This window comes from Tursiops truncatus, unplaced genomic scaffold (genome assembly GCF_011762595.2).
Source record: "Tursiops truncatus isolate mTurTru1 unplaced genomic scaffold, mTurTru1.mat.Y mat_scaffold_55_arrow_ctg1, whole genome shotgun sequence".
Taxonomy (NCBI): domain Eukaryota; kingdom Metazoa; phylum Chordata; class Mammalia; order Artiodactyla; family Delphinidae; genus Tursiops; species Tursiops truncatus.
Genome location: NW_022983343.1, coordinates 185,198 through 257,286, shown reverse-complemented (window position 1 = coordinate 257,286; position 72,089 = coordinate 185,198). Strand labels below are relative to the sequence as shown.

General features: G+C 44.6%; 1 long non-coding RNA gene across 1 annotated transcript; it reads left to right on the top strand.

Annotated features, from left to right (window-relative positions):
- Positions 1-35,678: 35,678 nt before the first annotated feature.
- On the top strand, positions 35,679-60,040 carry LOC141277778 (uncharacterized). Its single transcript, XR_012329598.1, has 3 exons — positions 35,679-35,767; positions 48,874-48,959; positions 59,953-60,040. It is a non-coding gene; the product is annotated as an uncharacterized lncRNA (long non-coding RNA).
- Positions 60,041-72,089: the final 12,049 nt, after the last annotated feature.

Below are 72,089 nucleotides of genomic sequence, written 5' to 3'. Positions count from 1 at the left end.
GGGGTGGCTGTGTCTTTTTGATTTTAATTTCCCTAAGCTATAGGACCATAAGTGGAAGTGCCCTAGGCTCTGTTGCTTTGTTTTTTAGATGTTTCAGGAAACACCATACACTTCTCCCGAGTGTCTGTTGGCAATTTACATCCCGCCCATCAGCATAACAAGGCTCCCAGTTCTCCATGGCCTGTCCTGCCTTTCTGGATTTTACACTTTTTTCAGATGGCCCTTTTGACCGGGGGGAAGTGAGACTTCATTGTAGTGCAGATTTCCTTTGCAAGCTTGCTTGGTTGGCCAAAAAGGGCGTATGCGTTTTTTCCTGAATATATTCAGGAAAAAACGCATACGCCCTTTTTGGCCAAGTGCATCATTGTGGACGTTCTGCCTCTTTTCCTATGCTTTCAATGCAATTCCAGTCTACCTCCTGAAATCGGTTTCCTGCAATTCTGCCCCGCTTTCAAGTCCTCTTGGCAGCCTTACTTCAGTCTATTTTTGGACGATAGCTGTCATTTATAACTCTGCAGGTTTGTGAATTACAGTGCCCCTGAGCTCCTTTCTTCAACTCGCTTTCTTGTGACCTGGCCGCAACACCGCAGGATGGCTTCAGGCCCTAATCTGGTTCCGGCACGGCACGCTGAGCCTTTGGTTAATTCCTCTTCCTGGTGGGAAATGAGAGTTAAATTTGCCCGTCCAGACACCTCCAGCTAGTCTCTCATTGGTTCTCGCTATTCCTGTTCATCTTCCGCAGAAATTGCAAACTGGGCCAAACAGGAGGTTAAAGGCGCTGACTCTCCAAGTGGGGAGAGTGTTAGTAAAGCGTCTGGAATGTTGCACCCGAGTACCAGGGGAGGAAAACTGAGACATATTTGAACACGTCTCCCGATTCACATGGTTGATCATACTCTGGGTTCCACATGCATGTTTTAGCTGAAGGAAGAATACCTTAAACCTGGAGTAGTTGAAGACCCGTGGAATGGGTACCATGCAATATGACTTCAAAGGGTCTTCATTTGCTCACCGAACCTCTCCAATCCTATCACTGCTGCGTTTATGCCCCTGTACACATGCTTGATTCTCTTTCGGAGACATAGCAATCCATAGGTTTTAAGATACTTACTAGTCAGGTACATTCTTAGGCGTTTAATATGCGGTGTTGAGTCCATTTCGTTGAGCAAGGAGTAGCTCTTGTCTATTCCATATTTGGCTTAAGGAACTTTATCTGTGCTCATTTCAATCTCTGGTTTTATGCAGCACCCCAACTCACCTTTACCCTTAAGCAAGCATAAGTTGGTTTTCTAAATTTGAGACCCTGTTCTGTTCTGTAATTCAGTTCCTGTGTAGCCAAGTTTACATTCCGTGTATTACTGATATCTTATGATGTTTCTTTTTCTGTGTGACTTATTTCAGTTAGAATCATCATACCTGAATCCACTCATTGTGCTGCTAAGGGCCTGATGACACAGATTTCATTGCTGAGTGATATTGCTTTGTAAGTAAATACCACAACTTCTTTATCCATTTTTCACTTTCTGCGATGTTGAACTTGTACTGTAAACGAGGTTCTTGTAAACAGAGCCGTTCCAAACTTTGGGGTGGCTGTGTCTTTTTGATTTTAATTTCCCTAAGCTATAGGACCATAAGTGGAAGTGCCCTAGGCTCTGTTGCTTTGTTTTTTAGATGTTTCAGGAAACACCATACACTTCTCCCGAGTGTCTGTTGGCAATTTACATCCCGCCCATCAGCATAACAAGGCTCCCAGTTCTCCATGGCCTGTCCTGCCTTTCTGGATTTTACACTTTTTTCAGATGGCCCTTTTGACCGGGGGGAAGTGAGACTTCATTGTAGTGCAGATTTCCTTTGCAAGCTTGCTTGGTTGGCCAAAAAGGGCGTATGCGTTTTTTCCTGAATATATTCAGGAAAAAACGCATACGCCCTTTTTGGCCAAGTGCATCATTGTGGACGTTCTGCCTCTTTTCCTATGCTTTCAATGCAATTCCAGTCTACCTCCTGAAATCGGTTTCCTGCAATTCTGCCCCGCTTTCAAGTCCTCTTGGCAGCCTTACTTCAGTCTATTTTTGGACGATAGCTGTCATTTATAACTCTGCAGGTTTGTGAATTACAGTGCCCCTGAGCTCCTTTCTTCAACTCGCTTTCTTGTGAGCTGGCCGCAACACCGCAGGATGGCTTCAGGCCCTAATCTGGTTCCGGCACGGCACGCTGAGCCTTTGGTTAATTCCTCTTCCTGGTGGGAAATGAGAGTTAAATTTGCCCGTCCAGACACCTCCAGCTAGCCTCTCATTGGTTCTCGCTATTCCTGTTCATCTTCCGCAGAAATTGCAAACTGGGCCAAACAGGAGGTTAAAGGCGCTGACTCTCCAAGTGGGGAGAGTGTTAGTAAAGCGTCTGGAATGTTGCACCCGAGTACCAGGGGAGGAAAACTGAGACATATTTGAACACGTCTCCCGATCACATGGTTGATCATACTCTGGGTTCCACATGCATGTTTTAGCTGAAGGAAGAATACCTAAAACCTGGATTAGTTGAAGACCCGTGGAATGGGTACCATGCAATATGACTTCAAAGGGTCTTCATTTGCTCACCGAACCTCTCCAATCCTATCACTGCTGCGTTTATGCCCCTGTACACATGCTTGATTCTCTTTCGGAGACATAGCAATCCATAGGTTTTAAGATACTTACTAGTCAGGTACATTCTTAGGCGTTTAATATGCGGTGTTGAGTCCATTTCGTTGAGCAAGGAGTAGCTCTTGTCTATTCCATATTTGGCTTAAGGAACTTTATCTGTGCTCATTTCAATCTCTGGTTTTATGCAGCACCCCAACTCACCTTTCCCCTTAAGCAAGCATAAGTTGGTTTTCTAAATTTGAGACCCTGTTCTGTTCTGTAATTCAGTTCCTGTGTAGCCAAGTTTACATTCCGTGTATTACTGATATCTTATGATGTTTCTTTTTCTGTGTGACTTATTTCAGTTAGAATCATCATACCTGAATCCACTCATTGTGCTGCTAAGGGCCTGATGACACAGATTTCATTGCTGAGTGATATTGCTTTGTAAGTAAATACCACAACTTCTTTATCCATTTTTCACTTTCTGCGATGTTGAACTTGTACTGTAAACGAGGTTCTTGTAAACAGAGCCGTTCCAAACTTTGGGGTGGCTGTGTCTTTTTGATTTTAATTTCCCTAAGCTATAGGACCATAAGTGGAAGTGCCCTAGGCTCTGTTGCTTTGTTTTTTAGATGTTTCAGGAAACACCATACACTTCTCCCGAGTGGTTGTTGGCAATTTACATCCCGCCCATCAGCATAACAAGGCTCCCAGTTCTCCATGGCCTGTCCTGCCTTTCTGGATTTTACACTTTTTTCAGATGGCCCTTTTGACCGGGGGGAAGTGAGACTTCATTGTAGTGCAGATTTCCTTTGCAAGCTTGCTTGGTTGGCCAAAAAGGGCGTATGCGTTTTTTCCTGAATATATTCAGGAAAAAACGCATACGCCCTTTTTGGCCAAGTGCATCATTGTGGACGTTCTGCCTCTTTTCCTATGCTTTCAATGCAATTCCAGTCTACCTCCTGAAATCGGTTTCCTGCAATTCTGCCCCGCTTTCAAGTCCTCTTGGCAGCCTTACTTCAGTCTATTTTTGGACGATAGCTGTCATTTATAACTCTGCAGGTTTGTGAATTACAGTGCCCCTGAGCTCCTTTCTTCAACTCGCTTTCTTGTGACCTGGCCGCAACACCGCAGGATGGCTTCAGGCCCTAATCTGGTTCCGGCACGGCACGCTGAGCCTTTGGTTATTTCCTCTTCCTGGTGGGAAATGAGAGTTAAATTTGCCCGTCCAGACACCTCCAGCTAGTCTCTCATTGGTTCTCGCTATTCCTGTTCATCTTCCGCAGAAATTGCAAACTGGGCCAAACAGGAGGTTAAAGGCGCTGACTCTCCAAGTGGGGAGAGTGTTAGTAAAGCGTCTGGAATGTTGCACCCGAGTACCAGGGGAGGAAAACTGAGACATATTTGAACACGTCTCCCGATTCACATGGTTGATCATACTCTGGGTTCCACATGCATGTTTTAGCTGAAGGAAGAATACCTTAAACCTGGAGTAGTTGAAGACCCGTGGAATGGGTACCATGCAATATGACTTCAAAGGGTCTTCATTTGCTCACCGAACCTCTCCAATCCTATCACTGCTGCGTTTATGCCCCTGTACACATGCTTGATTCTCTTTCGGAGACATAGCAATCCATAGGTTTTAAGATACTTACTAGTCAGGTACATTCTTAGGCGTTTAATATGCGGTGTTGAGTCCATTTCGTTGAGCAAGGAGTAGCTCTTGTCTATTCCATATTTGGCTTAAGGAACTTTATCTGTGCTCATTTCAATCTCTGGTTTTATGCAGCACCCCAACTCACCTTTACCCTTAAGCAAGCATAAGTTGGTTTTCTAAATTTGAGACCCTGTTCTGTTCTGTAATTCAGTTCCTGTGTAGCCAAGTTTACATTCCGTGTATTACTGATATCTTATGATGTTTCTTTTTCTGTGTGACTTATTTCAGTTAGAATCATCATACCTGAATCCACTCATTGTGCTGCTAAGGGCCTGATGACATAGATTTCATTGCTGAGTGATATTGCTTTGTAAGTAAATACCACAACTTCTTTATCCATTTTTCACTTTCTGCGATGTTGAACTTGTACTGTAAACGAGGTTCTTGTAAACAGAGCCGTTCCAAACTTTGGGGTGGCTGTGTCTTTTTGATTTTAATTTCCCTAAGCTATAGGACCATAAGTGGAAGTGCCCTAGGCTCTGTTGCTTTGTTTTTTAGATGTTTCAGGAAACACCATACACTTCTCCCGAGTGTCTGTTGGCAATTTACATCCCGCCCATCAGCATAACAAGGCTCCCAGTTCTCCATGGCCTGTCCTGCCTTTCTGGATTTTACACTTTTTTCAGATGGCCCTTTTGACCGGGGGGAAGTGAGACTTCATTGTAGTGCAGATTTCCTTTGCAAGCTTGCTTGGTTGGCCAAAAAGGGCGTATGCGTTTTTTCCTGAATATATTCAGGAAAAAACGCATACGCCCTTTTTGGCCAAGTGCATCATTGTGGACGTTCTGCCTCTTTTCCTATGCTTTCAATGCAATTCCAGTCTACCTCCTGAAATCGGTTTCCTGCAATTCTGCCCCGCTTTCAAGTCCTCTTGGCAGCCTTACTTCAGTCTATTTTTGGACGATAGCTGTCATTTATAACTCTGCAGGTTTGTGAATTACAGTGCCCCTGAGCTCCTTTCTTCAACTCGCTTTCTTGTGAGCTGGCCGCAACACCGCAGGATGGCTTCAGGCCCTAATCTGGTTCCGGCACGGCACGCTGAGCCTTTGGTTAATTCCTCTTCCTGGTGGGAAATGAGAGTTAAATTTGCCCGTCCAGACACCTCCAGCTAGTCCTCTCATTGGTTCTCGCTATTCCTGTTCATCTTCCGCAGAAATTGCAAACTGGGCCAAACAGGAGGTTAAAGGGACTGACTCTCCAAGTGGGGAGAGTGTTAGTAAAGCGTCTGGAATGTTGCACCCGAGTACCAGGGTACGAAAACTGAGACATATTTGAACACGTCTCCCGATCACATGGTTGATCATACTCTGGGTTCCACATGCATGTTTTAGCTGAAGGAAGAATACCTTAAACCTGGGTAGTTGAAACCCGTGGAATGGGTACCATGCAATATGACTTCAAAGGGTCTTCATTTGCTCACCGAACCTCTCCAATCCTATCACTGCTGCGTTTATGCCCCTGTACACATGCTTGATTCTCTTTCGGAGACATAGCAATCCATAGGTTTTAAGATACTTACTAGTCAGGTACATTCTTAGGCGTTTAATATGCGGTGTTGAGTCCATTTCGTTGAGCAAGGAGTAGCTCTTGTCTATTCCATATTTGGCTTAAGGAACTTTATCTGTGCTCATTTCAATCTCTGGTTTTATGCAGCACCCCAACTCACCTTTCCCCTTAAGCAAGCATAAGTTGGTTTTCTAAATTTGAGACCCTGTTCTGTTCTGTAATTCAGTTCCTGTGTAGCCAAGTTTACATTCCGTGTATTACTGATATCTTATGATGTTTCTTTTTCTGTGTGACTTATTTCAGTTAGAATCATCATACCTGAATCCACTCATTAGTGCTGCTAAGGGCCTGATGACATAGATTTCATTGCTGAGTGATATTGATTTGTAAGTAAATACCACAACTTCTTTATCCATTTTTCACTTTCTGCGATGTTGAACTTGTACTGTAAACGAGGTTCTTGTAAACAGAGGCGTCCCAAACTTTGGGGTGGCTGTGTCTTTTTGATTTTAATTTCCCTAAGCTATAGGACCATAAGTGGAAGTGCCCTAGGCTCTGTTGCTTTGTTTTTTAGATGTTTCAGGAAACACCATACACTTCTCCCGAGTGTCTGTTGGCAATTTACATCCCGCCCATCAGCATAACAAGGCTCCCAGTTCTCCATGGCCTGTCCTGCCTTTCTGGATTTTACACTTTTTTCAGATGGCCCTTTTGACCGGGGGGAAGTGAGACTTCATTGTAGTGCAGATTTCCTTTGCAAGCTTGCTTGGTTGGCCAAAAAGGGCGTATGCGTTTTTTCCTGAATATATTCAGGAAAAAACGCATACGCCCTTTTTGGCCAAGTGCATCATTGTGGACGTTCTGCCTCTTTTCCTATGCTTTCAATGCAATTCCAGTCTACCTCCTGAAATCGGTTTCCTGCAATTCTGCCCCGCTTTCAAGTCCTCTTGGCAGCCTTACTTCAGTCTATTTTTGGACGATAGCTGTCATTTATAACTCTGCAGGTTTGTGAATTACAGTGCCCCTGAGCTCCTTTCTTCAACTCGCTTTCTTGTGAGCTGGCCGCAACACCGCAGGATGGCTTCAGGCCCTAATCTGGTTCCGGCACGGCACGCTGAGCCTTTGGTTAATTCCTCTTCCTGGTGGGAAATGAGAGTTAAATTTGCCCGTCCAGACACCTCCAGCTAGTCTCTCATTGGTTCTCGCTATTCCTGTTCATCTTCCGCAGAAATTGCAAACTGGGCCAAACAGGAGGTTAAAGGCGCTGACTCTCCAAGTGGGGAGAGTGTTAGTAAAGCGTCTGGAATGTTGCACCCGAGTACCAGGGGAGGAAAACTGAGACATATTTGAACACGTCTCCCATTCACACGGTTGATCATACTCTGGGTTCCACATGCATGTTTTAGCTGAAGGAAGAATACCTTAAACCTGGAGAGTTGAGACCCGTGTAATGGGTACCATGCAATATGACTTCAAAGGGTCTTCATTTGCTCACCGAACCTCTCCAATCCTATCACTGCTGCGTTTATGCCCCTGTACACATGCTTGATTCTCTTTCGGAGACATAGCAATCCATAGGTTTTAAGATACTTACTAGTCAGGTACATTCTTAGGCGTTTAATATGCGGTGTTGAGTCCATTTCGTTGAGCAAGGAGTAGCTCTTGTCTATTCCATATTTGGCTTAAGGAACTTTATCTGTGCTCATTTCAATCTCTGGTTTTATGCAGCACCCCAACTCACCTTTCCCCTTAAGCAAGCATAAGTTGGTTTTCTAAATTTGAGACCCTGTTCTGTTCTGTAATTCAGTTCCTGTGTAGCCAAGTTTACATTCCGTGTATTACTGATATCTTATGATGTTTCTTTTTCTGTGTGACTTATTTCAGTTAGAATCATCATACCTGAATCCACTCATTGTGCTGCTAAGGGCCTGATGACATAGATTTCACTGCTGAGTGATATTGCATTGTAAGTAAGTACCACAAGCTTCTTTATCCATTTTTCACTTTCTGCGATATTGAACTTGTACTGTAAACGAGGTTCTTGTAAACAGAGCCGTCCCAAACTTTGGGGTGGCTGTGTCTTTTTGATTTTAATTTCCCTAAGCTATAGGACCATAAGTGGAAGTGCCCTAGGCTCTGTTGCTTTGTTTTTTAGATGTTTCAGGAAACACCATACACTTCTCCAGAGTGGCTGTTGGCAATTTACATCCCGCCCATCAGCATAAGAAGGCTCCCAGTTCTCCATGGCCTGTCGTGCCTTTCTGGATTTTACACTTTTTTCAGATGGCCCTTTTGACCAGGTGGAAGTGAGACTTCATTGTAGTGCAGATTTCCTTTGCAAGCTTGCTTGGTTGGCCAAAAAGTGCGTATGCGTTTTTTCCTGAATATATTCAGGAAAAAACGCATACGCCCTTTTTGGCCAAGTGCATCATTGTCGAGTTTCTGACTCTCTTCATATGCTTTTCAATGCAATTCCAGTCTACCTCCTGAAATCGGTTTCCTGCAATTCTGCCTTGCTTTCAATGCCTCTTCATAGCCTTACCTCAATATATTTTTTAAAAATAGTTGGCCTTTATAACTCTGCAGGTTTTTGAATTGCAGTGGCCCTTAGCTCCATTTTTTAGCTCTTATTTTTGTGGTCTTGCCCCATAACCACAGGATTCCTTGAAGCCCTATTTTTCTTCTGGGGCACCTTGCTGTGCCTTTGGTTAATTCTTCTTACTGATGTGATATTAGAGTGACATGTGCCCATTGAAACCGCTACAGCTAGTTTCTCACTGGTTCCCCCTATTCCCATTCATCCTCTGCACTAACTGCAGACTGTGCGATACCAGAACTTAAAGGCATTGACTCCATGTGGGGATGTTGTTAGTAAAGTGGCTGGAATGTCGATCCGGAGCCCCAGGAGAGGAAAAATGAGGTGCGTTTTAGAAACCTTTCCCGATCATATGGTATACCAGTCGCTGGGTTTCCCAAGCATGGTTTAGCTGTAGGAAGATTCCCTTCAACCTGGAGTGTTGGGACCCTTGGACTGAGTAGCATGAAGTATTGCATTAAACTTTCGGCAGTTGCTCACCAAAGCTCACCAATCCTGTCAGCCCCAAGTGTCCAGCCTTATGTCTTATCCAGCTGTGGGTTTATATGTGGTCAATCCAGGTTGCATCACAGCCCCTGAGCGAATTTTGTAAGAATTTTTCTCTCTTTCATTGTTTCAGCGTTTTGTTTTTAAAATTTATTTCTATAATGGGGTTTAGCTCATTTTCACTGCTGTGTTTGTGCCGCTCTGCACACACTTGATTCCCTTATGGAGATATATCAATACATGGGTTTTAAGATTCTTATTCCTCAGATATATTTCTCTGCGGTGTATAGGGTGTGTTGAGGCCAGTTCATTGAGCAAGGTGTAGATCTTGTCTAATACCTATTTGGTTTATTGAACGGTATCTGTGCTAATTTCAAACTCTGGTTTTATGCATCACCCCACCTCTCCTTTCCCCTTAAGCTGACATAAGTGTGTTTTCTAAATGTGAGACACTGTTCTGTTCTGTAATTCATTTCTTGTGCAGCCATATTTACCCTCCCTCTATAAGTGATATCTTATGATATGTTTCTTTTTCTGTTTGACTTATTTCAAGTAGTATTATCGGACCTAAATCCACTCTTTATCCTTCTACTAGCCTTATTACATTGATTTCATGGTGAAGAGATATTCCATTGTACATAAGTACCACATCTTCTTTATCCATTGTTCTCTTTCCTGGGATATTTAAGGTGTACTGAAGTTGAGGTTCTTGTAAACAGAGTAGCCCTAAACTGTGGTGTGCTTGTGTCTTGTTGATTTTTAGACTTCCCTAGATATACTCCCATGATTGGAAGTGTCCTATGCTCTGTAGCTCTGTTTTTTAGATGATTTAGGAACCACCATACACTTCTCCAGAGTGGCTCTCGGCAGTTCACACACTGCCCATCAGCGTATAAAGGCTCCCTGTTCTCCATGGCCTGTCCTGCATTTCTGGTTTTTACAATTTTTTAGGATGGCCCTTTTGACCGGTGGGAAGTGAGACTTCTTTGTTGTGCACATTTGCATTGCTTGCTTGCTTCGTTGCCCATAAAGTGCGTATGCGTTTTTTCCTGGATATAATCAGGAAAAAACGCATACGCCCTTTTGGGCCAACTGCATCATTGTCGAAATTCTGCCGCTTTTCATGTGCGTTAAAGACGAGTCCAATCTATCTCTTGAAATCTGTTTCTTGCAATTCTGTCTTGCATTCAGATCCTCTTCTTTGCCTTACCTCAACATATTTTTGGACGTTAGTTTTCATTTATAACTCTGCAGGTTTGTGAATTGCAGTGACCCTGAGCTCCATTTTTTAAGTTGCTCTTTTGTGAGCTGGCCTCAAACCCGCAGGATTGCTTCAGGCCCTATTTTGGCTCCGGCGAGGCAGGCTGAGCCTTTCTTTAATTCTTATTCTTAATGGGAAATTAGAGTGATATGTGCCCGTCCAAACCCCTACAACTCTTCTCTCATTGGTTCCCCCTCTTCCCGTTCATCCTCCTCACAATTTGCAAAATGTGTGAAACAGAAGTTTAAATGTGCTGATTCTCCAAGTGGGGAGATTCTAAGTAGCGTGGCTGGAATGGTGAACAGGAGCACCAGGAGAGGATAAATGAGGTGCATTTTAGACACATCTCCCGATCACATGGTGTACAGTCCTCTGGGTTTTCCATGCATGTTTTAGCTGTAGGAAGATCCCTTGAACCTGCAGATTTGGGACCCATTCAATGGGTACCAGGTAGTATTACTTTAAAGGGTGTGCATTTCCTCACCCAACCTCACATTTCTCTTAGCGCAAACAGTTTCCAGCCTTATGTCTCATCCTGCTGTGGGTCTAGATGTGTTCAATCCATGTTGCATCACCGTCCCTGAGGAAAAGTTGTAAGAGGTTTTCTCTGTCTCTCTGTCGTTTATTTTTTTCAATTTATTACTATATTGGTTACAGCTGATTTTCAAAGCTCTGTTTCTTGCTGCTGTACATCCACTTGATTCACGTACAGAGAGACATCAATAAATTCTTTTTCAGATTCTTACCAGTCGTATATATTCTTTTCCGGTGACTTGAGTGTGCTGAGTGCAGTTCTTTTAGCTACCGTGTAGGCCTTGTTGATTATCAGTTTGGTATTTGGAATGGTATCTTTGCTAATTTCAACCTCCTGGATGATGCCTCACCCCTCCCCACCTTTCCCGTTTAGCAGCCTTATGCGTGTTTTCTACATATTTGACTATGTTTTTGTTTTGTAATTTATTTCATGTGTAGCCATTTTGGATTCCACCTTTAAGTGATATCTTATGATATGTGTCTTTTTCTTTTTGAATTCTGTCACTTAGAATGATCATACGTAACTCCTCCGGAGTTGTTACAACTGGCCATATTTCATTGATTTCCAGGCTGAATAATATTCCACTCTACCTAAGTACCACATCTCTATCCATTTTTTCCCTCCAGAGACATTTAAGTTATATCCTAGTCGAGGATCTTTTAAACAGAGAGGGGGTAAACATTGGGGTGCCTGTGTCCTCTCGATTTTTGTTTTTCCCAAGATATACGCCCATGAGTGCAAGTGCCCTATGCTCTGTAGCTCATTTTTTAGATGCTTTAGTAAACACAATACACTTCTCCAGAATGGCCGTTGGCAATATACATTTCCACTATAAGTCTCACAGGGCTCCCTCTTCTCGTTGCCCTGTCCTGCATTTCTGTTGTTTACGCTTTATGAGGATGGCTCTTCTGACTGATGCGAAGTGATATCTTTTGTAGTATTGACTTCCAGTGCCCACCTGTTTGGTTGGCTAAAAAAGTGTATGCCCTTTTCTTGAATATATACAGAAAAGAACGCATACACCCTTTTTGGCCAACTGCAATGTTGGCAATGTTCAGCTCCTTTTCTTGTGCTTAATGGCGAGTCCTTTCTACCTCCTCAAATCCCTTTCCTGCCATTCTCCCTTGCTTACAAGTCCTTTTCTCTGACTTTCCTCAAGACATTTTTCAGTGATGGATATTTTCAACTCTGCAGTTTTGTGAATTTTACTGCCCCTGAGTTCCATTGTTCAACTCGTGTTTATGGGAACTGGCCACAAAGCAGCGGGATTTCCTCAAGCCCTATACTGTTTCCATGGGCAACCCTAGCCTTTGGTCAATTCGTCTTCCTGATTGGAAATTAGAGTGACATGTGCCTGTCTGAACACCTAGGACTTGTCTCTCATTGTTCCTCATCCTTCCGCTTCATCCTCTGGACAAATTCCAAACTGTACGCAACAGGATGTTGACAGTGCTGACATCTCCAAGTGGGGAGACTGTTAGTAAAGACGCTGGAGGGGTGAACCCGAGCACCAGGAGATGAGGAGATGAGATGCCTTTTCCAAACTCTTCCCGATCAGACGGTATACCATCCTCTGGGTGTGACAGACATGTTTTAGCAGTAGGAAGAGTCCCATTCATGTAAGGAGAACACCAGGGCTTTTTCAAAATCAGTGTCTCCCCGAAACCCAAACTGGGGAAGTTTTTAAGCTACGGCTACACATATGTTCATTAAGGGCCTTGGGAAGTAGGCAGAGTCCAAACTTTAGATGATTGAAGTCTTCAGGGTCAGAAGCACTCACCACCAGCTTCCCTTAGGCTACACTTTAACTGTCATTGATAGATGATGTCAATAAAAATATCTATTCTTTTTCAGATTATTTCCCCTTATAGGTTATTGCAAAATGTTGAGTGTAGTTCCCTGTGCTATACAGTAGTTCCTTGTTGATGATCTATTTTATACATAGCAGTGTGTATGTGTTCATTCCAAACTGTTAATTTATCCCTCCTCCCACCTTTCCCCTTTGGTAATAATAAATTATAAGATTTTATACTTCTCAGAAATGGGGGAGCTGAAAGAGAGGTATCATTTTCAATGGAAAAGCATTTAAAACAAGATTGAAGGTTTAACCAAGATTATTAGCTGTACATCCTTGGAAAGAAATCACTTCGTTTCTCTAATATTGACCTGACAAATAAGACAAACCTTTTCACTGAACTTGCTTATAAAAAGTGATGGAAATATCAAATGGAAGTGTTAAAAACATCTTATTTTACCCGAGCCTTATACACTGTTCTATGTTAACTACAGTTTGGCTCACACATCTGTTCATTGAGGTTACAATAGTCTCAATTTCTGTTACTGATCCTCCAGAGTGGACCCCAACAAGTGTCCCCCTGCCCAGTGTCATTGGGGCCAACAGATCGAGACTGAGTTTGGTTCACAAGCAAAGGAAACTTTATATTTTGATCAGAGAATGGAGAGGTGAGAGCATGCACTACCCCGTGGGCTGTGGGCTGGGCTGCTGTGTAGAGATCCTGTCAGAGTCAGTGGGAGGGAGGGAGGCGGCGGAGCTCTCGAGGGCCGGGTTGGCTGTAGCTCAGGCTCTATATCGTGGAGTCTGCACTGGGCCCCAGGAGCTGAGGTGTCGACCCAGCCATTCTGCACTAGGAAATCTGGTCTGAAGTGCCGGGTGTGGAACCTCTGCATGCGGGACCCTAGGAGCACGTGAAATTAGACAAAGCACAAAGGATAAAAAAGGTTAGACTTGACTTTATTGCCCAGATTCTATTTTTATCTCCCAGGGATTTTTAATGGGCTTTGCTGGGGACAAACCCCTCCTCTGCCTTTTGTCCCGTTCCTCATTCTTGGAGTGCTGAGGGTGCAGACCCTTCTTCTGTAACTGCTGAGTGCTGAGTTGGGAGCCCTCATACCCTGGGGCGAGGGTCAGAGCTTCTCCCCAGCAGCCTCCCGGTGACGTTGATTGTCCCCAGGACCCCTGCCTCCCTGCTCGTCCACCTGAGCACCAGCATTGGAAGTGTTATAGATTCTAATGACCTTTAAGGGTCCAGGAAAGAGATGTGCAGAGACGCTGTGGGGGCCGGTTTCACCCCGCCCCACATTTGTTCGGCCACCTTAGGCTGACCGTCTCTGCCAGCCTAGATGCTCTGACCAGTAGTCTGCGCTTTCTTCAATTAGGCCCCTGAATTAACGTACAAACAGCACCAGGTGTCAGAGCCCTGCCCGCTCAACTCCCAGACAGTCCAGGGTCAGTGGTGATCAAGGACCATGATGGCTACTGAGTCAACAGCCTTTTGAAGTAAACAGGAGTCCAGCCGGTCTTATTGGCCACCATCATCACGGTGTCTGTAGGCTTTTCTATGGTGACAGTGTGGTATACTGTTCCCCCGCCAAGATTATTAGCTCCCCTCTGGGTGCAGTAAGTCCTGCAAGCAGTAGTCTACTCTTTTGGGACACACTCTTGTTGTTTTATGAGAGAAACTCCAGGTCAAGTGATGTTCACACGAGTCGTCATGGTGCCCTGTTGCCCCCGGTTATCTCTCTGGATGTTGGAGTTGGAGGGCCTCCTCACTCGAGGTCGGTGTGCCCACGGAGCGAACCCTGCAACTTCAGGGCATGGTTGGTGGTTAGGATCACCACGTGGGGTCCTTTTCCCTTAGGAGGGAGGTGGCCTTTTGGGCTGCTGATTTCCAGGTTTTTAGATACCGCCAGTATCTTGGCCAGATGTGGCAGTGGGCCAAGCCCCTTAGTGACCGTAGTTTATCCTACCTGGATGGCATTCTTGCATTGTTCCATTTCAAGTGGTCCCAGTTTTTGCACTAATTCTCCAATGGCGATTCACCTTTCACCGGGAATGTAAAGGTCAAAGGGTTTAGCTAAATTAGGGAGTTCCAGGGCAAGGGTCTGAATTGACTGCTCTTTCCATTCTTGAAAGGCCACTTCTGGATTCTATTCAAAAGGATCATCATCTTTTCCTTTCAGTGTTTCATATAGAGGCCCAGCTAGTAGACTGTAGTTAGGGATCCAGAAGCAGCAAACCCTGGCCTCCCCAGGAACCCCTAAGCTGTCTTCTAGTTTTAGAAAGGGGTAAGGCTGAAAATGGTTTCTTCCCTTTCCTGGGATGGGCTTCTCTGACCTTCTGTGAGAATGAAGCCCAGGCAGGTCACCGCAGTCTGTGATATTTGAGCTTTTTCTTGGACAACTTCTATCCTTTATTGGCTTGGTAGTTCAGAGGCCTCCTTAGTAGGGCTGGTGATCAGAATGTCGTCTGCATATTGAAGGAGGGTTTCCTTTTCCAGAGGTAGAACTTTTAGGTCTTTAGCTAAGCTTTCCCCAAAGATGGTGTGGGAATTTTTGCACCCTTGGGGCCAGACGGCCCGGAAGTATTGTTTTAGTTGTATGTGGAGTCCTGCCACTCACAAGCCAAAATTTCTTGTGACTCTGGGACTAATGGAATACAAAAGAAGGCATCATTGAAGACTAATACAGAATACCATGTCCTGGTGGTTGGTAGAATGACCAGCAGGGTGTAGGAATTAGGAGCAACTGGAGGTATATCCTCGGTGGCTTCACTGACTGTCCTGACATCCTTTACCAGGTCCCCAGCAGCCCATGGGGCTCTCGTGGTCAGACCAATCCCAGAATATGGAGCTCACCTGGGCAGGTACCCCACCCCCACCCCAGCCCACGGGGCTCTCGTGGTCAGGCCCCTCCCAGGATACAGAGCTACCCTTGCAGGTACCGTGGCAGGGCTGGGCACACAGGAACCGTGCACATAGCCCTCATTGCAGAGCACCCCCAGCTCACCTGTCGCTCAGAGCTGACACAGAGCACCTCAGAGCAGGACTTGAACTAACAAACAGCAGCTGCGACAGGTCTGTGACCCTGGGCATCACTCCGTGAGGCCTCCCTCCACCTGGTCTTCCAGAGACTTCCACTGCACCCGGGGCACCAGGCCTCTGTCTCCAACCACCACCCACCCCTCCTCTCCCTGACTCCTGGGTTCCTCTCATTAGGAGAGGGTTTTCTTGAAGTTGTCTCCCACTCATGGGCCAGATAAAATGATTAGAAAACAAGCCAAAGCTGCAGCCCCTTGTCTATCCTGACTCTCAGGAGCCCACACCTGTTCCTTGGACCTGGCCGGTTCAGCAAGTTCCATTTTCTGCAACTGTGAGCCCCTGAGGGGTGATGATTGGCTGACCTGGGCAGCCTTACCGTGCCGGCCAGCCCTCCCCAGGTGTGCCTGGGTTGAGATCAATATAAATACCACTCCAGGCAGCAAGAGCCCCTGCAGCCGTGCCTGACGCCATTTTCTCTGCCCTGTCAGCAGTCTCGGGGCTGGGCTGGTGGGAGGGAGTGAGAGGCCACGGCTTTGTGGGTGGCCCAGTGTGAGTGGGGCTCTGCTGGACTTTCTGCAGCAGTTGCCAGGCTGCCACCTGCTAAAGAAGAGGATGTGTCACCCATACCTGCTGCTGGAATTTCTCCCTGGGCAGAGGTGAGGAAGGAAAAAAGCAGTGGGGGCAGGGACAGGACGGGTATCTCAGGCAGGGAAATGGAAATCTTCCAGAAGAGCACCCAGGGCCAGGACCATCCTGGCTGGCCTGCAGGCACCAAGTCGGCCGGCATGCTGTCACTCGTGTGGCTCTATGGCCCTTCCTCTAGGCTTTCAAGTCCTTGTATATATTCAGGTGTTTTACCTGGGACGGGTGGGAATAGTTCAGCAGCAACTGGCCTGGGGCTCAGCTCACGTTTACTCACAGATGCCTCGGCACGGTGCCCCAGCTTTGCAATGAGGACGCTTGTTGCGTGGGGGCTGCTGGCTGAATGGGAGACGATTCCCCACCACTGACCAACTTCAGAATTGTTTACAACTGGAGCAAGTGCCCTGATACGGTTTTCCTCTGTGTAACTGGTGGGTTCTGTGTTTTTTTTCTCTTTTTCGTTTTTGGTTCAAGGTAGATTTTATTCCTCTTTTTTGTATTTACAGATATAAGCATGGAAATAATTTATTCATATAAATACATGTATGTGCAGGGAATAATTGTTTTTTCTGTTTTATTTTTTAAATTTTACTTCTTTTTAATTTTGAATTTTATTTTATATTTTTATACAGCAGGTTCTTATTGGTTATCTATTTTATACATATAAATGTATACATGCCAATCCCAGTCTCTCAACTCCTCCCACCACCACCCCCCCAACAGCTTTCCCCCCTTGTTGTCCATACGTTTGTTGTCTACATCTGTTGCTCTATTTATGCCTTGCAAAATGGTTAATCTGTACAGTTTTTCTAGGTTCCACATATATGCATGAATATACAAGATTTGTTTTTCTCTTTCTGACTTACTTCACTCTGTATGACAGTCTCTAGATCCATCGACGTCTCTACAAATGACCCAATTTCATTCCTTTTCATGGCTGAGTAATATTCCATTTTATATATGTACCACAGCTTTATGCATTCGTCTGTCTGTGGGCATTTAGGTTGCTTCCATTACCTCGATATTGTAAATAGTGATGCAATGAACATTGCGGTGAATGACTCTTTTTGATTTATGGTTTTGTCTGGGTATATGTCCAGTACTGGGATTGCTGTATCATATGGTAATTCTATTGTTAGTTTCTTAAGAAATTCCATATTGTTCTCCATAATGACTGTATCAATTTATATTCCCAACAATAGTGGAAGAGGGTTCCTTTTCTCCACACCCTTTCCAGCATTTTTTGTTTGTAGATTTTCAATGATGCCTATTCTACCAGGTGTGAGGTGATACCTCATTGTTGAATCCATTTCGTTGAGCAAGGGGTAGCTCTTGTCTATTACATATTTGGCTTATGGAACGGTATCTGTGCTAATTTCAAACTCTGCTTTTATGCAGCACCCCAACTCACCTTCCCCCTTAAGCAGGCATAAGTTGGTTTTCTAAACTTGAGACCCTGTTCTGTTTTGTAATTCAGTTCATGTGTAGCCAAGATCACATTCCGTGTATTAGTGATACCTTATGATGTTTCTTTTTCTGTGTGACTTATTTCACTTAGAATCATCGTGCCTCAATCCACTCATTATGCTGGTACGGGCCTGGTGACATAGATTTCATTGCTGAGTGGTATTCTGTTGTACAGAAGTACCGCAACTTCTTTATCCATTATTTGCTCTCTGGGATATTTAACTTGTGCCGTAGAAGAGATTTCTGTAAAAAGACCCATCCCAAATTTTGGGGTTGCTGTGTCTTTTTGATATTAATTTCCCTAAGCTATAGGACCATAAGTGGAAGTGCCCTAGGCTCTGTTGCTTTGTTTTTTAGATGTTTCAGGAAACACCATACACATCTCCCGAGTGTCTGTTGGCAATTTACATCCCGCCCATCAGCATAACAAGGCTCCCAGTTCTCCATGGCCTGTCCTGCCTTTCTGGATTTTACACTTTTTTCAGATGGCCCTTTTGACCGGGGGGAAGTGAGACTTCATTGTAGTGCAGATTTCCTTTGCAAGCTTGCTTGGTTGGCCAAAAAGGGCGTATGCGTTTTTTCCTGAATATATTCAGGAAAAAACGCATACGCCCTTTTGGCAAAGTGCATCATTGTGGACGTTCTGCCTCTTTTCCTATGCTTTCAATGCAATTCCAGTCTACCTCCTGAAATCGGTTTCCTGCAATTCTGCCCCGCTTTCAAGTCCTCTTGGCAGCCTTACTTCAGTCTATTTTTGGACGATAGCTGTCATTTATAACTCTGCAGGTTTGTGAATTACAGAGCCCCTGAGCTCCTTTCTTCAACTCGCTTTCTTGTGAGCTGGCCGCAACACCGCAGGATGGCTTCAGGCCCTAATCTGGTTCCGGCACGGCACGCTGAGCCTTTGGTTATTTCCTCTTCCTGGTGGGAAATGAGAGTTAAATTTGCCCGTCCAGACACCTCCAGCTAGTCTCTCATTGGTTCTCCCTATTCCTGTTCATCTTCCGCAGAAATTGCAAACTGGGCCAAACAGGAGGTTAAAGGCGCTGACTCTCCAAGTCGGGAGAGTGTTAGTAAAGCGTCTGGAATGTTGCACCCGAGTACCAGGGGAGGAAAACTGAGACATATTTGAACACGTCTCCCGTTCACACGGTTGATCATACTCTGGGTTCCACATGCATGTTTTAGCTGAAGGAAGAATACCTTAAACCTGGAGAGTTGAGACCCGTGTAATGGGTACCATGCAATATGACTTCAAAGGGTCTTCATTTGCTCACCGAACCTCTCCAATCCTATCACTGCTGCGTTTATGCCCCTGTACACATGCTTGATTCTCTTTCGGAGACATAGCAATCCATAGGTTTTAAGATACTTACTAGTCAGGTACATTCTTAGGCGTTTAATATGCGGTGTTGAGTCCATTTCGTTGAGCAAGGAGTAGCTCTTGTCTATTCCATATTTGGCTTAAGGAACTTTATCTGTGCTCATTTCAATCTCTGGTTTTATGCAGCACCCCAACTCACCTTTCCCCTTAAGCAAGCATAAGTTGGTTTTCTAAATTTGAGACCCTGTTCTGTTCTGTAATTCAGTTCCTGTGTAGCCAAGTTTACATTCCGTGTATTAGTGATATCTTATGATGTTTCTTTTTCTGTGTGACTTATTTCAGTTAGAATCATCATACCTGAATCCACTCATTGTGCTGCTAAGGGCCTGATGACATAGATTTCATTGCTGAGTGATATTGCTTTGTAAGTAAATACCACAACTTCTTTATCCATTTTTCACTTTCTGCGATGTTGAACTTGTACTGTAAACGAGGTTCTTGTAAACAGAGGCGTCCCAAACTTTGGGGTGGCTGTGTCTTTTTGATTTTAATTTCCCTAAGCTATAGGACCATAAGTGGAAGTGCCCTAGGCTCTGTTGCTTTGTTTTTTAGATGTTTCAGGAAACACCATACACTTCTCCCGAGTGTCTGTTGGCAATTTACATCCCGCCCATCAGCATAACAAGGCTCCCAGTTCTCCATGGCCTGTCCTGCCTTTCTGGATTTTACACTTTTTTCAGATGGCCCTTTTGACCGGGGGGAAGTGAGACTTCATTGTAGTGCAGATTTCCTTTGCAAGCTTGCTTGGTTGGCCAAAAAGGGCGTATGCGTTTTTTCCTGAATATATTCAGGAAAAAACGCATACGCCCTTTTTGGCCAAGTGCATCATTGTGGACGTTCTGCCTCTTTTCCTATGCTTTCAATGCAATTCCAGTCTACCTCCTGAAATCGGTTTCCTGCAATTCTGCCCCGCTTTCAAGTCCTCTTGGCAGCCTTACTTCAGTCTATTTTTGGACGATAGCTGTCATTTATAACTCTGCAGGTTTGTGAATTACAGTGCCCCTGAGCTCCTTTCTTCAACTCGCTTTCTTGTGAGCTGGCCGCAACACCGCAGGATGGCTTCAGGCCCTAATCTGGTTCCGGCACGGCACGCTGAGCCTTTGGTTAATTCCTCTTCCTGGTGGGAAATGAGAGTTAAATTTGCCCGTCCAGACACCTCCAGCTAGTCTCTCATTGGTTCTCGCTATTCCTGTTCATCTTCCGCAGAAATTGCAAACTGGGCCAAACAGGAGGTTAAAGGGACTGACTCTCCAAGTCGGGAGAGTGTTAGTAAAGCGTCTGGAATGTTGCACCCGAGTACCAGGGGAGGAAAACTGAGACATATTTGAACACGTCTCCCGATCACATGGTTGATCATACTCTGGGTTCCACATGCATGTTTTAGCTGAAGGAAGAATACCTTAAACCTGGAGAGTTGAGACCCGTGTAATGGGTACCATGCAATATGACTTCAAAGGGTCTTCATTTGCTCACCGAACCTCTCCAATCCTATCACTGCTGCGTTTATGCCCCTGTACACATGCTTGATTCTCTTTCGGAGACATAGCAATCCATAGGTTTTAAGATACTTACTAGTCAGGTACATTCTTAGGCGTTTAATATGCGGTGTTGAGTCCATTTCGTTGAGCAAGGAGTAGCTCTTGTCTATTCCATATTTGGCTTAAGGAACTTTATCTGTGCTCATTTCAATCTCTGGTTTTATGCAGCACCCCAACTCACCTTTACCCTTAAGCAAGCATAAGTTGGTTTTCTAAATTTGAGACCCTGTTCTGTTCTGTAATTCAGTTCCTGTGTAGCCAAGTTTACATTCCGTGTATTACTGATATCTTATGATGTTTCTTTTTCTGTGTGACTTATTTCAGTTAGAATCATCATACCTGAATCCACTCATTGTGCTGCTAAGGGCCTGATGACATAGATTTCATTGCTGAGTGATATTGCTTTGTAAGTAAATACCACAACTTCTTTATCCATTTTTCACTTTCTGCGATGTTGAACTTGTACTGTAAACGAGGTTCTTGTAAACAGAGGCGTCCCAAACTTTGGGGTGGCTGTGTCTTTTTGATTTTAATTTCCCTAAGCTATAGGACCATAAGTGGAAGTGCCCTAGGCTCTGTTGCTTTGTTTTTTAGATGTTTCAGGAAACACCATACACTTCTCCCGAGTGTCTGTTGGCAATTTACATCCCGCCCATCAGCATAACAAGGCTCCCAGTTCTCCATGGCCTGTCCTGCCTTTCTGGATTTTACACTTTTTTCAGATGGCCCTTTTGACCGGGGGGAAGTGAGACTTCATTGTAGTGCAGATTTCCTTTGCAAGCTTGCTTGGTTGGCCAAAAAGGGCGTATGCGTTTTTTCCTGAATATATTCAGGAAAAAACGCATACGCCCTTTTTGGCCAAGTGCATCATTGTGGACGTTCTGCCTCTTTTCCTATGCTTTCAATGCAATTCCAGTCTACCTCCTGAAATCGGTTTCCTGCAATTCTGCCCCGCTTTCAAGTCCTCTTGGCAGCCTTACTTCAGTCTATTTTTGGACGATAGCTGTCATTTATAACTCTGCAGGTTTGTGAATTACAGTGCCCCTGAGCTCCTTTCTTCAACTCGCTTTCTTGTGAGCTGGCCGCAACACCGCAGGATGGCTTCAGGCCCTAATCTGGTTCCGGCACGGCACGCTGAGCCTTTGGTTAATTCCTCTTCCTGGTGGGAAATGAGAGTTAAATTTGCCCGTCCAGACACCTCCAGCTAGTCTCTCATTGGTTCTCGCTATTCCTGTTCATCTTCCGCAGAAATTGCAAACTGGGCCAAACAGGAGGTTAAAGGCGCTGACTCTCCAAGTCGGGAGAGTGTTAGTAAAGCGTCTGGAATGTTGCACCCGAGTACCAGGGGAGGAAAACTGAGACATATTTGAACACGTCTCCCGTTCACATGGTTGATCATACTCTGGGTTCCACATGCATGTTTTAGCTGAAGGAAGAATACCTTAAACCTGGAGAGTTGAGACCCGTGGAATGGGTACCATGCAATATGACTTCAAAGGGTCTTCATTTGCTCACCGAACCTCTCCAATCCTATCACTGCTGCGTTTATGCCCCTGTACACATGCTTGATTCTCTTTCGGAGACATAGCAATCCATAGGTTTTAAGATACTTACTAGTCAGGTACATTCTTAGGCGTTTAATATGCGGTGTTGAGTCCATTTCGTTGAGCAAGGAGTAGCTCTTGTCTATTCCATATTTGGCTTAAGGAACTTTATCTGTGCTCATTTCAATCTCTGGTTTTATGCAGCACCCCAACTCACCTTTACCCTTAAGCAAGCATAAGTTGGTTTTCTAAATTTGAGACCCTGTTCTGTTCTGTAATTCAGTTCCTGTGTAGCCAAGTTTACATTCCGTGTATTACTGATATCTTATGATGTTTCTTTTTCTGTGTGACTTATTTCAGTTAGAATCATCATACCTGAATCCACTCATTGTGCTGCTAAGGGCCTGATGACATAGATTTCATTGCTGAGTGATATTGCTTTGTAAGTAAATACCACAACTTCTTTATCCATTTTTCACTTTCTGCGATGTTGAACTTGTACTGTAAACGAGGTTCTTGTAAACAGAGGCGTCCCAAACTTTGGGGTGGCTGTGTCTTTTTGATTTTAATTTCCCTAAGCTATAGGACCATAAGTGGAAGTGCCCTAGGCTCTGTTGCTTTGTTTTTTAGATGTTTCAGGAAACACCATACACTTCTCCCAAGTGTCTGTTGGCAATTTACATCCCGCCCATCAGCATAACAAGGCTCCCAGTTCTCCATGGCCTGTCCTGCCTTTCTGGATTTTACACTTTTTTCAGATGGCCCTTTTGACCGGGGGGAAGTGAGACTTCATTGTAGTGCAGATTTCCTTTGCAAGCTTGCTTGGTTGGCCAAAAAGGGCGTATGCGTTTTTTCCTGAATATATTCAGGAAAAAACGCATACGCCCTTTTTGGCCAAGTGCATCATTGTGGACGTTCTGCCTCTTTTCCTATGCTTTCAATGCAATTCCAGTCTACCTCCTGAAATCGGTTTCCTGCAATTCTGCCCCGCTTTCAAGTCCTCTTGGCAGCCTTACTTCAGTCTATTTTTGGACGATAGCTGTCATTTATAACTCTGCAGGTTTGTGAATTACAGTGCCCCTGAGCTCCTTTCTTCAACTCGCTTTCTTGTGAGCTGGCCGCAACACCGCAGGATGGCTTCAGGCCCTAATCTGGTTCCGGCACGGCACGCTGAGCCTTTGGTTAATTCCTCTTCCTGGTGGGAAATGAGAGTTAAATTTGCCCGTCCAGACACCTCCAGCTAGTCTCTCATTGGTTCTCGCTATTCCTGTTCATCTTCCGCAGAAATTGCAAACTGGGCCAAACAGGAGGTTAAAGGGACTGACTCTCCAAGTCGGGAGAGTGTTAGTAAAGCGTCTGGAATGTTGCACCCGAGTACCAGGGTACGAAAACTGAGACATATTTGAACACGTCTCCCGATCACATGGTTGATCATACTCTAGGTTCCACATGCATGTTTTAGCTGAAGGAAGAATACCTTAAACCTGGGTAGTTGAAACCCGTGGAATGGGTACCATGCAATATGACTTCAAAGGGTCTTCATTTGCTCACCGAACCTCTCCAATCCTATCACTGCTGCGTTTATGCCCCTGTACACATGCTTGATTCTCTTTCGGAGACATAGCAATCCATAGGTTTTAAGATACTTACTAGTCAGGTACATTCTTAGGCGTTTAATATGCGGTGTTGAGTCCATTTCGTTGAGCAAGGAGTAGCTCTTGTCTATTCCATATTTGGCTTAAGGAACTTTATCTGTGCTCATTTCAATCTCTGGTTTTATGCAGCACCCCAACTCACCTTTCCCCTTAAGCAAGCATAAGTTGGTTTTCTAAATTTGAGACCCTGTTCTGTTCTGTAATTCAGTTCCTGTGTAGCCAAGTTTACATTCCGTGTATTACTGATATCTTATGATGTTTCTTTTTCTGTGTGACTTATTTCAGTTAGAATCATCATACCTGAATCCACTCATTGTGCTGCTAAGGGCCTGATGACATAGATTTCATTGCTGAGTGATATTGCTTTGTAAGTAAATACCACAACTTCTTTATCCATTTTTCACTTTCTGCGATGTTGAACTTGTACTGTAAACGAGGTTCTTGTAAACAGAGGCGTCCCAAACTTTGGGGTGGCTGTGTCTTTTTGATTTTAATTTCCCTAAGCTATAGGACCATAAGTGGAAGTGCCCTAGGCTCTGTTGCTTTGTTTTTTAGATGTTTCAGGAAACACCATACACTTCTCCCGAGTGTCTGTTGGCAATTTACATCCCGCCCATCAGCATAACAAGGCTCCCAGTTCTCCATGGCCTGTCCTGCCTTTCTGGATTTTACACTTTTTTCAGATGGCCCTTTTGACCGGGGGGAAGTGAGACTTCATTGTAGTGCAGATTTCCTTTGCAAGCTTGCTTGGTTGGCCAAAAAGGGCGTATGCGTTTTTTCCTGAATATATTCAGGAAAAAACGCATACGCCCTTTTTGGCCAAGTGCATCATTGTGGACGTTCTGCCTCTTTTCCTATGCTTTCAATGCAATTCCAGTCTACCTCCTGAAATCGGTTTCCTGCAATTCTGCCCCGCTTTCAAGTCCTCTTGGCAGCCTTACTTCAGTCTATTTTTGGACGATAGCTGTCATTTATAACTCTGCAGGTTTGTGAATTACAGTGCCCCTGAGCTCCTTTCTTCAACTCGCTTTCTTGTGACCTGGCCGCAACACCGCAGGATGGCTTCAGGCCCTAATCTGGTTCCGGCACGGCACTGCTGAGCCTTTGGTTAATTTCCTCTTCCTGGTGGGAAATGAGAGTTAAATTTGCCCGTCCAGACACCTCCAGCTAGTCTCTCATTGGTTCTCGCTATTCCTGTTCATCTTCCGCAGAAATTGCAAACTGGGCCAAACAGGAGGTTAAAGGGACTGACTCTCCAAGTGGGGAGAGTGTTAGTAAAGCGTCTGGAATGTTGCACCCGAGTACCAGGGGAGGAAAACTGAGACATATTTGAACACGTCTCCCGATTCACATGGTTGATCATACTCTGGGTTCCACATGCATGTTTTAGCTGAAGGAAGAATACCTTAAACCTGGAGAGTTGAGACCCGTGGAATGGGTACCATGCAATATGACTTCAAAGGGTCTTCATTTGCTCACCGAACCTCTCCAATCCTATCACTGCTGCGTTTATGCCCCTGTACACATGCTTGATTCTCTTTCGGAGACATAGCAATCCATAGGTTTTAAGATACTTACTAGTCAGGTACATTCTTAGGCGTTTAATATGGGGTGTTGAGTCCATTTCGTTGAGCAAGGAGTAGCTCTTGTCTATTCCATATTTGGCTTAAGGAACTTTATCTGTGCTCATTTCAATCTCTGGTTTTATGCAGCACCCCAACTCACCTTTCCCCTTAAGCAAGCATAAGTTGGTTTTCTAAATTTGAGACCCTGTTCTGTTCTGTAATTCAGTTCCTGTGTAGCCAAGTTTACATTCCGTGTATTAGTGATATCTTATGATGTTTCTTTTCTGTGTGACTTATTTCAGTTAGAATCATCATACCTGAATCCACTCATTATGCTGCTACGGGCCTGATGACATAGATTTCATTGCTGAGTGATATTGCATTGTACGTAAGTACCACAAGTTCTTTATCCATTTTTCACTTTCTGCGATATTGAACTTGTACGGTAAACGAGGTTCTTGTAAACAGAGGCCGTCCCAAACTTTGGGGTGGCTGTGTCTTTTTGATTTTAATTTCCCTAAGCTATAGGACCATAAGTGGAAGTGCCCTAGGCTCTGTTGCTTTGTTTTTTAGATGTTTCAGGAAACACCATACACTTCTCCAGAGTGGCTGTTGGCAATTTACATCCCGCCCATCAGCATAAGAAGGCTCCCAGTTCTCCATGGCCTGTCGTGCCTTTATGGATTTTACACTTTTTTCAGATGGCCCTTTTGACCAGGTGGAAGTGAGACTTCATTGTAGTGCAGATTTCCTTTGCAAGCTTGCTTGGTTGGCCAAAAAGTGCGTATGCGTTTTTTCCTGAATATATTCAGGAAAAAACGCATACGCCCTTTTTGGCCAAGTGCATCATTGTGGACTTTCTGACTCTCTTCATATGCTTTTCAATGCAATTCCAGTCTACCTCCTGAAATCGGTTTCCTGCAATTCTGCCTTGCTTTCAATGCCTCTTCATAGCCTTACCTCAATATATTTTTTAAAAATAGTTGGCCTTTATAACTCTGCAGGTTTTTGAATTGCAGTGGCCCTTAGCTCCATTTTTTAGCTCTTATTTTTGTGGTCTTGCCCCATAACCACAGGATTCCTTGAAGCCCTATTTTTCTTCTGGGGCACCTTGCTGTGCCTTTGGTTAATTCTTCTTACTGATGTGATATTAGAGTGACATGTGCCCATTGAAACCGCTACAGCTAGTTTCTCACTGGTTCCCCCTATTCCCATTCATCCTCTGCACTAACTGCAGACTGTGCGATACCAGAACTTAAAGGCATTGACTCCATGTGGGGATGTTGTTAGTAAAGTGGCTGGAATGTCGATCCGGAGCCCCAGGAGAGGAAAAATGAGGTGCGTTTTAGAAACCTTTCCCGATCATATGGTATACCAGTCGCTGGGTTTCCCAAGCATGGTTTAGCTGTAGGAAGATTCCCTTCAACCTGGAGTGTTGGGACCCTTGGACTGAGTAGCATGAAGTATTGCATTAAACTTTCGGCAGTTGCTCACCAAAGCTCACCAATCCTGTCAGCCCCAAGTGTCCAGCCTTATGTCTTATCCAGCTGTGGGTTTATATGTGGTCAATCCAGGTTGCATCACAGCCCCTGAGCGAATTTTGTAAGAATTTTTCTCTCTTTCATTGTTTCAGCGTTTTGTTTTTAAAATTTATTTCTATAATGGGGTTTAGCTCCTTTTCACTGCTGTGTTTGTGCCGCTCTGCACACACTTGATTCCCTTATGGAGATATATCAATACATGGGTTTTAAGATTCTTATTCCTCAGATATATTTCTCTGCGGTGTATAGGGTGTGTTGAGGCCTGTTCATTGAGCAAGGTGTAGATCTTGTCTAATACCTATTTGGTTTATTGAACGGTATCTGTGCTAATTTCAAACTCTGGTTTTATGCATCACCCCACCTCTCCTTTCCCCTTAAGCTGACATAAGTGTGTTTTCTAAATGTGAGACACTGTTCTGTTCTGTAATTCATTTCTTGTGCAGCCATATTTACCCTCCCTCTATAAGTGATATCTTATGATATGTTTCTTTTTCTGTTTGACTTATTTCAAGTAGTATTATCGGACCTAAATCCACTCTTTATCCTTCTACTAGCCTTATTACATTGATTTCATGGTGAAGAGATATTCCATTGTACATAAGTACCACATCTTCTTTATCCATTGTTCTCTTTCCTGGGATATTTAAGGTGTACTGAAGTTGAGGTTCTTGTAAACAGAGTAGCCCTAAACTGTGGTGTGCTTGTGTCTCGTTGATTTTTAGACTTCCCTAGATATACTCCCATGATTGGAAGTGTCCTATGCTCTGTAGCTCTGTTTTTTAGATGATTTAGGAACCACCATACACTTCTCCAGAGTGGCTCTCGGCAGTTCACACACTGCCCATCAGCGTATAAAGGCTCCCTGTTCTCCATGGCCTGTCCTGCATTTCTGGTTTTTACAATTTTTTAGGATGGCCCTTTTGACCGGTGGGAAGTGAGACTTCTTTGTTGTGCACATTTGCATTGCTTGCTTGCTTCGTTGCCCATAAAGTGCGTATGCGTTTTTTCCTGGATATAATCAGGAAAAAACGCATACGCCCTTTTGGGCCAACTGCATCATTGTCGAAATTCTGCCGCTTTTCATGTGCGTTAAAGACGAGTCCAATCTATCTCTTGAAATCTGTTTCTTGCAATTCTGTCTTGCATTCAGATCCTCTTCTTTGCCTTACCTCAACATATTTTTGGACGTTAGTTTTCATTTATAACTCTGCAGGTTTGTGAATTGCAGTGACCCTGAGCTCCATTTTTTAAGTTGCTCTTTTGTGAGCTGGCCTCAAACCCGCAGGATTGCTTCAGGCCCTATTTTGGCTCCGGCGAGGCAGGCTGAGCCTTTCTTTAATTCTTATTCTTAATGGGAAATTAGAGTGATATGTGCCCGTCCAAACCCCTACAACTCTTCTCTCATTGGTTCCCCCTCTTCCCGTTCATCCTCCTCACAATTTGCAAAATGTGTGAAACAGAAGTTTAAATGTGCTGATTCTCCAAGTGGGGAGATTCTAAGTAGCGTGGCTGGAATGGTGAACAGGAGCACCAGGAGAGGATAAATGAGGTGCATTTTAGACACATCTCCCGATCACATGGTGTACAGTCCTCTGGGTTTTCCATGCATGTTTTAGCTGTAGGAAGATCCCTTGAACCTGCAGATTTGGGACCCATTGAATGGGTACCAGGTAGTATTACTTTAAAGGGTGTGCATTTCCTCACCCAACCTCACATTTCTCTTAGCGCAAACAGTTTCCAGCCTTATGTCTCATCCTGCTGTGGGTCTAGATGTGTTCAATCCATGTTGCATCACCGTCCCTGAGGAAAAGTTGTAAGAGGTTTTCTCTGTCTCTCTGTCGTTTATTTTTTTCAATTTATTACTATATTGGTTACAGCTGATTTTCAAAGCTCTGTTTCTTGCTGCTGTACATCCACTTGATTCACGTACAGAGAGACATCAATAAATTCTTTTTCAGATTCTTACCAGTCGTATATATTCTTTTCCGGTGACTTGAGTGTGCTGAGTGCAGTTCTTTTAGCTACCGTGTAGGCCTTGTTGATTATCAGTTTGGTATTTGGAATGGTATCTTTGCTAATTTCAACCTCCTGGATGATGCCTCACCCCTCCCCACCTTTCCCGTTTAGCAGCCTTATGCGTGTTTTCTACATATTTGACTATGTTTTTGTTTTGTAATTTATTTCATGTGTAGCCATTTTGGATTCCACCTTTAAGTGATATCTTATGATATGTGTCTTTTTCTTTTTGAATTCTGTCACTTAGAATGATCATACGTAACTCCTCCGGAGTTGTTACAACTGGCCATATTTCATTGATTTCCAGGCTGAATAATATTCCACTCTACCTAAGTACCACATCTCTATCCATTTTTTCCCTCCAGAGACATTTAAGTTATATCCTAGTCGAGGATCTTTTAAACAGAGAGGGGGTAAACATTGGGGTGCCTGTGTCCTCTCGATTTTTGTTTTTCCCAAGATATACGCCCATGAGTGCAAGTGCCCTATGCTCTGTAGCTCATTTTTTAGATGCTTTAGTAAACACAATACACTTCTCCAGAATGGCCGTTGGCAATATACATTTCCACTATAAGTCTCACAGGGCTCCCTCTTCTCGTTGCCCTGTCCTGCATTTCTGTTGTTTACGCTTTATGAGGATGGCTCTTCTGACTGATGCGAAGTGATATCTTTTGTAGTATTGACTTCCAGTGCCCACCTGTTTGGTTGGCTAAAAAAGTGTATGCCCTTTTCTTGAATATATACAGAAAAGAACGCATACACCCTTTTTGGCCAACTGCAATGTTGGCAATGTTCAGCTCCTTTTCTTGTGCTTAATGGCGAGTCCTTTCTACCTCCTCAAATCCCTTTCCTGCCATTCTCCCTTGCTTACAAGTCCTTTTCTCTGACTTTCCTCAAGACATTTTTCAGTGATGGATATTTTCAACTCTGCAGTTTTGTGAATTTTACTGCCCCTGAGTTCCATTGTTCAACTCGTGTTTATGGGAACTGGCCACAAAGCAGCGGGATTTCCTCAAGCCCTATACTGTTTCCATGGGCAACCCTAGCCTTTGGTCAATTCGTCTTCCTGATTGGAAATTAGAGTGACATGTGCCTGTCTGAACACCTAGGACTTGTCTCTCATTGTTCCTCATCCTTCCGCTTCATCCTCTGGACAAATTCCAAACTGTACGCAACAGGATGTTGACAGTGCTGACATCTCCAAGTGGGGAGACTGTTAGTAAAGACGCTGGAGGGGTGAACCCGAGCACCAGGAGATGAGGAGATGAGATGCCTTTTCCAAACTCTTCCCGATCAGACGGTATACCATCCTCTGGGTGTGACAGACATGTTTTAGCAGTAGGAAGAGTCCCATTCATGTAAGGAGAACACCAGGGCTTTTTCAAAATCAGTGTCTCCCCGAAACCCAAACTGGGGAAGTTTTTAAGCTACGGCTACACATATGTTCATTAAGGGCCTTGGGAAGTAGGCAGAGTCCAAACTTTAGATGATTGAAGTCTTCAGGGTCAGAAGCACTCACCACCAGCTTCCCTTAGGCTACACTTTAACTGTCATTGATAGATGATGTCAATAAAAATATCTATTCTTTTTCAGATTATTTCCCCTTATAGGTTATTGCAAAATGTTGAGTGTAGTTCCCTGTGCTATACAGTAGTTCCTTGTTGATGATCTATTTTATACATAGCAGTGTGTATGTGTTCATTCCAAACTGTTAATTTATCCCTCCTCCCACCTTTCCCCTTTGGTAATAATAAATTATAAGATTTTATACTTCTCAGAAATGGGGGAGCTGAAAGAGAGGTATCATTTTCAATGGAAAAGCATTTAAAACAAGATTGAAGGTTTAACCAAGATTATTAGCTGTACATCCTTGGAAAGAAATCACTTCGTTTCTCTAATATTGACCTGACAAATAAGACAAACCTTTTCACTGAACTTGCTTATAAAAAGTGATGGAAATATCAAATGGAAGTGTTAAAAACATCTTATTTTACCCGAGCCTTATACACTGTTCTATGTTAACTACAGTTTGGCTCACACATCTGTTCATTGAGGTTACAATAGTCTCAATTTCTGTTACTGATCCTCCAGAGTGGACCCCAACAAGTGTCCCCCTGCCCAGTGTCATTGGGGCCAACAGATCGAGACTGAGTTTGGTTCACAAGCAAAGGAAACTTTATATTTTGATCAGAGAATGGAGAGGTGAGAGCATGCACTACCCCGTGGGCTATGGGCTGGGCTGCTGTGTAGAGATCCTGTCAGAGTCAGTGGGAGGGAGGGAGGCGGCGGAGCTCTCGAGGGCCGGGTTGGCTGTAGCTCAGGCTCTATATCGTGGAGTCTGCACTGGGCCCCAGGAGCTGAGGTGTCGACCCAGCCATTCTGCACTAGGAAATCTGGTCTGAAGTGCCGGGTGTGGAACCTCTGCATGCGGGACCCTAGGAGCACGTGAAATTAGACAAAGCACAAAGGATAAAAAAGGTTAGACTTGACTTTATTGCCCAGATTCTATTTTTATCTCCCAGGGATTTTTAATGGGCTTTGCTGGGGACAAACCCCTCCTCTGCCTTTTGTCCCGTTCCTCATTCTTGGAGTGCTGAGGGTGCAGACCCTTCTTCTGTAACTGCTGAGTGCTGAGTTGGGAGCCCTCATACCCTGGGGCGAGGGTCAGAGCTTCTCCCCAGCAGCCTCCCGGTGACGTTGATTGTCCCCAGGACCCCTGCCTCCCTGCTCGTCCACCTGAGCACCAGCATTGGAAGTGTTATAGATTCTAATGACCTTTAAGGGTCCAGGAAAGAGATGTGCAGAGACGCTGTGGGGGCCGGTTTCACCCCGCCCCACATTTGTTCGGCCACCTTAGGCTGACCGTCTCTGCCAGCCTAGATGCTCTGACCAGTAGTCTGCGCTTTCTTCAATTAGGCCCCTGAATTAACGTACAAACAGCACCAGGTGTCAGAGCCCTGCCCGCTCAACTCCCAGACAGTCCAGGGTCAGTGGTGATCAAGGACCATGATGGCTACTGAGTCAACAGCCTTTTGAAGTAAACAGGAGTCCAGCCGGTCTTATTGGCCACCATCATCACGGTGTCTGTAGGCTTTTCTATGGTGACAGTGTGGTATACTGTTCCCCCGCCAAGATTATTAGCTCCCCTCTGGGTGCAGTAAGTCCTGCAAGCAGTAGTCTACTCTTTTGGGACACACTCTTGTTGTTTTATGAGAGAAACTCCAGGTCAAGTGATGTTCACACGAGTCGTCATGGTGCCCTGTTGCCCCCGGTTATCTCTCTGGATGTTGGAGTTGGAGGGCCTCCTCACTCGAGGTCGGTGTGCCCACGGAGCGAACCCTGCAACTTCAGGGCATGGTTGGTGGTTAGGATCACCACGTGGGGTCCTTTTCCCTTAGGAGGGAGGTGGCCTTTTGGGCTGCTGATTTCCAGGTTTTTAGATACCGCCAGTATCTTGGCCAGATGTGGCAGTGGGCCAAGCCCCTTAGTGACCGTAGTTTATCCTACCTGGATGGCATTCTTGCATTGTTCCATTTCAAGCGGTCCCAGTTTTTGCACTAATTCTCCAATGGCGATTCACCTTTCACCGGGAATGTAAAGGTCAAAGGGTTTAGCTAAATTAGGGAGTTCCAGGGCAAGGGTCTGAATTGACTGCTCTTTCCATTCTTGAAAGGCCACTTCTGGATTCTATTCAAAAGGATCATCATCTTTTCCTTTCAGTGTTTCATATAGAGGCCCAGCTAGTAGACTGTAGTTAGGGATCCAGAAGCAGCAAACCCTGGCCTCCCCAGGAACCCCTAAGCTGTCTTCTAGTTTTAGAAAGGGGTAAGGCTGAAAATGGTTTCTTCCCTTTCCTGGGATGGGCTTCTCTGACCTTCTGTGAGAATGAAGCCCAGGCAGGTCACCGCAGTCTGTGATATTTGAGCTTTTTCTTGGACAACTTCTATCCTTTATTGGCTTGGTAGTTCAGAGGCCTCCTTAGTAGGGCTGGTGATCAGAATGTCGTCTGCATATTGAAGGAGGGTTTCCTTTTCCAGAGGTAGAACTTTTAGGTCTTTAGCTAAGCTTTCCCCAAAGATGGTGTGGGAATTTTTGCACCCTTGGGGCCAGACGGCCCGGAAGTATTGTTTTAGTTGTATGTTGAGTCCTGCCACTCACAAGCCAAAATTTCTTGTGACTCTGGGACTAATGGAATACAAAAGAAGGCATCATTGAAGACTAATACAGAATACCATGTCCTGGTGGTTGGTAGAATGACCAGCAGGGTGTAGGAATTAGGAGCAACTGGAGGTATATCCTCGGTGGCTTCACTGACTGTCCTGACATCCTTTACCAGGTCCCCAGCAGCCCATGGGGCTCTCGTGGTCAGACCAATCCCAGAATATGGAGCTCACCTGGGCAGGTACCCCACCCCCACCCCAGCCCACGGGGCTCTCGTGGTCAGGCCCCTCCCAGGATACAGAGCTACCCTTGCAGGTACCGTGGCAGGGCTGGGCACACAGGAACCGTGCACATAGCCCTCATTGCAGAGCACCCCCAGCTCACCTGTCGCTCAGAGCTGACACAGAGCACCTCAGAGCAGGACTTGAACTAACAAACAGCAGCTGCGACAGGTCTGTGACCCTGGGCATCACTCCGTGAGGCCTCCCTCCACCTGGTCTTCCAGAGACTTCCACTGCACCCGGGGCACCAGGCCTCTGTCTCCAACCACCACCCACCCCTCCTCTCCCTGACTCCTGGGTTCCTCTCATTAGGAGAGGGTTTTCTTGAAGTTGTCTCCCACTCATGGGCCAGATAAAATGATTAGAAAACAAGCCAAAGCTGCAGCCCCTTGTCTATCCTGACTCTCAGGAGCCCACACCTGTTCCTTGGACCTGGCCGGTTCAGCAAGTTCCATTTTCTGCAACTGTGAGCCCCTGAGGGGTGATGATTGGCTGACCTGGGCAGCCTTACCGTGCCGGCCAGCCCTCCCCAGGTGTGCCTGGGTTGAGATCAATATAAATACCACTCCAGGCAGCAAGAGCCCCTGCAGCCGTGCCTGACGCCATTTTCTCTGCCCTGTCAGCAGTCTCGGGGCTGGGCTGGTGGGAGGGAGTGAGAGGCCACGGCTTTGTGGGTGGCCCAGTGTGAGTGGGGCTCTGCTGGACTTTCTGCAGCAGTTGCCAGGCTGCCACCTGCTAAAGAAGAGGATGTGTCACCCATACCTGCTGCTGGAATTTCTCCCTGGGCAGAGGTGAGGAAGGAAAAAAGCAGTGGGGGCAGGGACAGGACGGGTATCTCAGGCAGGGAAATGGAAATCTTCCAGAAGAGCACCCAGGGCCAGGACCATCCTGGCTGGCCTGCAGGCACCAAGTCGGCCGGCATGCTGTCACTCGTGTGGCTCTATGGCCCTTCCTCTAGGCTTTCAAGTCCTTGTATATATTCAGGTGTTTTACCTGGGACGGGTGGGAATAGTTCAGCAGCAACTGGCCTGGGGCTCAGCTCACGTTTACTCACAGATGCCTCGGCACGGTGCCCCAGCTTTGCAATGAGGACGCTTGTTGCGTGGGGGCTGCTGGCTGAATGGGAGATGATTCCCCACCACTGACCAACTTCAGAATTGTTTACAACTGGAGCAAGTGCCCTGATACGGTTTTCCTCTGTGTAACTGGTGGGTTCTGTGTTTTTTTTCTCTTTTTCGTTTTTGGTTCAAGGTAGATTTTATTCCTCTTTTTTGTATTTACAGATATAAGCATGGAAATAATTTATTCATATAAATACATGTATGTGCAGGGAATAATTGTTTTTTCTGTTTTATTTTTTAAATTTTACTTCTTTTTAATTTTGAATTTTATTTTATATTTTTATACAGCAGGTTCTTATTGGTTATCTATTTTATACATATAAATGTATACATGCCAATCCCAGTCTCTCAACTCCTCCCACCACCACCCCCCCAACAGCTTTCCCCCCTTGTTGTCCATACGTTTGTTGTCTACATCTGTTGCTCTATTTATGCCTTGCAAAATGGTTAATCTGTACAGTTTTTCTAGGTTCCACATATATGCATGAATATACAAGATTTGTTTTTCTCTTTCTGACTTACTTCACTCTGTATGACAGTCTCTAGATCCATCGACGTCTCTACAAATGACCCAATTTCATTCCTTTTCATGGCTGAGTAATATTCCATTTTATATATGTACCACAGCTTTATGCATTCGTCTGTCTGTGGGCATTTAGGTTGCTTCCATTACCTCGATATTGTAAATAGTGATGCAATGAACATTGCGGTGAATGACTCTTTTTGATTTATGGTTTTGTCTGGGTATATGTCCAGTACTGGGATTGCTGTATCATATGGTAATTCTATTGTTAGTTTCTTAAGAAATTCCATATTGTTCTCCATAATGACTGTATCAATTTATATTCCCAACAATAGTGGAAGAGGGTTCCTTTTCTCCACACCCTTTCCAGCATTTTTTGTTTGTAGATTTTCAATGATGCCTATTCTACCAGGTGTGAGGTGATACCTCATTGTTGAATCCATTTCGTTGAGCAAGGGGTAGCTCTTGTCTATTACATATTTGGCTTATGGAACGGTATCTGTGCTAATTTCAAACTCTGCTTTTATGCAGCACCCCAACTCACCTTCCCCCTTAAGCAGGCATAAGTTGGTTTTCTAAACTTGAGACCCTGTTCTGTTTTGTAATTCAGTTCATGTGTAGCCAAGTTCACATTCCGTGTATTAGTGATACCTTATGATGTTTCTTTTTCTGTGTGACTTATTTCACTTAGAATCATCATACCTGAATCCACTCATTGTGCTGCTAAGGGCCTGATGACATAGATTTCATTGCTGAGTGATATTGCTTTGTAAGTAAATACCACAACTTCTTTATCCATTTTTCACTTTCTGCGATGTTGAACTTGTACTGTAAACGAGGTTCTTGTAAACAGAGGCCGTCCCAAACTTTGGGGTGGCTGTGTCTTTTTGATTTTAATTTCCCTAAGCTATAGGACCATAAGTGGAAGTGCCCTAGGCTCTGTTGCTTTGTTTTTTAGATGTTTCAGGAAACACCATACACTTCTCCCGAGTGTCTGTTGGCAATTTACATCCCGCCCATCAGCATAACAAGGCTCCCAGTTCTCCATGGCCTGTCCTGCCTTTCTGGATTTTACACTTTTTTCAGATGGCCCTTTTGACCGGGGGGAAGTGAGACTTCATTGTAGTGCAGATTTCCTTTGCAAGCTTGCTTGGTTGGCCAAAAAGGGCGTATGCGTTTTTTCCTGAATATATTCAGGAAAAAACGCATACGCCCTTTTTGGCCAAGTGCATCATTGTGGACGTTCTGCCTCTTTTCCTATGCTTTCAATGCAATTCCAGTCTACCTCCTGAAATCGGTTTCCTGCAATTCTGCCCCGCTTTCAAGTCCTCTTGGCAGCCTTACTTCAGTCTATTTTTGGACGATAGCTGTCATTTATAACTCTGCAGGTTTGTGAATTACAGTGCCCCTGAGCTCCTTTCTTCAACTCGCTTTCTTGTGAGCTGGCCGCAACACCGCAGGATGGCTTCAGGCCCTAATCTGGTTCCGGCACGGCACGCTGAGCCTTTGGTTAATTCCTCTTCCTGGTGGGAAATGAGAGTTAAATTTGCCCGTCCAGACACCTCCAGCTAGTCTCTCATTGGTTCTCGCTATTCCTGTTCATCTTCCGCAGAAATTGCAAACTGGGCCAAACAGGAGGTTAAAGGGACTGACTCTCCAAGTGGGGAGAGTGTTAGTAAAGCGTCTGGAATGTTGCACCCGAGTACCAGGGGAGGAAAACTGAGACATATTTGAACACGTCTCCCGTTCACACGGTTGATCATACTCTGGGTTCCACATGCATGTTTTAGCTGAAGGAAGAATACCTTAAACCTGGAGAGTTGAGACCCGTGTAATGGGTACCATGCAATATGACTTCAAAGGGTCTTCATTTGCTCACCGAACCTCTCCAATCCTATCACTGCTGCGTTTATGCCCCTGTACACACGCTTGATTCTCTTTCGGAGACATAGCAATCCATAGGTTTTAAGATACTTACTAGTCAGGTACATTCTTAGGCGTTTAATATGGGGTGTTGAGTCCATTTCGTTGAGCAAGGAGTAGCTCTTGTCTATTCCATATTTGGCTTAAGGAACTTTATCTGTGCTCATTTCAATCTCTGGTTTTATGCAGCACCCCAACTCACCTTCCCCTTAAGCAAGCATAAGTTGGTTTTCTAAACTTGAGACACTGTTCTGTTTTGTAATTCAGTTCATGTGTAGCCAAGTTCACATTCTGTGTATTAGTGATACCTTATGATGTTTCTTTTCTGTGTGACTTATTTCAGTTAGAATCATCATACCTGAATCCACTCATTATGCTGCTACGGGCCTGATGACATAGATTTCATTGCTGAGTGATATTGCATTGTACGTAAGTACCACAAGTTCTTTATCCATTTTTCACTTTCTGCGATATTGAACTTGTACCGTAAACGAGGTTCTTGTAAACAGAGCCGTCCCAAACTTTGGGGTGGCTGTGTCTTTTTGATTTTAATTTCCCTAAGCTATAGGACCATAAGTGGAAGTGCCCTAGGCTCTGTTGCTTTGTTTTTTAGATGTTTCAGGAAACACCATACACTTCTCCAGAGTGGCTGTTGGCAATTTACATCCCGCCCATCAGCATAAGAAGGCTCCCAGTTCTCCATGGCCTGTCGTGCCTTTATGGATTTTACACTTTTTTCAGATGGCCCTTTTGACCAGGTGGAAGTGAGACTTCATTGTAGTGCAGATTTCCTTTGCAAGCTTGCTTGGTTGGCCAAAAAGGGCGTATGCGTTTTTTCCTGAATATATTCAGGAAAAAACGCATACGCCCTTTTTGGCCAAGTGCATCATTGTCGAGTTTCTGACTCTCTTCATATGCTTTCAATGCAATTCCAGTCTACCTCCTGAAATCGGTTTCCTGCAATTCTGCCTTGCTTTCAATGCCTCTTCATAGCCTTACCTCAATATATTTTTTAAAAATAGTTGGCCTTTATAACTCTGCAGGTTTTTGAATTGCAGTGGCCCTTAGCTCCATTTTTTAGCTCTTATTTTTGTGGTCTTGCCCCATAACCACAGGATTCCTTGAAGCCCTATTTTTCTTCTGGGGCACCTTGCTGTGCCTTTGGTTAATTCTTCTTACTGATGTGATATTAGAGTGACATGTGCCCATTGAAACCGCTACAGCTAGTTTCTCACTGGTTCCCCCTATTCCCATTCATCCTCTGCACTAACTGCAGACTGTGCGATACCAGAACTTAAAGGCATTGACTCCATGTGGGGATGTTGTTAGTAAAGCGGCTGGAATGTCGATCCGGAGCCCCAGGAGAGGAAAAATGAGGTGCGTTTTAGAAACCTTTCCCGATCATATGGTATACCAGTCGCTGGGTTTCCCAAGCATGGTTTAGCTGTAGGAAGATTCCCTTCAACCTGGAGTGTTGGGACCCTTGGACTGAGTAGCATGAAGTATTGCATTAAACTTTCGGCAGTTGCTCACCAAAGCTCACCAATCCTGTCAGCCCCAAGTGTCCAGCCTTATGTCTTATCCAGCTGTGGGTTTATATGTGGTCAATCCAGGTTGCATCACAGCCCCTGAGTGAATTTTGTAAGAATTTTTCTCTCTTTCATTGTTTCAGCGTTTTGTTTTTAAAATTTATTTCTATAATGGGGTTTAGCTCCTTTTCACTGCTGTGTTTGTGCCGCTCTGCACACACTTGATTCCCTTATGGAGATATATCAATACATGGGTTTTAAGATTCTTATTCCTCAGATATATTTCTCTGCGGTGTATAGGGTGTGTTGAGGCCATGTTCATTGAGCAAGGTGTAGATCTTGTCTAATACCTATTTGGTTTATTGAACGGTATCTGTGCTAATTTCAAACTCTGGTTTTATGCATCACCCCACCTCTCCTTTCCCCTTAAGCTGACATAAGTGTGTTTTCTAAATGTGAGACACTGTTCTGTTCTGTAATTCATTTCTTGTGCAGCCATATTTACCCTCCCTCTATAAGTGATATCTTATGATATGTTTCTTTTTCTGTTTGACTTATTTCAAGTAGTATTATCGGACCTAAATCCACTCTTTATCCTTCTACTAGCCTTATTACATTGATTTCATGGTGAAGAGATATTCCATTGTACATAAGTACCACATCTTCTTTATCCATTGTTCTCTTTCCTGGGATATTTAAGGTGTACTGAAGTTGAGGTTCTTGTAAACAGAGTAGCCCTAAACTGTGGTGTGCTTGTGTCTTGTTGATTTTTAGACTTCCCTAGATATACTCCCATGATTGGAAGTGTCCTATGCTCTGTAGCTCTGTTTTTTAGATGATTTAGGAACCACCATACACTTCTCCAGAGTGGCTCTCGGCAGTTCACACACTGCCCATCAGCGTATAAAGGCTCCCTGTTCTCCATGGCCTGTCCTGCATTTCTGGTTTTTACAATTTTTTAGGATGGCCCTTTTGACCGGTGGGAAGTGAGACTTCTTTGTTGTGCACATTTGCATTGCTTGCTTGCTTCGTTGCCCATAAAGTGCGTATGCGTTTTTTCCTGGATATAATCAGGAAAAAACGCATATGCCCTTTTGGGCCAACTGCATCATTGTCGAAATTCTGCCGCTTTTCATGTGCGTTAAAGACGAGTCCAATCTATCTCTTGAAATCTGTTTCTTGCAATTCTGTCTTGCATTCAGATCCTCTTCTTTGCCTTACCTCAACATATTTTTGGACGTTAGTTTTCATTTATAACTCTGCAGGTTTGTGAATTGCAGTGACCCTGAGCTCCATTTTTTAAGTTGCTCTTTTGTGAGCTGGCCTCAAACCCACAGGATTGCTTCAGGCCCTATTTTGGCTCCGGCGAGGCAGGCTGAGCCTTTCTTTAATTCTTATTCTTAATGGGAAATTAGAGTGATATGTGCCCGTCCAAACCCCTACAACTCTTCTCTCATTGGTTCCCCCTCTTCCCGTTCATCCTCCTCACAATTTGCAAAATGTGTGAAACAGAAGTTTAAATGTGCTGATTCTCCAAGTGGGGAGATTCTAAGTAGCGTGGCTGGAATGGTGAACAGGAGCACCAGGAGAGGATAAATGAGGTGCATTTTAGACACATCTCCCGATCACATGGTGTACAGTCCTCTGGGTTTTCCATGCATGTTTTAGCTGTAGGAAGATCCCTTGAACCTGCAGATTTGGGACCCATTCAATGGGTCCCAGGTAGTATTACTTTAAAGGGTGTGCATTTCCTCACCCAACCTCACATTTCTCTTAGCGCAAACAGTTTCCAGCCTTATGTCTCATCCTGCTGTGGGTCTAGATGTGTTCAATCCATGTTGCATCACCGTCCCTGAGGAAAAGTTGTAAGAGGTTTTCTCTGTCTCTCTGTCGTTTATTTTTTTCAATTTATTACTATATTGGTTACAGCTGATTTTCAAAGCTCTGTTTCTTGCTGCTGTACATCCACTTGATTCACGTACAGAGAGACATCAATAAATTCTTTTTCAGATTCTTACCAGTCGTATATATTCTTTTCCGGTGACTTGAGTGTGCTGAGTGCAGTTCTTTTAGCTACCGTGTAGGCCTTGTTGATTATCAGTTTGGTATTTGGAATGGTATCTTTGCTAATTTCAACCTCCTGGATGATGCCTCACCCCTCCCCACCTTTCCCGTTTAGCAGCCTTATGCGTGTTTTCTACATATTTGACTATGTTTTTGTTTTGTAATTTATTTCATGTGTAGCCATTTTGGATTCCACCTTTAAGTGATATCTTATGATATGTGTCTTTTTCTTTTTGAATTCTGTCACTTAGAATGATCATACGTAACTCCTCCGGAGTTGTTACAACTGGCCATATTTCATTGATTTCCAGGCTGAATAATATTCCACTCTACCTAAGTACCACATCTCTATCCATTTTTTCCCTCCAGAGACATTTAAGTTATATCCTAGTCGAGGATCTTTTAAACAGAGAGGGGGTAAACATTGGGGTGCCTGTGTCCTCTCGATTTTTGTTTTTCCCAAGATATACGCCCATGAGTGCAAGTGCCCTATGCTCTGTAGCTCATTTTTTAGATGCTTTAGTAAACACAATACACTTCTCCAGAATGGCCGTTGGCAATATACATTTCCACTATAAGTCTCACAGGGCTCCCTCTTCTCGTTGCCCTGTCCTGCATTTCTGTTGTTTACGCTTTATGAGGATGGCTCTTCTGACTGATGCGAAGTGATATCTTTTGTAGTATTGACTTCCAGTGCCCACCTGTTTGGTTGGCTAAAAAAGTGTATGCCCTTTTCTTGAATATATACAGAAAAGAACGCATACACCCTTTTTGGCCAACTGCAATGTTGGCAATGTTCAGCTCCTTTTCTTGTGCTTAATGGCGAGTCCTTTCTACCTCCTCAAATCCCTTTCCTGCCATTCTCCCTTGCTTACAAGTCCTTTTCTCTGACTTTCCTCAAGACATTTTTCAGTGATGGATATTTTCAACTCTGCAGTTTTGTGAATTTTACTGCCCCTGAGTTCCATTGTTCAACTCGTGTTTATGGGAACTGGCCACAAAGCAGCGGGATTTCCTCAAGCCCTATACTGTTTCCATGGGCAACCCTAGCCTTTGGTCAATTCGTCTTCCTGATTGGAAATTAGAGTGACATGTGCCTGTCTGAACACCTAGGACTTGTCTCTCATTGTTCCTCATCCTTCCGCTTCATCCTCTGGACAAATTCCAAACTGTACGCAACAGGATGTTGACAGTGCTGACATCTCCAAGTGGGGAGACTGTTAGTAAAGACGCTGGAGGGGTGAACCCGAGCACCAGGAGATGAGGAGATGAGATGCCTTTTCCAAACTCTTCCCGATCAGACGGTATACCATCCTCTGGGTGTGACAGACCTGTTTTAGCAGTAGGAAGAGTCCCATTCATGTAAGGAGAACACCAGGGCTTTTTCAAAATCAGTGTCTCCCCGAAACCCAAACTGGGGAAGTTTTTAAACTACGGCTACACATATGTTCATTAAGGGCCTTGGGAAGTAGGCAGAGTCCAAACTTTAGATGATTGAAGTCTTCAGGGTCAGAAGCACTCACCACCAGCTTCCCTTAGGCTACACTTTAACTGTCATTGATAGATGATGTCAATAAAAATATCTATTCTTTTTCAGATTATTTCCCCTTATAGGTTATTGCAAAATGTTGAGTGTAGTTCCCTGTGCTATACAGTAGTTCCTTGTTGATGATCTATTTTATACATAGCAGTGTGTATGTGTTCATTCCAAACTGTTAATTTATCCCTCCTCCCACCTTTCCCCTTTGGTAATAATAAATTATAAGATTTTATACTTCTCAGAAATGGGGGAGCTGAAAGAGAGGTATCATTTTCAATGGAAAAGCATTTAAAACAAGATTGAAGGTTTAACCAAGATTATTAGATGTACATCCTTGGAAAGAAATCACTTCGTTTCTCTAATATTGACCTGACAAATAAGACAAACCTTTTCACTGAACTTGCTTATAAAAAGTGATGGAAATATCAAATGGAAGTGTTAAAAACATCTTATTTTACCCGAGCCTTATACACTGTTCTATGTTAACTACAGTTTGGCTCACACATCTGTTCATTGAGGTTACAATAGTCTCAATTTCTGTTACTGATCCTCCAGAGTGGACCCCAACAAGTGTCCCCCTGCCCAGTGTCATTGGGGCCAACAGATCGAGACTGAGTTTGGTTCACAAGCAAAGGAAACTTTATATTTTGATCAGAGGATGGAGAGGTGAGAGCATGCACTACCCCGTGGGCTGTGGGCTGGGCTGCTGTGTAGAGATCCTGTCAGAGTCAGTGGGAGGGAGGGAGGCGGCGGAGCTCTCGAGGGCCGGGTTGGCTGTAGCTCAGGCTCTATATCGTGGAGTCTGCACTGGGCCCCAGGAGCTGAGGTGTCGACCCAGCCATTCTGCACTAGGAAATCTGGTCTGAAGTGCCGGGTGTGGAACCTCTGCATGCGGGACCCTAGGAGCACGTGAAATTAGACAAAGCACAAAGGATAAAAAAGGTTAGACTTGACTTTATTGCCCAGATTCTATTTTTATCTCCCAGGGATTTTTAATGGGCTTTGCTGGGGACAAACCCCTCCTCTGCCTTTTGTCCCGTTCCTCATTCTTGGAGTGCTGAGGGTGCAGACCCTTCTTCTGTAACTGCTGAGTGCTGAGTTGGGAGCCCTCATACCCTGGGGTGAGTGTCAGAGCTTCTCCCCAGCAGCCTCCCGGTGACGTTGATTGTCCCCAGGACCCCTGCCTCCCTGCTCGTCCACCTGAGCACCAGCATTGGAAGTGTTATAGATTCTAATGACCTTTAAGGGTCCAGGAAAGAGATGTGCAGAGACGCTGTGGGGGCCGGTTTCACCCCGCCCCACATTTGTTCGGCCACCTTAGGCTGACCGTCTCTGCCAGCCTAGATGCTCTGACCAGTAGTCTGCGCTTTCTTCAATTAGGCCCCTGAATTAACGTACAAACAGCACCAGGTGTCAGAGCCCTGCCCGCTCAACTCCCAGACAGTCCAGGGTCAGTGGTGATCAAGGACCATGATGGCTACTGAGTCAACAGCCTTTTGAAGTAAACAGGAGTCCAGCCGGTCTTATTGGCCACCATCATCACGGTGTCTGTAGGCTTTTCTATGGTGACAGTGTGGTATACTGTTCCCCCGCCAAGATTATTAGCTCCCCTCTGGGTGCAGTAAGTCCTGCAAGCAGTAGTCTACTCTTTTGGGACACACTCTTGTTGTTTTATGAGAGAAACTCCAGGTCAAGTGATGTTCACACGAGTCGTCATGGTGCCCTGTTGCCCCCGGTTATCTCTCTGGATGTTGGAGTTGGAGGGCCTCCTCACTCGAGGTCGGTGTGCCCACGGAGCGAACCCTGCAACTTCAGGGCATGGTTGGTGGTTAGGATCACCACGTGGGGTCCTTTTCCCTTAGGAGGGAGGTGGCCTTTTGGGCTGCTGATTTCCAGGTTTTTAGATACCGCCAGTATCTTGGCCAGATGTGGCAGTGGGCCAAGCCCCTTAGTGACCGTAGTTTATCCTACCTGGATGGCATTCTTGCATTGTTCCATTTCAAGTGGTCCCAGTTTTTGCACTAATTCTCCAATGGCGATTCACCTTTCACCGGGAATGTAAAGGTCAAAGGGTTTAGCTAAATTAGGGAGTTCCAGGGCAAGGGTCTGAATTGACTGCTCTTTCCATTCTTGAAAGGCCACTTCTGGATTCTATTCAAAAGGATCATCATCTTTTCCTTTCAGTGTTTCATATAGAGGCCCAGCTAGTAGACTGTAGTTAGGGATCCAGAAGCAGCAAACCCTGGCCTCCCCAGGAACCCCTAAGCTGTCTTCTAGTTTTAGAAAGGGGTAAGGCTGAAAATGGTTTCTTCCCTTTCCTGGGATGGGCTTCTCTGACCTTCTGTGAGAATGAAGCCCAGGCAGGTCACCGCAGTCTGTGATATTTGAGCTTTTTCTTGGACAACTTCTATCCTTTATTGGCTTGGTAGTTCAGAGGCCTCCTTAGTAGGGCTGGTGATCAGAATGTCGTCTGCATATTGAAGGAGGGTTTCCTTTTCCAGAGGTAGAACTTTTAGGTCTTTAGCTAAGCTTTCCCCAAAGATGGTGTGGGAATTTTTGCACCCTTGGGGCCAGACGGCCCGGAAGTATTGTTTTAGTTGTATGTTGAGTCCTGCCACTCACAAGCCAAAATTTCTTGTGACTCTGGGACTAATGGAATACAAAAGAAGGCATCATTGAAGACTAATACAGAATACCATGTCCTGGTGGTTGGTAGAATGACCAGCAGGGTGTAGGAATTAGGAGCAACTGGAGGTATATCCTCGGTGGCTTCACTGACTGTCCTGACATCCTTTACCAGGTCCCCAGCAGCCCATGGGGCTCTCGTGGTCAGACCAATCCCAGAATATGGAGCTCACCTGGGCAGGTACCCCACCCCCACCCCAGCCCACGGGGCTCTCGTGGTCAGGCCCCTCCCAGGATACAGAGCTACCCTTGCAGGTACCGTGGCAGGGCTGGGCACACAGGAACCGTGCCCATAGCCCTCATTGCAGAGCACCCCCAGCTCACCTGTCGCTCAGAGCTGACACAGAGCACCTCAGAGCAGGACTTGAACTAACAAACAGCAGCTGCGACAGGTCTGTGACCCTGGGCATCACTCCGTGAGGCCTCCCTCCACCTGGTCTTCCAGAGACTTCCACTGCACCCGGGGCACCAGGCCTCTGTCTCCAACCACCACCCACCCCTCCTCTCCCTGACTCCTGGGTTCCTCTCATTAGGAGAGGGTTTTCTTGAAGTTGTCTCCCACTCATGGGCCAGATAAAATGATTAGAAAACAAGCCAAAGCTGCAGCCCCTTGTCTATCCTGACTCTCAGGAGCCCACACCTGTTCCTTGGACCTGGCCGGTTCAGCAAGTTCCATTTTCTGCAACTGTGAGCCCCTGAGGGGTGATGATTGGCTGACCTGGGCAGCCTTACCGTGCCGGCCAGCCCTCCCCAGGTGTGCCTGGGTTGAGATCAATATAAATACCACTCCAGGCAGCAAGAGCCCCTGCAGCCGTGCCTGACGCCATTTTCTCTGCCCTGTCAGCAGTCTCGGGGCTGGGCTGGTGGGAGGGAGTGAGAGGCCACGGCTTTGTGGGTGGCCCAGTGTGAGTGGGGCTCTGCTGGACTTTCTGCAGCAGTTGCCAGGCTGCCACCTGCTAAAGAAGAGGATGTGTCACCCATACCTGCTGCTGGAATTTCTCCCTGGGCAGAGGTGAGGAAGGAAAAAAGCAGTGGGGGCAGGGACAGGACGGGTATCTCAGGCAGGGAAATGGAAATCTTCCAGAAGAGCACCCAGGGCCAGGACCATCCTGGCTGGCCTGCAGGCACCAAGTCGGCCAGCATGCTGTCACTCGTGTGGCTCTATGGCCCTTCCTCTAGGCTTTCAAGTCCTTGTATATATTCAGGTGTTTTACCTGGGACGGGTGGGAATAGTTCAGCAGCAACTGGCCTGGGGCTCAGCTCACGTTTACTCACAGATGCCTCGGCACGGTGCCCCAGCTTTGCAATGAGGACGCTTGTTGCGTGGGGGCTGCTGGCTGAATGGGAGACGATTCCCCACCACTGACCAACTTCAGAATTGTTTACAACTGGAGCAAGTGCCCTGATACGGTTTTCCTCTGTGTAACTGGTGGGTTCTGTGTTTTTTTTCTCTTTTTCGTTTTTGGTTCAAGGTAGATTTTATTCCTCTTTTTTGTATTTACAGATATAAGCATGGAAATAATTTATTCATATAAATACATGTATGTGCAGGGAATAATTGTTTTTTCTGTTTTATTTTTTAAATTTTATTTCTTTTTAATTTTGAATTTTATTTTATATTTTTATACAGCAGGTTCTTATTGGTTATCTATTTTATACATATAAATGTATACATGCCAATCCCAGTCTCTCAACTCCTCCCACCACCACCCCCCCAACAGCTTTCCCCCCTTGTTGTCCATACGTTTGTTGTCTACATCTGTTGCTCTATTTATGCCTTGCAAAATGGTTAATCTGTACAGTTTTTCTAGGTTCCACATATATGCATGAATATACAAGATTTGTTTTTCTCTTTCTGACTTACTTCACTCTGTATGACAGTCTCTAGATCCATCGACGTCTCTACAAATGACCCAATTTCATTCCTTTTCATGGCTTAGTAATATTCCATTTTATATATGTACCACAGCTTTATGCATTCGTCTGTCTGTGGGCATTTAGGTTGCTTCCATTACCTCGATATTGTAAATAGTGATGCAATGAACATTGCGGTGAATGACTCTTTTTGATTTATGGTTTTGTCTGGGTATATGTCCAGTACAGGGATTGCTGTATCATATGGTAATTCTATTGTTAGTTTCTTAAGAAATTCCATATTGTTCTCCATAATGACTGTATCAATTTATATTCCCAACAATAGTGGGAGAGGGTTCCTTTTCTCCACACCCTTTCCAGCATTTTTTGTTTGTAGATTTTCAATGATGCCTATTCTACCAGGTGTGAGGTGATACCTCATTGTTGAATCCATTTCGTTGAGCAAGGGGTAGCTCTTGTCTATTACATATTTGGCTTATGGAACGGTATCTGTGCTAATTTCAAACTCTGCTTTTATGCAGCACCCCAACTCACCTTCCCCCTTAAGCAGGCATAAGTTGGTTTTCTAAACTTGAGACCCTGTTCTGTTTTGTAATTCAGTTCATGTGTAGCCAAGTTCACATTCCGTGTATTAGTGATACCTTATGATGTTTCTTTTTCTGTGTGACTTATTTCACTTAGAATCATCGTGCCTCAATCCACTCATTATGCTGGTACGGGCCTGGTGACATAGATTTCATTGCTGAGTGGTATTCTGTTGTACATAAGTACCGCAACTTCTTTATCCATTATTTGCTCTCTGGGATATTTAACTTGTGCCGTAGAAGAGATTCCTGTAAAAAGAGCCGTCCCAAATTTTGGGGTTGCTGTGTCTTTTTGATATTAATTTCCCTAAGCTATAGGACCATAAGTGGAAGTGCCCTAGGCTCTGTTGCTTTGTTTTTTAGATGTTTCAGGAAACACCATACACTTCTCCCGAGTGTCTGTTGGCAATTTACATCCCGCCCATCAGCATAACAAGGCTCCCAGTTCTCCATGGCCTGTCCTGCCTTTCTGGATTTTACACTTTATTCATGATGGCCCTTTTGACCGGGGGGAAGTGAGACTTCATTGTAGTGCAGATTTCCTTTGCAAGCTTGCTTGGTTGGCCAAAAAGGGCGTATGCGTTTTTTCCTGAATATATTCAGGAAAAAACGCATACGCCCTTTTTGGCCAAGTGCATCATTGTGGACGTTCTGCCTCTTTTCCTATGCTTTCAATGCAATTCCAGTCTACCTCCTGAAATCGGTTACCTGCAATTCTGCCCCGCTTTCAAGTCCTCTTGGCAGCCTTACTTCAGTCTATTTTTGGACGATAGCTGTCATTTATAACTCTGCAGGTTTGTGAATTACAGATGCCCCTGAGCTCCTTTCTTCAACTCGCTTTCTTGTGAGCTGGCCGCAACACCGCAGGATGGCTTCAGGCCCTAATCTGGTTCCGGCACGGCACGCTGAGCCTTTGGTTAATTCCTCTTCCTGGTGGGAAATGAGAGTTAAATTTGCCCGTCCAGACACCTCCAGCTAGTCTCTCATTGGTTCTCCCTATTCCTGTTCATCTTCCGCAGAAATTGCAAACTGGGCCAAACAGGAGGTTAAAGGCACTGACTCTCCAAGTCGGGAGAGTGTTAGTAAAGCGTCTGGAATGTTGCACCCGAGTACCAGGGGAGGAAAACTGAGACATATTTGAACACGTCTCCCGATCACACGGTTGATCATACTCTGGGTTCCACATGCATGTTTTAGCTGAAGGAAGAATACCTTAAACCTGGAGAGTTGAGACCCGTGGAATGGGTACCATGCAATATGACTTCAAAGGGTCTTCATTTGCTCACCGAACCTCTCCAATCCTATCACTGCTGCGTTTATGCCCCTGTACACACTCTTGATTCTCTTTCGGAGACATAGCAATCCATAGGTTTTAAGATACTTACTAGTCAGGTACATTCTTAGGCGTTTAATATGGGGTGTTGAGTCCATTTCGTTGAGCAAGGAGTAGCTCTTGTCTATTCCATATTTGGCTTAAGGAACTTTATCTGTGCTCATTTCAATCTCTGGTTTTATGCAGCACCCCAACTCACCTTTCCCCTTAAGCAAGCATAAGTTGGTTTTCTAAATTTGAGACCCTGTTCTGTTTTGGAATTCAGTTCCTGTGTAGCCAAGTTTACATTCCGTGTATTAGTGATATCTTATGATGTTTCTTTTTCTGTGTGACTTATTTCAGTTAGAATCATCGTACCTGAATCCACTCATTATGCTGCTACGGGCCTGATGACATAGATTTCATTGCTGAGTGATACTGCATTGTACGTAAGTACCACAACTTCTTTATCCATTTTTCACTTTCTGTGATATTGAACTTGTACGGTAAACGAGGTTCTTGTAAACAGAGGCGTCCCAAACTTTGGGGTGGCTGTGTCTTTTTGATTTTAATTTCCCTAAGCTATAGGACCATAAGTGGAAGTGCCCTAGGCTCTGTTGCTTTGTTTTTTAGATGTTTCAGGAAACACCATACACTTCTCCCGAGTGTCTGTTGGCAATTTACATCCCGCCCATCAGCATAACAAGGCTCCCAGTTCTCCATGGCCTGTCCTGCCTTTCTGGATTTTACACTTTTTTCAGATGGCCCTTTTGACCGGGGGGAAGTGAGACTTCATTGTAGTGCAGATTTCCTTTGCAAGCTTGCTTGGTTGGCCAAAAAGGGCGTATGCGTTTTTTCCTGAATATATTCAGGAAAAAACGCATACGCCCTTTTTGGCCAAGTGCATCATTGTGGACGTTCTGCCTCTTTTCCTATGCTTTCAATGCAATTCCAGTCTACCTCCTGAAATCGGTTTCCTGCAATTCTGCCCCGCTTTCAAGTCCTCTTGGCAGCCTTACTTCAGTCTATTTTTGGACGATAGCTGTCATTTATAACTCTGCAGGTTTGTGAATTACAGTGCCCCTGAGCTCCTTTCTTCAACTCGCTTTCTTGTGAGCCTGGCCGCAACACCGCAGGATGGCTTCAGGCCCTAATCTGGTTCCGGCACGGCACGCTGAGCCTTTGGTTAATTCCTCTTCCTGGTGGGAAATGAGAGTTAAATTTGCCCGTCCAGACACCTCCAGCTAGTCTCTCATTGGTTCTCGCTATTCCTGTTCATCTTCCGCAGAAATTGCAAACTGGGCCAAACAGGAGGTTAAAGGCGACTGACTCTCCAAGTGGGGAGAGTGTTAGTAAAGCGTCTGGAATGTTGCACCCGAGTACCAGGGGACGAAAACTGAGACATATTTGAACACGTCTCCCGATCACATGGTTGATCATACTCTGGGTTCCACATGCATGTTTTAGCTGAAGGAAGAATACCTTAAACCTGGGTAGTTGAAACCCGTGGAATGGGTACCATGCAATATGACTTCAAAGGGTCTTCATTTGCTCACCGAACCTCTCCAATCCTATCACTGCTGCGTTTATGCCCCTGTACACATGCTTGATTCTCTTTCGGAGACATAGCAATCCATAGGTTTTAAGATACTTACTAGTCAGGTACATTCTTAGGCGTTTAATATGCGGTGTTGAGTCCATTTCGTTGAGCAAGGAGTAGCTCTTGTCTATTCCATATTTGGCTTAAGGAACTTTATCTGTGCTCATTTCAATCTCTGGTTTTATGCAGCACCCCAACTCACCTTTACCCTTAAGCAAGCATAAGTTGGTTTTCTAAATTTGAGACCCTGTTCTGTTCTGTAATTCAGTTCCTGTGTAGCCAAGTTTACATTCCGTGTATTACTGATATCTTATGATGTTTCTTTTTCTGTGTGACTTATTTCAGTTAGAATCATCATACCTGAATCCACTCATTGTGCTGCTAAGGGCCTGATGACATAGATTTCATTGCTGAGTGATATTGCTTTGTAAGTAAATACCACAACTTCTTTATCCATTTTTCACTTTCTGCGATGTTGAACTTGTACTGTAAACGAGGTTCTTGTAAACAGAGCCGTTCCAAACTTTGGGGTGGCTGTGTCTTTTTGATTTTAATTTCCCTAAGCTATAGGACCATAAGTGGAAGTGCCCTAGGCTCTGTTGCTTTGTTTTTTAGATGTTTCAGGAAACACCATACACTTCTCCCGAGTGTCTGTTGGCAATTTACATCCCGCCCATCAGCATAACAAGGCTCCCAGTTCTCCATGGCCTGTCCTGCCTTTCTGGATTTTACACTTTTTTCAGATGGCCCTTTTGACCGGGGGGAAGTGAGACTTCATTGTAGTGCAGATTTCCTTTGCAAGCTTGCTTGGTTGGCCAAAAAGGGCGTATGCGTTTTTTCCTGAATATATTCAGGAAAAAACGCATACGCCCTTTTTGGCCAAGTGCATCATTGTGGACGTTCTGCCTCTTTTCCTATGCTTTCAATGCAATTCCAGTCTACCTCCTGAAATCGGTTTCCTGCAATTCTGCCCCGCTTTCAAGTCCTCTTGGCAGCCTTACTTCAGTCTATTTTTGGACGATAGCTGTCATTTATAACTCTGCAGGTTTGTGAATTACAGTGCCCCTGAGCTCCTTTCTTCAACTCGCTTTCTTTTGAGCTGGCCGCAACACCGCAGGATGGCTTCAGGCCCTAATCTGGTTCCGGCACGGCACGCTGAGCCTTTGGTTAATTCCTCTTCCTGGTGGGAAATGAGAGTTAAATTTGCCCGTCCAGACACCTCCAGCTAGTCTCTCATTGGTTCTCGCTATTCCTGTTCATCTTCCGCAGAAATTGCAAACTGGGCCAAACAGGAGGTTAAAGGGACTGACTCTCCAAGTCGGGAGAGTGTTAGTAAAGCGTCTGGAATGTTGCACCCGAGTACCAGGGTACGAAAACTGAGACATATTTGAACACGTCTCCCGATCACATGGTTGATCATACTCTAGGTTCCACATGCATGTTTTAGCTGAAGGAAGAATACCTTAAACCTGGGTAGTTGAAACCCGTGGAATGGGTACCATGCAATATGACTTCAAAGGGTCTTCATTTGCTCACCGAACCTCTCCAATCCTATCACTGCTGCGTTTATGCCCCTGTACACATGCTTGATTCTCTTTCGGAGACATAGCAATCCATAGGTTTTAAGATACTTACTAGTCAGGTACATTCTTAGGCGTTTAATATGCGGTGTTGAGTCCATTTCGTTGAGCAAGGAGTAGCTCTTGTCTATTCCATATTTGGCTTAAGGAACTTTATCTGTGCTCATTTCAATCTCTGGTTTTATGCAGCACCCCAACTCACCTTTACCCTTAAGCAAGCATAAGTTGGTTTTCTAAATTTGAGACCCTGTTCTGTTCTGTAATTCAGTTCCTGTGTAGCCAAGTTTACATTCCGTGTATTACTGATATCTTATGATGTTTCTTTTTCTGTGTGACTTATTTCAGTTAGAATCATCATACCTGAATCCACTCATTGTGCTGCTAAGGGCCTGATGACATAGATTTCATTGCTGAGTGATATTGCTTTGTAAGTAAATACCACAACTTCTTTAACCATTTTTCACTTTCTGCGATGTTGAACTTGTACTGTAAACGAGGTTCTTGTAAACAGAGGCCGTTCCAAACTTTGGGGTGGCTGTGTCTTTTTGATTTTAATTTCCCTAAGCTATAGGACCATAAGTGGAAGTGCCCTAGGCTCTGTTGCTTTGTTTTTTAGATGTTTCAGGAAACACCATACACTTCTCCCGAGTGGTCTGTTGGCAATTTACATCCCGCCCATCAGCATAACAAGGCTCCCAGTTCTCCATGGCCTGTCCTGCCTTTCTGGATTTTACACTTTTTTCAGATGGCCCTTTTGACCGGGGGGAAGTGAGACTTCATTGTAGTGCAGATTTCCTTTGCAAGCTTGCTTGGTTGGCCAAAAAGGGCGTATGCGTTTTTTCCTGAATATATTCAGGAAAAAACGCATACGCCCTTTTTGGCCAAGTGCATCATTGTGGACGTTCTGCCTCTTTTCCTATGCTTTCAATGCAATTCCAGTCTACCTCCTGAAATCGGTTTCCTGCAATTCTGCCCCGCTTTCAAGTCCTCTTGGCAGCCTTACTTCAGTCTATTTTTGGACGATAGCTGTCATTTATAACTCTGCAGGTTTGTGAATTACAGTGCCCCTGAGCTCCTTTCTTCAACTCGCTTTCTTGTGACCTGGCCGCAACACCGCAGGATGGCTTCAGGCCCTAATCTGGTTCCGGCACGGCACGCTGAGCCTTTGGTTAATTCCTCTTCCTGGTGGGAAATGAGAGTTTAATTTGCCCGTCCAGACACCTCCAGCTAGTCCTCTCATTGGTTCTCGCTATTCCTGTTCATCTTCCGCAGAAATTGCAAACTGGGCCAAACAGGAGGTTAAAGGCGACTGACTCTCCAAGTGGGGAGAGTGTTAGTAAAGCGTCTGGAATGTTGCACCCGAGTACCAGGGGAGGAAAACTGAGACATATTTGAACACGTCTCCCGATCACATGGTTGATCATACTCTGGGTTCCACATGCATGTTTTAGCTGAAGGAAGAATACCTTAAACCTGGAGTAGTTGAAACCCGTGGAATGGGTACCATGCAATATGACTTCAAAGGGTCTTCATTTGCTCACCGAACCTCTCCAATCCTATCACTGCTGCGTTTATGCCCCTGTACACATGCTTGATTCTCTTTCGGAGACATAGCAATCCATAGGTTTTAAGATACTTACTAGTCAGGTACATTCTTAGGCGTTTAATATGCGGTGTTGAGTCCATTTCGTTGAGCAAGGAGTAGCTCTTGTCTATTCCATATTTGGCTTAAGGAACTTTATCTGTGCTCATTTCAATCTCTGGTTTTATGCAGCACCCCAACTCACCTTTCCCCTTAAGCAAGCATAAGTTGGTTTTCTAAATTTGAGACCCTGTTCTGTTCTGTAATTCAGTTCCTGTGTAGCCAAGTTTACATTCCGTGTATTACTGATATCTTATGATGTTTCTTTTTCTGTGTGACTTATTTCAGTTAGAATCATCATACCTGAATCCACTCATTGTGCTGCTAAGGGCCTGATGACATAGATTTCATTGCTGAGTGATATTGCTTTGTAAGTAAATACCACAACTTCTTTATCCATTTTTCACTTTCTGCGATGTTGAACTTGTACTGTAAACGAGGTTCTTGTAAACAGAGGCCGTTCCAAACTTTGGGGTGGCTGTGTCTTTTTGATTTTAATTTCCCTAAGCTATAGGACCATAAGTGGAAGTGCCCTAGGCTCTGTTGCTTTGTTTTTTAGATGTTTCAGGAAACACCATACACTTCTCCCGAGTGTCTGTTGGCAATTTACATCCCGCCCATCAGCATAACAAGGCTCCCAGTTCTCCATGGCCTGTCCTGCCTTTCTGGATTTTACACTTTTTTCAGATGGCCCTTTTGACCGGGGGGAAGTGAGACTTCATTGTAGTGCAGATTTCCTTTGCAAGCTTGCTTGGTTGGCCAAAAAGGGCGTATGCGTTTTTTCCTGAATATATTCAGGAAAAAACGCATACGCCCTTTTTGGCCAAGTGCATCATTGTGGACGTTCTGCCTCTTTTCCTATGCTTTCAATGCAATTCCAGTCTACCTCCTGAAATCGGTTTCCTGCAATTCTGCCCCGCTTTCAAGTCCTCTTGGCAGCCTTACTTCAGTCTATTTTTGGACGATAGCTGTCATTTATAACTCTGCAGGTTTGTGAATTACAGTGCCCCTGAGCTCCTTTCTTCAACTCGCTTTCTTGTGAGCCTGGCCGCAACACCGCAGGATGGCTTCAGGCCCTAATCTGGTTCCGGCACGGCACGCTGAGCCTTTGGTTAATTCCTCTTCCTGGTGGGAAATGAGAGTTAAATTTGCCCGTCCAGACACCTCCAGCTAGTCTCTCATTGGTTCTCGCTATTCCTGTTCATCTTCCGCAGAAATTGCAAACTGGGCCAAACAGGAGGTTAAAGGGACTGACTCTCCAAGTGGGGAGAGTGTTAGTAAAGCGTCTGGAATGTTGCACCCGAGTACCAGGGTACGAAAACTGAGACATATTTGAACACGTCTCCCGATCACATGGTTGATCATACTCTAGGGTTCCACATGCATGTTTTAGCTGAAGGAAGAATACCTTAAACCTGGGTAGTTGAAACCCGTGGAATGGGTACCATGCAATATGACTTCAAAGGGTCTTCATTTGCTCACCGAACCTCTCCAATCCTATCACTGCTGCGTTTATGCCCCTGTACACATGCTTGATTCTCTTTCGGAGACATAGCAATCCATAGGTTTTAAGATACTTACTAGTCAGGTACATTCTTAGGCGTTTAATATGCGGTGTTGAGTCCATTTCGTTGAGCAAGGAGTAGCTCTTGTCTATTCCATATTTGGCTTAAGGAACTTTATCTGTGCTCATTTCAATCTCTGGTTTTATGCAGCACCCCAACTCACCTTTCCCCTTAAGCAAGCATAAGTTGGTTTTCTAAATTTGAGACCCTGTTCTGTTCTGTAATTCAGTTCCTGTGTAGCCAAGTTTACATTCCGTGTATTACTGATATCTTATGATGTTTCTTTTTCTGTGTGACTTATTTCAGTTAGAATCATCATACCTGAATCCACTCATTGTGCTGCTAAGGGCCTGATGACATAGATTTCATTGCTGAGTGATATTGCTTTGTAAGTAAATACCACAACTTCTTTATCCATTTTTCACTTTCTGCGATGTTGAACTTGTACTGTAAACGAGGTTCTTGTAAACAGAGGCCGTCCAAACTTTGGGGTGGCTGTGTCTTTTTGATTTTAATTTCCCTAAGCTATAGGACCATAAGTGGAAGTGCCCTAGGCTCTGTTGCTTTGTTTTTTAGATGTTTCAGGAAACACCATACACTTCTCCCGAGTGTCTGTTGGCAATTTACATCCCGCCCATCAGCATAACAAGGCTCCCAGTTCTCCATGGCCTGTCCTGCCTTTCTGGATTTTACACTTTTTTCAGATGGCCCTTTTGACCGGGGGGAAGTGAGACTTCATTGTAGTGCAGATTTCCTTTGCAAGCTTGCTTGGTTGGCCAAAAAGGGCGTATGCGTTTTTTCCTGAATATATTCAGGAAAAAACGCATACGCCCTTTTTGGCCAAGTGCATCATTGTGGACGTTCTGCCTCTTTTCCTATGCTTTCAATGCAATTCCAGTCTACCTCCTGAAATCGGTTTCCTGCAATTCTGCCCCGCTTTCAAGTCCTCTTGGCAGCCTTACTTCAGTCTATTTTTGGACGATAGCTGTCATTTATAACTCTGCAGGTTTGTGAATTACAGTGCCCCTGAGCTCCTTTCTTCAACTCGCTTTCTTGTGAGCTGGCCGCAACACCGCAGGATGGCTTCAGGCCCTAATCTGGTTCCGGCACGGCACGCTGAGCCTTTGGTTAATTCCTCTTCCTGGTGGGAAATGAGAGTTAAATTTGCCCGTCCAGACACCTCCAGCTAGTCTCTCATTGGTTCTCGCTATTCCTGTTCATCTTCCGCAGAAATTGCAAACTGGGCCAAACAGGAGGTTAAAGGCGACTGACTCTCCAAGTGGGGAGAGTGTTAGTAAAGCGTCTGGAATGTTGCACCCGAGTACCAGGGGAGGAAAACTGAGACATATTTGAACACGTCTCCCGATCACATGGTTGATCATACTCTGGGTTCCACATGCATGTTTTAGCTGAAGGAAGAATACCTTAAACCTGGAGTAGTTGAAGACCCGTGGAATGGGTACCATGCAATATGACTTCAAAGGGTCTTCATTTGCTCACCGAACCTCTCCAATCCTATCACTGCTGCGTTTATGCCCCTGTACACATGCTTGATTCTCTTTCGGAGACATAGCAATCCATAGGTTTTAAGATACTTACTAGTCAGGTACATTCTTAGGCGTTTAATATGCGGTGTTGAGTCCATTTCGTTGAGCAAGGAGTAGCTCTTGTCTATTCCATATTTGGCTTAAGGAACTTTATCTGTGCTCATTTCAATCTCTGGTTTTATGCAGCACCCCAACTCACCTTTCCCCTTAAGCAAGCATAAGTTGGTTTTCTAAATTTGAGACCCTGTTCTGTTCTGTAATTCAGTTCCTGTGTAGCCAAGTTTACATTCCGTGTATTACTGATATCTTATGATGTTTCTTTTTCTGTGTGACTTATTTCAGTTAGAATCATCATACCTGAATCCACTCATTGTGCTGCTAAGGGCCTGATGACATAGATTTCATTGCTGAGTGATATTGCTTTGTAAGTAAATACCACAACTTCTTTATCCATTTTTCACTTTCTGCGATGTTGAACTTGTACTGTAAACGAGGTTCTTGTAAACAGAGGCCGTTCCAAACTTTGGGGTGGCTGTGTCTTTTTGATTTTAATTTCCCTAAGCTATAGGACCATAAGTGGAAGTGCCCTAGGCTCTGTTGCTTTGTTTTTTAGATGTTTCAGGAAACACCATACACTTCTCCCGAGTGTCTGTTGGCAGTTTACATCCCGCCCATCAGCATAACAAGGCTCCCAGTTCTCCATGGCCTGTCCTGCCTTTCTGGATTTTACACTTTTTTCAGATGGCCCTTTTGACCGGGGGGAAGTGAGACTTCATTGTAGTGCAGATTTCCTTTGCAAGCTTGCTTGGTTGGCCAAAAAGGGCGTATGCGTTTTTTCCTGAATATATTCAGGAAAAAACGCATACGCCCTTTTTGGCCAAGTGCATCATTGTGGACGTTCTGCCTCTTTTCCTATGCTTTCAATGCAATTCCAGTCTACCTCCTGAAATCGGTTTCCTGCAATTCTGCCCCGCTTTCAAGTCCTCTTGGCAGCCTTACTTCAGTATATTTTTGGACGATAGCTGTCATTTATAACTCTGCAGGTTTGTGAATTACAGTGCCCCTGAGCTCCTTTCTTCAACTCGCTTTCTTGTGACCTGGCCGCAACACCGCAGGATGGCTTCAGGCCCTAATCTGGTTCCGGCACGGCACGCTGAGCCTTTGGTTAATTCCTCTTCCTGGTGGGAAATGAGAGTTAAATTTGCCCGTCCAGACACCTCCAGCTAGTCCTCTCATTGGTTCTCGCTATTCCTGTTCATCTTCCGCAGAAATTGCAAACTGGGCCAAACAGGAGGTTAAAGGGACTGACTCTCCAAGTGGGGAGAGTGTTAGTAAAGCGTCTGGAATGTTGCACCCGAGTACCAGGGGAGGAAAACTGAGACATATTTGAACACGTCTCCCGATTCACATGGTTGATCATACTCTGGGTTCCACATGCATGTTTTAGCTGAAGGAAGAATACCTTAAACCTGGGTAGTTGAAACCCGTGGAATGGGTACCATGCAATATGACTTCAAAGGGTCTTCATTTGCTCACCGAACCTCTCCAATCCTATCACTGCTGCGTTTATGCCCCTGTACACATGCTTGATTCTCTTTCGGAGACATAGCAATCCATAGGTTTTAAGATACTTACTAGTCAGGTACATTCTTAGGCGTTTAATATGCGGTGTTGAGTCCATTTCGTTGAGCAAGGAGTAGCTCTTGTCTATTCCATATTTGGCTTAAGGAACTTTATCTGTGCTCATTTCAATCTCTGGTTTTATGCAGCACCCCAACTCACCTTTCCCCTTAAGCAAGCATAAGTTGGTTTTCTAAATTTGAGACCCTGTTCTGTTCTGTAATTCAGTTCCTGTGTAGCCAAGTTTACATTCCGTGTATTACTGATATCTTATGATGTTTCTTTTTCTGTGTGACTTATTTCAGTTAGAATCATCATACCTGAATCCACTCATTGTGCTGCTAAGGGCCTGATGACATAGATTTCATTGCTGAGTGATATTGCATTTGTAAGTAAGTACCACAACTTCTTTATCCATTTTTCACTTTCTGCGATGTTGAACTTGTACTGTAAACGAGGTTCTTGTAAACAGAGGCCGTCCCAAACTTTGGGGTGGCTGTGTCTTTTTGATTTTAATTTCCCTAAGCTATAGGACCATAAGTGGAAGTGCCCTAGGCTCTGTTGCTTTGTTTTTTAGATGTTTCAGGAAACACCATACACTTCTCCCGAGTGTCTGTTGGCAATTTACATCCCGCCCATCAGCATAACAAGGCTCCCAGTTCTCCATGGCCTGTCCTGCCTTTCTGGATTTTACACTTTTTTCAGATGGCCCTTTTGACCGGGGGGAAGTGAGACTTCATTGTAGTGCAGATTTCCTTTGCAAGCTTGCTTGGTTGGCCAAAAAGGGCGTATGCGTTTTTTCCTGAATATATTCAGGAAAAAACGCATACGCCCTTTTTGGCCAAGTGCATCATTGTGGACGTTCTGCCTCTTTTCCTATGCTTTCAATGCAATTCCAGTCTACCTCCTGAAATCGGTTTCCTGCAATTCTGCCCCGCTTTCAAGTCCTCTTGGCAGCCTTACTTCAGTCTATTTTTGGACGATAGCTGTCATTTATAACTCTGCAGGTTTGTGAATTACAGTGCCCCTGAGCTCCTTTCTTCAACTCGCTTTCTTGTGAGCTGGCCGCAACACCGCAGGATGGCTTCAGGCCCTAATCTGGTTCCGGCACGGCACGCTGAGCCTTTGGTTAATTCCTCTTCCTGGTGGGAAATGAGAGTTAAATTTGCCCGTCCAGACACCTCCAGCTAGTCTCTCATTGGTTCTCGCTATTCCTGTTCATCTTCCGCAGAAATTGCAAACTGGGCCAAACAGGAGGTTAAAGGGACTGACTCTCCAAGTGGGGAGAGTGTTAGTAAAGCGTCTGGAATGTTGCACCCGAGTACCAGGGTATGAAAACTGAGACATATTTGAACACGTCTCCCGATCACATGGTTGATCATACTCTAGGGTTCCACATGCATGTTTTAGCTGAAGGAAGAATACCTTAAACCTGGGTAGTTGAAACCCGTGGAATGGGTACCATGCAATATGACTTCAAAGGGTCTTCATTTGCTCACCGAACCTCTCCAATCCTATCACTGCTGCGTTTATGCCCCTGTACACATGCTTGATTCTCTTTCGGAGACATAGCAATCCATAGGTTTTAAGATACTTACTAGTCAGGTACATTCTTAGGCGTTTAATATGCGGTGTTGAGTCCATTTCGTTGAGCAAGGAGTAGCTCTTGTCTATTCCATATTTGGCTTAAGGAACTTTATCTGTGCTCATTTCAATCTCTGGTTTTATGCAGCACCCCAACTCACCTTTACCCTTAAGCAAGCATAAGTTGGTTTTCTAAATTTGAGACCCTGTTCTGTTCTGTAATTCAGTTCCTGTGTAGCCAAGTTTACATTCCGTGTATTACTGATATCTTATGATGTTTCTTTTTCTGTGTGACTTATTTCAGTTAGAATCATCATACCTGAATCCACTCATTGTGCTGCTAAGGGCCTGATGACACAGATTTCATTGCTGAGTGATATTGCTTTGTAAGTAAATACCACAACTTCTTTATCCATTTTTCACTTTCTGCGATGTTGAACTTGTACTGTAAACGAGGTTCTTGTAAACAGAGGCCGTTCCAAACTTTGGGGTGGCTGTGTCTTTTTGATTTTAATTTCCCTAAGCTATAGGACCATAAGTGGAAGTGCCCTAGGCTCTGTTGCTTTGTTTTTTAGATGTTTCAGGAAACACCATACACTTCTCCCGAGTGGTCTGTTGGCAATTTACATCCCGCCCATCAGCATAACAAGGCTCCCAGTTCTCCATGGCCTGTCCTGCCTTTCTGGATTTTACACTTTTTTCAGATGGCCCTTTTGACCGGGGGGAAGTGAGACTTCATTGTAGTGCAGATTTCCTTTGCAAGCTTGCTTGGTTGGCCAAAAAGGGCGTATGCGTTTTTTCCTGAATATATTCAGGAAAAAACGCATACGCCCTTTTTGGCCAAGTGCATCATTGTGGACGTTCTGCCTCTTTTCCTATGCTTTCAATGCAATTCCAGTCTACCTCCTGAAATCGGTTTCCTGCAATTCTGCCCCGCTTTCAAGTCCTCTTGGCAGCCTTACTTCAGTCTATTTTTGGACGATAGCTGTCATTTATAACTCTGCAGGTTTGTGAATTACAGTGCCCCTGAGCTCCTTTCTTCAACTCGCTTTCTTGTGAGCCTGGCCGCAACACCGCAGGATGGCTTCAGGCCCTAATCTGGTTCCGGCACGGCACGCTGAGCCTTTGGTTAATTCCTCTTCCTGGTGGGAAATGAGAGTTAAATTTGCCCGTCCAGACACCTCCAGCTAGCCTCTCATTGGTTCTCGCTATTCCTGTTCATCTTCCGCAGAAATTGCAAACTGGGCCAAACAGGAGGTTAAAGGGACTGACTCTCCAAGTGGGGAGAGTGTTAGTAAAGCGTCTGGAATGTTGCACCCGAGTACCAGGGGAGGAAAACTGAGACATATTTGAACACGTCTCCCGATCACATGGTTGATCATACTCTGGGTTCCACATGCATGTTTTAGCTGAAGGAAGAATACCTTAAACCTGGGTAGTTGAAACCCGTGGAATGGGTACCATGCAATATGACTTCAAAGGGTCTTCATTTGCTCACCGAACCTCTCCAATCCTATCACTGCTGCGTTTATGCCCCTGTACACATGCTTGATTCTCTTTCGGAGACATAGCAATCCATAGGTTTTAAGATACTTACTAGTCAGGTACATTCTTAGGCGTTTAATATGCGGTGTTGAGTCCATTTCGTTGAGCAAGGAGTAGCTCTTGTCTATTCCATATTTGGCTTAAGGAACTTTATCTGTGCTCATTTCAATCTCTGGTTTTATGCAGCACCCCAACTCACCTTTCCCCTTAAGCAAGCATAAGTTGGTTTTCTAAATTTGAGACCCTGTTCTGTTCTGTAATTCAGTTCCTGTGTAGCCAAGTTTACATTCCGTGTATTACTGATATCTTATGATGTTTCTTTTTCTGTGTGACTTATTTCAGTTAGAATCATCATACCTGAATCCACTCATTGTGCTGCTAAGGGCCTGATGACATAGATTTCATTGCTGAGTGATATTGCTTTGTAAGTAAATACCACAACTTCTTTATCCATTTTTCACTTTCTGCGATGTTGAACTTGTACTGTAAACGAGGTTCTTGTAAACAGAGGCGTTCCAAACTTTGGGGTGGCTGTGTCTTTTTGATTTTAATTTCCCTAAGCTATAGGACCATAAGTGGAAGTGCCCTAGGCTCTGTTGCTTTGTTTTTTAGATGTTTCAGGAAACACCATACACTTCTCCCGAGTGTCTGTTGGCAATTTACATCCCGCCCATCAGCATAACAAGGCTCCCAGTTCTCCATGGCCTGTCCTGCCTTTCTGGATTTTACACTTTTTTCAGATGGCCCTTTTGACCGGGGGGAAGTGAGACTTCATTGTAGTGCAGATTTCCTTTGCAAGTTTGCTTGGTTGGCCAAAAAGGGCGTATGCGTTTTTTCCTGAATATATTCAGGAAAAAACGCATACGCCCTTTTTGGCCAAGTGCATCATTGTGGACGTTCTGCCTCTTTTCCTATGCTTTCAATGCAATTCCAGTCTACCTCCTGAAATCGGTTTCCTGCAATTCTGCCCCGCTTTCAAGTCCTCTTGGCAGCCTTACTTCAGTCTATTTTTGGACGATAGCTGTCATTTATAACTCTGCAGGTTTGTGAATTACAGTGCCCCTGAGCTCCTTTCTTCAACTCGCTTTCTTGTGAGCCTGGCCGCAACACCGCAGGATGGCTTCAGGCCCTAATCTGGTTCCGGCACGGCACGCTGAGCCTTTGGTTAATTCCTCTTCCTGGTGGGAAATGAGAGTTAAATTTGCCCGTCCAGACACCTCCAGCTAGCCTCTCATTGGTTCTCGCTATTCCTGTTCATCTTCCGCAGAAATTGCAAACTGGGCCAAACAGGAGGTTAAAGGCGACTGACTCTCCAAGTGGGGAGAGTGTTAGTAAAGCGTCTGGAATGTTGCACCCGAGTACCAGGGGAGGAAAACTGAGACATATTTGAACACGTCTCCCGATCACATGGTTGATCATACTCTGGGTTCCACATGCATGTTTTAGCTGAAGGAAGAATACCTTAAACCTGGAGTAGTTGAAACCCGTGGAATGGGTACCATGCAATATGACTTCAAAGGGTCTTCATTTGCTCACCGAACCTCTCCAATCCTATCACTGCTGCGTTTATGCCCCTGTACACATGCTTGATTCTCTTTCGGAGACATAGCAATCCATAGGTTTTAAGATACTTACTAGTCAGGTACATTCTTAGGCGTTTAATATGCGGTGTTGAGTCCATTTCGTTGAGCAAGGAGTAGCTCTTGTCTATTCCATATTTGGCTTAAGGAACTTTATCTGTGCTCATTTCAATCTCTGGTTTTATGCAGCACCCCAACTCACCTTTCCCCTTAAGCAAGCATAAGTTGGTTTTCTAAATTTGAGACCCTGTTCTGTTCTGTAATTCAGTTCCTGTGTAGCCAAGTTTACATTCCGTGTATTACTGATATCTTATGATGTTTCTTTTTCTGTGTGACTTATTTCAGTTAGAATCATCATACCTGAATCCACTCATTGTGCTGCTAACGGCCTGATGACATAGATTTCATTGCTGAGTGATATTGCTTTGTAAGTAAATACCACAACTTCTTTATCCATTTTTCACTTTCTGCGATGTTGAACTTGTACTGTAAACGAGGTTCTTGTAAACAGAGCCGTTCCAAACTTTGGGGTGGCTGTGTCTTTTTGATTTTAATTTCCCTAAGCTATAGGACCATAAGTGGAAGTGCCCTAGGCTCTGTTGCTTTGTTTTTTAGATGTTTCAGGAAACACCATACACTTCTCCCGAGTGGTCTGTTGGCAATTTACATCCCGCCCATCAGCATAACAAGGCTCCCAGTTCTCCATGGCCTGTCCTGCCTTTCTGGATTTTACACTTTTTTCAGATGGCCCTTTTGACCGGGGGGAAGTGAGACTTCATTGTAGTGCAGATTTCCTTTGCAAGCTTGCTTGGTTGGCCAAAAAGGGCGTATGCGTTTTTTCCTGAATATATTCAGGAAAAAACGCATACGCCCTTTTTGGCCAAGTGCATCATTGTGGACGTTCTGCCTCTTTTCCTATGCTTTCAATGCAATTCCAGTCTACCTCCTGAAATCGGTTTCCTGCAATTCTGCCCCGCTTTCAAGTCCTCTTGGCAGCCTTACTTCAGTCTATTTTTGGACGATAGCTGTCATTTATAACTCTGCAGGTTTGTGAATTACAGTGCCCCTGAGCTCCTTTCTTCAACTCGCTTTCTTGTGACCTGGCCGCAACACCGCAGGATGGCTTCAGGCCCTAATCTGGTTCCGGCACGGCACGCTGAGCCTTTGGTTATTTCCTCTTCCTGGTGGGAAATGAGAGTTAAATTTGCCCGTCCAGACACCTCCAGCTAGTCTCTCATTGGTTCTCGCTATTCCTGTTCATCTTCCGCAGAAATTGCAAACTGGGCCAAACAGGAGGTTAAAGGCGACTGACTCTCCAAGTGGGGAGAGTGTTAGTAAAGCGTCTGGAATGTTGCACCCGAGTACCAGGGTAGGAAAACTGAGACATATTTGAACACGTCTCCCATTCACATGGTTGATCATACTCTGGGTTCCACATGCATGTTTTAGCTGAAGGAAGAATACCTTAAACCTGGAGAGTTGAGACCCGTGGAATGGGTACCATGCAATATGACTTCAAAGGGTCTTCATTTGCTCACCGAACCTCTCCAATCCTATCACTGCTGCGTTTATGCCCCTGTACACATGCTTGATTCTCTTTCGGAGACATAGCAATCCATAGGTTTTAAGATACTTACTAGTCAGGTACATTCTTAGGCGTTTAATATGCGGTGTTGAGTCCATTTCGTTGAGCAAGGAGTAGCTCTTGTCTATTCCATATTTGGCTTAAGGAACTTTATCTGTGCTCATTTCAATCTCTGGTTTTATGCAGCACCCCAACTCACCTTTACCCTTAAGCAAGCATAAGTTGGTTTTCTAAATTTGAGACCCTGTTCTGTTCTGTAATTCAGTTCCTGTGTAGCCAAGTTTACATTCCGTGTATTACTGATATCTTATGATGTTTCTTTTTCTGTGTGACTTATTTCAGTTAGAATCATCATACCTGAATCCACTCATTGTGCTGCTAAGGGCCTGATGACATAGATTTCATTGCTGAGTGATATTGCTTTGTAAGTAAATACCACAACTTCTTTATCCATTTTTCACTTTCTGCGATGTTGAACTTGTACTGTAAACGAGGTTCTTGTAAACAGAGGCGTCCCAAACTTTGGGGTGGCTGTGTCTTTTTGATTTTAATTTCCCTAAGCTATAGGACCATAAGTGGAAGTGCCCTAGGCTCTGTTGCTTTGTTTTTTAGATGTTTCAGGAAACACCATACACTTCTCCCGAGTGTCTGTTGGCAATTTACATCCCGCCCATCAGCATAACAAGGCTCCCAGTTCTCCATGGCCTGTCCTGCCTTTCTGGATTTTACACTTTTTTCAGATGGCCCTTTTGACCGGGGGGAAGTGAGACTTCATTGTAGTGCAGATTTCCTTTGCAAGCTTGCTTGGTTGGCCAAAAAGGGCGTATGCGTTTTTTCCTGAATATATTCAGGAAAAAACGCATACGCCCTTTTTGGCCAAGTGCATCATTGTGGACGTTCTGCCTCTTTTCCTATGCTTTCAATGCAATTCCAGTCTACCTCCTGAAATCGGTTTCCTGCAATTCTGCCCCGCTTTCAAGTCCTCTTGGCAGCCTTACTTCAGTCTATTTTTGGACGATAGCTGTCATTTATAACTCTGCAGGTTTGTGAATTACAGTGCCCCTGAGCTCCTTTCTTCAACTCGCTTTCTTGTGACCTGGCCGCAACACCGCAGGATGGCTTCAGGCCCTAATCTGGTTCCGGCACGGCACGCTGAGCCTTTGGTTAATTCCTCTTCCTGGTGGGAAATGAGAGTTAAATTTGCCCGTCCAGACACCTCCAGCTAGTCTCTCATTGGTTCTCGCTATTCCTGTTCATCTTCCGCAGAAATTGCAAACTGGGCCAAACAGGAGGTTAAAGGGACTGACTCTCCAAGTCGGGAGAGTGTTAGTAAAGCGTCTGGAATGTTGCACCCGAGTACCAGGGTACGAAAACTGAGACATATTTGAACACGTCTCCCGATCACATGGTTGATCATACTCTAGGGACACATGCATGTTTTAGCTGAAGGAAGAATATCTTAAACCTGGTAGTTGAAACCCGTGGAATGGGTACCATGCAATATGACTTCAAAGGGTCTTCATTTGCTCACCGAACCTCTCCAATCCTATCACTGCTGCGTTTATGCCCCTGTACACATGCTTGATTCTCTTTCGGAGACATAGCAATCCATAGGTTTTAAGATACTTACTAGTCAGGTACATTCTTAGGCGTTTAATATGCGGTGTTGAGTCCATTTCGTTGAGCAAGGAGTAGCTCTTGTCTATTCCATATTTGGCTTAAGGAACTTTATCTGTGCTCATTTCAATCTCTGGTTTTATGCAGCACCCCAACTCACCTTTCCCCTTAAGCAAGCATAAGTTGGTTTTCTAAATTTGAGACCCTGTTCTGTTCTGTAATTCAGTTCCTGTGTAGCCAAGTTTACATTCCGTGTATTACTGATATCTTATGATGTTTCTTTTTCTGTGTGACTTATTTCAGTTAGAATCATCATACCTGAATCCACTCATTGTGCTGCTAAGGGCCTGATGACACAGATTTCATTGCTGAGTGATATTGCTTTGTAAGTAAATACCACAACTTCTTTATCCATTTTTCACTTTCTGCGATGTTGAACTTGTACTGTAAACGAGGTTCTTGTAAACAGAGGCGTCCCAAACTTTGGGGTGGCTGTGTCTTTTTGATTTTAATTTCCCTAAGCTATAGGACCATAAGTGGAAGTGCCCTAGGCTTCTGTTGCTTTGTTTTTTAGATGTTTCAGGAAACACCATACACTTCTCCCGAGTGTCTGTTGGCAATTTACATCCCGCCCATCAGCATAACAAGGCTCCCAGTTCTCCATGGCCTGTCCTGCCTTTCTGGATTTTACACTTTTTTCAGATGGCCCTTTTGACCGGGGGGAAGTGAGACTTCATTGTAGTGCAGATTTCCTTTGCAAGCTTGCTTGGTTGGCCAAAAAGGGCGTATGCGTTTTTTCCTGAATATATTCAGGAAAAAACGCATACGCCCTTTTTGGCCAAGTGCATCATTGTGGACGTTCTGCCTCTTTTCCTATGCTTTCAATGCAATTCCAGTCTACCTCCTGAAATCGGTTTCCTGCAATTCTGCCCCGCTTTCAAGTCCTCTTGGCAGCCTTACTTCAGTCTATTTTTGGACGATAGCTGTCATTTATAACTCTGCAGGTTTGTGAATTACAGTGCCCCTGAGCTCCTTTCTTCAACTCGCTTTCTTGTGACCTGGCCGCAACACCGCAGGATGGCTTCAGGCCCTAATCTGGTTCCGGCACGGCACGCTGAGCCTTTGGTTAATTCCTCTTCCTGGTGGGAAATGAGAGTTAAATTTGCCCGTCCAGACACCTCCAGCTAGTCTCTCATTGGTTCTCGCTATTCCTGTTCATCTTCCGCAGAAATTGCAAACTGGGCCAAACAGGAGGTTAAAGGGACTGACTCTCCAAGTCGGGGAGAGTGTTAGTAAAGCGTCTGGAATGTTGCACCCGAGTACCAGGGTACGAAAACTGAGACATATTTGAACACGTCTCCCGATCACATGGTTGATCATACTCTAGGGACACATGCATGTTTTAGCTGAAGGAAGAATACCTTAAACCTGGGTAGTTGAAACCCGTGGAATGGGTACCATGCAATATGACTTCAAAGGGTCTTCATTTGCTCACCGAACCTCTCCAATCCTATCACTGCTGCGTTTATGCCCCTGTACACATGCTTGATTCTCTTTCGGAGACATAGCAATCCATAGGTTTTAAGATACTTACTAGTCAGGTACATTCTTAGGCGTTTAATATGCGGTGTTGAGTCCATTTCGTTGAGCAAGGAGTAGCTCTTGTCTATTCCATATTTGGCTTAAGGAACTTTATCTGTGCTCATTTCAATCTCTGGTTTTATGCAGCACCCCAACTCACCTTTCCCCTTAAGCAAGCATAAGTTGGTTTTCTAAATTTGAGACCCTGTTCTGTTCTGTAATTCAGTTCCTGTGTAGCCAAGTTTACATTCCGTGTATTACTGATATCTTATGATGTTTCTTTTTCTGTGTGACTTATTTCAGTTAGAATCATCATACCTGAATCCACTCATTGTGCTGCTAAGGGCCTGATGACATAGATTTCATTGCTGAGTGATATTGCTTTGTAAGTAAATACCACATGTTCTTTATCCATTTTTCACTTTCTGCAATGTTGAACTTGTACTGTAAACGAGGTTCTTGTAAACAGAGGCGTCCCAAACTTTGGGGTGGCTGTGTCTTTTTGATTTAATTTCCCTAAGCTATAGGACCATAAGTGGAAGTGCCCTAGGCTCTGTTGCTTTGTTTTTTAGATGTTTCAGGAAACACCATACACTTCTCCCGAGTGTCTGTTGGCAATTTACATCCCGCCCATCAGCATAACAAGGCTCCCAGTTCTCCATGGCCTGTCCTGCCTTTCTGGATTTTACACTTTTTTCAGATGGCCCTTTTGACCGGGGGAAGTGAGACTTCATTGTAGTGCAGATTTCCTTTGCAAGCTTGCTTGGTTGGCCAAAAAGGGCGTATGCGTTTTTTCCTGAATATATTCAGGAAAAAACGCATACGCCCTTTTTGGCCAAGTGCATCATTGTGGACGTTCTGCCTCTTTTCCTATGCTTTCAATGCAATTCCAGTCTACCTCCTGAAATCGGTTTCCTGCAATTCTGCCCCGCTTTCAAGTCCTCTTGGCAGCCTTACTTCAGTATATTTTTGGACGATAGCTGTCATTTATAACTCTGCAGGTTTGTGAATTACAGTGCCCCTGAGCTCCTTTCTTCAACTCGCTTTCTTGTGAGCTGGCCGCAACACCGCAGGATGGCTTCAGGCCCTAATCTGGTTCCGGCACGGCACGCTGAGCCTTTGGTTAATTCCTCTTCCTGGTGGGAAATGAGAGTTAAATTTGCCCGTCCAGACACCTCCAGCTAGTCTCTCATTGGTTCTCGCTATTCCTGTTCATCTTCCGCAGAAATTGCAAACTGGGCCAAACAGGAGGTTAAAGGGCTGACTCTCCAAGTGGGGAGAGTGTTAGTAAAGCGTCTGGAATGTTGCACCCGAGTACCAGGGTAGGAAAACTGAGACATATTTGAACACGTCTCCCGATCACATGGTTGATCATACTCTGGGTTCCACATGCATGTTTTAGCTGAAGGAAGAATACCTTAAACCTGGGAGTTGAAACCCGTGGAATGGGTACCATGCAATATGACTTCAAAGGGTCTTCATTTGCTCACCGAACCTCTCCAATCCTATCACTGCTGCGTTTATGCCCCTGTACACATGCTTGATTCTCTTTCGGAGACATAGCAATCCATAGGTTTTAAGATACTTACTAGTCAGGTACATTCTTAGGCGTTTAATATGCGGTGTTGAGTCCATTTCGTTGAGCAAGGAGTAGCTCTTGTCTATTCCATATTTGGCTTAAGGAACTTTATCTGTGCTCATTTCAATCTCTGGTTTTATGCAGCACCCCAACTCACCTTTCCCCTTAAGCAAGCATAAGTTGGTTTTCTAAATTTGAGACCCTGTTCTGTTTTGGAATTCAGTTCCTGTGTAGCCAAGTTTACATTCCGTGTATTACTGATATCTTATGATGTTTCTTTTTCTGTGTGACTTATTTCAGTTAGAATCATCATACCTGAATCCACTCATTGTGCTGCTAAGGGCCTGATGACATAGATTTCATTGCTGAGTGATATTGCTTTGTAAGTAAATACCACAACTTCTTTATCCATTTTTCACTTTCTGCGATGTTGAACTTGTACTGTAAACGAGGTTCTTGTAAACAGAGCCGTCCCAAACTTTGGGGTGGCTGTGTCTTTTTGATTTTAATTTCCCTAAGCTATAGGACCATAAGTGGAAGTGCCCTAGGCTCTGTTGCTTTGTTTTTTAGATGTTTCAGGAAACACCATACACTTCTCCCGAGTGTCTGTTGGCAATTTACATCCCGCCCATCAGCATAACAAGGCTCCCAGTTCTCCATGGCCTGTCCTGCCTTTCTGGATTTTACACTTTTTTCAGATGGCCCTTTTGACCGGGGGAAGTGAGACTTCATTGTAGTGCAGATTTCCTTTGCAAGCTTGCTTGGTTGGCCAAAAAGGGCGTATGCGTTTTTTCCTGAATATATTCAGGAAAAAACGCATACGCCCTTTTTGGCCAAGTGCATCATTGTGGACGTTCTGCCTCTTTTCCTATGCTTTCAATGCAATTCCAGTCTACCTCCTGAAATCGGTTTCCTGCAATTCTGCCCCGCTTTCAAGTCCTCTTGGCAGCCTTACTTCAGTCTATTTTTGGACGATAGCTGTCATTTATAACTCTGCAGGTTTGTGAATTACAGTGCCCCTGAGCTCCTTTCTTCAACTCGCTTTCTTGTGAGCTGGCCGCAACACCGCAGGATGGCTTCAGGCCCTAATCTGGTTCCGGCACGGCACGCTGAGCCTTTGGTTATTCCTCTTCCTGGTGGGAAATGAGAGTTAAATTTGCCCGTCCAGACACCTCCAGCTAGTCTCTCATTGGTTCTCGCTATTCCTGTTCATCTTCCGCAGAAATTGCAAACTGGGCCAAACAGGAGGTTAAAGGGCTGACTCTCCAAGTGGGGAGAGTGTTAGTAAAGCGTCTGGAATGTTGCACCCGAGTACCAGGGAGGAAAACTGAGACATATTTGAACACGTCTCCCGATCACATGGTTGATCATACTCTGGGTTCCACATGCATGTTTTAGCTGAAGGAAGAATACCTTAAACCTGGGTAGTTGAAACCCGTGGAATGGGTACCATGCAATATGACTTCAAAGGGTCTTCATTTGCTCACCGAACCTCTCCAATCCTATCACTGCTGCGTTTATGCCCCTGTACACATGCTTGATTCTCTTTCGGAGACATAGCAATCCATAGGTTTTAAGATACTTACTAGTCAGGTACATTCTTAGGCGTTTAATATGCGGTGTTGAGTCCATTTCGTTGAGCAAGGAGTAGCTCTTGTCTATTCCATATTTGGCTTAAGGAACTTTATCTGTGCTCATTTCAATCTCTGGTTTTATGCAGCACCCCAACTCACCTTTCCCCTTAAGCAAGCATAAGTTGGTTTTCTAAATTTGAGACCCTGTTCTGTTTTGGAATTCAGTTCCTGTGTAGCCAAGTTTACATTCCGTGTATTACTGATATCTTATGATGTTTCTTTTTCTGTGTGACTTATTTCAGTTAGAATCATCATACCTGAATCCACTCATTGTGCTGCTAAGGGCCTGATGACATAGATTTCATTGCTGAGTGATATTGCTTTGTAAGTAAATACCACAACTTCTTTATCCATTTTTCACTTTCTGCGATGTTGAACTTGTACTGTAAACGAGGTTCTTGTAAACAGAGGCGTCCCAAACTTTGGGGTGGCTGTGTCTTTTTGATTTTAATTTCCCTAAGCTATAGGACCATAAGTGGAAGTGCCCTAGGCTCTGTTGCTTTGTTTTTTAGATGTTTCAGGAAACACCATACACTTCTCCCGAGTGTCTGTTGGCAATTTACATCCCGCCCATCAGCATAACAAGGCTCCCAGTTCTCCATGGCCTGTCCTGCCTTTCTGGATTTTACACTTTTTTCAGATGGCCCTTTTGACCGGGGGAAGTGAGACTTCATTGTAGTGCAGATTTCCTTTGCAAGCTTGCTTGGTTGGCCAAAAAGGGCGTATGCGTTTTTTCCTGAATATATTCAGGAAAAAACGCATACGCCCTTTTTGGCCAAGTGCATCATTGTGGACGTTCTGCCTCTTTTCCTATGCTTTCAATGCAATTCCAGTCTACCTCCTGAAATCGGTTTCCTGCAATTCTGCCCCGCTTTCAAGTCCTCTTGGCAGCCTTACTTCAGTCTATTTTTGGACGATAGCTGTCATTTATAACTCTGCAGGTTTGTGAATTACAGTGCCCCTGAGCTCCTTTCTTCAACTCGCTTTCTTGTGAGCTGGCCGCAACACCGCAGGATGGCTTCAGGCCCTAATCTGGTTCCGGCACGGCACGCTGAGCCTTTGGTTATTCCTCTTCCTGGTGGGAAATGAGAGTTAAATTTGCCCGTCCAGACACCTCCAGCTAGTCTCTCATTGGTTCTCGCTATTCCTGTTCATCTTCCGCAGAAATTGCAAACTGGGCCAAACAGGAGGTTAAAGGGACTGACTCTCCAAGTCGGGAGAGTGTTAGTAAAGCGTCTGGAATGTTGCACCCGAGTACCAGGGAGGAAAACTGAGACATATTTGAACACGTCTCCCGATCACATGGTTGATCATACTCTG